Raw genomic sequence first — 53,637 nt, forward strand, 5'->3', positions numbered from 1 at the left:
AGAGAAGGCTGCAGGAGGGTGTGGAGGAAAAGAACGAAAAAGCATCATGAGGCAACAGGAGGCAACAGGAGCAGGAAGAGCAGGAGGCACCAGGAGGCACCAGGATGAAGGAGGAAGAGGTAAAAGGATACCGCAAGAAGGAATAGTGACAGCGAAAAGTAGCCACTAACGAGCACAAGACTGTAATATACAGGAAGGGAAGCAAGGCCTATTGCAAGGACAGGAGCCTGCCAATCAAGAGCTAAAACCCATAACACCTTCAAATTCCGTCTAGCACATTCAGATCGTGTCTGTCATTGTCTTGAACCCTTTGATCCCCTTGTTTAAGCACCACAAAGTACTGTCATGTACCACACAGCTGCTCGCTCACTCGCCCCACCTTGGGGGGATGGGGCAGAGACTTGGAAGGGTAAAAGGGAGAAAACTCGTGGGTTGAGATAAGAACAGTTTAATATTTGAGGGAAAAGAAAATAGAAGAGTAGTATTAGTAGTAAGAATAATCTCATAATAACAATACAATAATAATAACCAAAGGAAGTGATACACTATAAAATTGCTCACCACCCACCGACCGATGCCCTGAGCAGCGATTGTTGCCCCACAGACAACTCCCTCCAGTTTCCATACTGAGCATGACGTCATGTGGTATGGAATAGCCCTTGGGCCAGTCTGGGTCAGCTGTCCTGGCTGTGCTCCCTCCCAGCTTCTTGTGCACCGGGCAGAGCATGGGAAGCTGAAAAGTCCTTGACCAGTGGAAGCACTACTTAGCAACAACTAAAACATCAGTGTGTTATCAACATTATTCCCATCCTAAATCCAAAACACAGCACTCTACCAGCTACTAGGAAGAAAATTAACGCTATCCCAGCTGAAACCAGGACATCCCTCAGGAGAGGGGAGCGAGCAAGCAGCTGGGTGGGGGCTTAGTGGCTACATTATGGAGTTATTTCTATTTTCACTAAAAACAGTAACAGTAGCATGCTCTAAAATTTCTTTTCTCCTTCTTGATGATGATATACTTAATTTCTTTACTTTTATTCCTCTCCTTCATTCTTACTTGACAAGACAGCGATAACTTAACAGAATTTAGCCCTTGGCATGAAGTTTTTAGAACAATGTTTTTTCTCTCATTGCGAGCTCTTTGTTATCATTTCATGGTAACACCTCTTAGACAATATTGCCCCTAATCCATTTCTGCTCTCTTTCATCCTTATTCCAAGTGTGTGCGAGAGGAGTTTATTTTTTTATCAAAAAAATGTCAAGGGACAGATCCCAAACTGGTGAAAGCACAAAGCAGGCCAAAGATTTACGAGACGGACACTGATACAACACCATTACCTTCCTTTTGGATCTCTGAAGACCTCATCCTTCAGCAGCACGCCTGGAAGGTCTGAAGTCCCTCCACCTGCCCTGTAGGTCAGCACTGAAGGTGAAATCACTGCAGTCAGAGGTGGTGTTTTGATTCTCTTCTCAGCCTAAAGCATCACCTGGGTCAGGAGATATTCCAGGACACCTCAAGGGGCATCATGCTCCTCGGGACCCAAAAGGGGAATCTCAGGTGTCATGGCATACCAATACTTGTGTTCAGGGACCTGCTCAAAACACCCATCTCCTTTTTGCTTGAGTTTGCTCAAGTAACCCTTGAGTTGATTCCCATCCGCTGCTGGTTGTCCTCCTCCACAGGAAGAGAACACAGGGAGCATCCCCCATCCTCATCCTCTCTGCCTGTCTCTCCAGCAGAGCCTGTATTCCTCCACTGCAGAACCCCACGTGAGCAAGCTGTCCCACCACATCTCATTTCATCGAAAACCATCACAGTTGTGTGACAAGCCACGGGGCTCCAGCTCCTCCTGCCCCTGATCCACCTCCTCCTGCCTCTGATCCACCTCCTCCTAGCTCTGATCCACCTCCTCCTCCTCCACAGCTCAGCTGTGGCACCAGGCTGGAGTGCAGACTTTGAACAGGGAAACCTGAGCAGTGACCCTGACCAGAAGACCATTGGACAGCGAGCTGTGCTGCGCTGCACGTGCAGCCTGGACTTCACGCCTGTGCCGTGCAGAACGGAGCCTTTGGCAGCAGGACAACTTCAGCAACTCATTGTCACAGAGGAGCCTGCAGGCAGCTCCCACTCAGTACTGCCCTTACACCTCCTGCCTGGCCTTGCCTGTATCTAACAGTGCAGCAAGGAGTTCTCATGAGAACATCGTTTCTGTTAGACTGTAGAGATGATTGAAAGAGTTCTTTTTTTGTAATAAATGCCTCCAGTAGCTTGAATGATCAAAACAGAGGAATGGCTTCTATGGGTGGGGTGCGCATGGCATGCTGTGTGTGGGTCAGAGGCCTGTTCAATGCTACACCACCTGGGGCTCCCACCATCTAAAAGGGACCTAAGATGATCTGCATGATTCTCTCTTCATAGTGTTAGTGCTTATGAACAGCATGTTAAATGATACCTCGCAGAGTCTGGCTGCCTTTCTTACTCGAATTACAATGAACCAGTGGTGAAAAACACTCTCTCTGCACCCTTGCATGCAGCCCCTCCAGTCCCATGGACTGGTAAGGGTGCAGTTTGCTCAAGGAACCCCTGGCTTCATCCCCATCCACTGCTGGTTGCCCTCCTCCAGCGTCCTGCCTCAAAGCACCGAGGCCAGGGAGACATCGCTGGTGGTAACTGAAGGAAAGAGGGTGTAGAGTATCTCAGATCTATCCACACCTACTCTTACTAAATTTAGCAGTGGTCTCACAGTATTTCTGACTCTTCCTTAGCTCTTCCTGAAGTAGCAACAGCTCATCTTAATGCCCTTGGATTCTCTTTGGAGTTTCAATTAAGTTTTGAGATGAACGCTGGCAGTGCTTGGATTATGCTGTCCTTGAAGACAAGATGTATCCAGGCATGCTGTTAACATGATTGGCCTGTTCCTTGATCGAATCGCCAAGGGAGGGAGTAAAGACCCCGGTGCGGGGTGCTTTGTGTTCATGCAATGCAGGCAGCTATTGCGTAGAGAAGGGACAGACCTTGCTTCTCTGATGGCATCTGATGGCTGATGCCTCTGACTGGTGGCATCAGCCAATGGCACACAGGCACCAAATCCCACTCGCTGCGATGCCGTCAGCGGTGTCTGTCACACACCCGCCCTGAATGGGAATTGCTTTCCTGTAGGTGCTGTGCTGTCCCTGCCAGCCCTGGCGTCTCAGGTTGCTCTGTGGGCCTGGGTTTGAAAATTAGATTGAGTCAACACCCAGAATTCTGTAAGGCAATGTGGGGATGAACATGAGGCAACTGCCAACACAGTGAGTGGAGACCTAGTAAATACAGCTCCTGGAGAAGAGAAAGAGAGAGCCTGAGCTCTCCCTATGGCACATGACTCCATTCCATCATAAGAATACCTCTATAGGCCACCCTGAACATAATGAGTAGGGACAGGTTCTGTTGCCCTTAATTTGGGCATCAGCTGTCATTTTAGTTGTTCAAAGAAAACTCCCAAGAGCCTCCAAGAAGATGCTGTCAGTGTCTGATGTTGTCCTGTCTCTACATCTGCCAGCACCTATCTTCAATCCCTCTCTATTGCTTGCACCTGCCTTTGACCACTTCTAGCACCTCAACTGTGACCACACATTTCCACCTGAACAGCTCACTCCTGGCCTCCACCACCATTAATTACCATGGGAGCTGAGGCAAGGAGCTCACGCGCAGGTGCCTATTTAATGCCCACCTGAAGAGAGGCAAGAGGAATCCCACCTCCTGTGGGTTGGTGGTGTGCATGGGAGGGAGCAGAGTCCCCTGCCAGCCCCAGGACTACAAACCAAGGATGCCTTGCCTGCCTCAGTTGCATCCCTTCCTTCAGCAGGGGTAAAGGAGAGCCCTATCTCATGTCCTGTCTCATGATGGGCCAAGAAAAGTTGATATTTGCACCTAACTCTGTCTCTCAGCAGGGAAATGACACTGCTGGAAAGAAGCGTCTCTCCCCATCTGAGGGGGGGAACATCAGTGATGCCTTCAGCCTGTTTCACAGCAGGTTCCCCTGGAGCCCCAGGGACAAATCAAGGGAGCCCAGACGGGGCAGAGAAATTGCCACCTTGGGCTGTTCCTCTGCTGCTGAGCTGGGCTGGGCTCCTGGGACATAGGGAGCTCATGGGAAACAGCTCTGCCCAGGAGCAGCAGCTCTGCAAAGCGCAGCAGGGCTGAGGGCTCTGCCTGCAGGCACCAAGGGGAGAGGAGCAGGGCAGGGAGAGCTTAAAGGCAGTCTGGGGTGTAAGGGAAGTTGAGAGCTCACTGGGGGAGAAATCTTCACAGCCCTCTACGTGGTAAGTACCTGCAGGAAGGGCAATGTATCTGCAGCTGGTGGAAAGATCTCCAAAAGCTGGCGCATCCCAAAGTCAGGAGGACTGCCCCAGTTTCTCTAGTGTAGAGGAGAAGGACGTGCTGCGCAGCAGGGCTTCCCTGCTGCACCCTCAGAGGGACAGGGCATCACAGCTGCCTTCTCCCAGGGATGGCTGCAGGGGGTGACTGTGTGTGTGCAGCCAGGAGTGCCCGGGGCTGTCCTTCAGAGCAGGGTCCCTGTGCCCCAGGGGGCTGTGTGCTGGGGCAGGGACTCTGCTGCCTGCCAGGGTCAGCACTCAGCCTCCCTTGGCAGCTCCCCATGGCGCTGTGGAAAGAAGCTGTGGGTGGAAGGAACAACTTCTGGCAGGGCAGGGTCCTTCTGTTGTCGAGAGGGTGCTGCGTGGGTCAGGGCTGCTCACAGCTCCAGATCACCACCAGGAAACTTCCAAGGGGCTGTTTCAAGAGGAAGGTCAAGGCAGAGTTTGCTATAAAGAGATTTCCCGAGCCTGTGTTTTCAGTGCCCTACTCTGCGGGCAGGGAACAGGAGCAAGGGTGGGGCTGGGGAGGGAAAGAGAAATAGAAAAGGACCTGTCAAGTTTGGACAAGCCATTGAGGCTCCTGAGCTGTAACTTGGAGTGGCCAGTAGGTCATCTAACAGCCTCCTAAAGTGCCTTCAGCCCCTCCTCTGCCTAGGGACAGCACCAGCATCACCTCTGCTGCACCATCAGGGCTGTTCTCACCTGCCCTTCTGAACCTCCCGACAGGAACATGTGCCCAGCCAGTGCCCTGCAAACAGGCAGGTTTCTGTAGGGCCAAGGGGAGTGCACCGAGGTTGGCATGGGGTCTGTGAGTGCTGACAGGGAAAAGACATGGGACAGGGAATCACCTCCCAGGAGGAAAATCTCCAGGCAGCAGGGTTACGATCAGGGAATGAGAGGAAACTTACTTAAAAGAGCAATGTTGTGGGAGGGAGAATTCAGAAAACTCCGTATCATCCCCCCCAATGCAGACCCCTTCCTCTGAGCAAGCCCCCTTGCCTCCTCTCCCACCCACCAAAGCCTCTGCCCTCAGCGCTGGGGGCTCCAAGGTGTGAACCACCTCCTCTGCAGCCAGAGCTCCAGCAGAGCCGTGGTGCAGCTCTCCAGCCACGGGCCCACTTCCCTCTGCAGAGCACAGGGGCTGAGAGCAGCTGCCCGGCAATGGTGGTGTCTGGGAGGTGGCGTGCACAGCTGGGGAAGGGGAACGCTGTCTGAGTGCTCGACTGCCTCTGCCCTGGCCTCTCTCAGCCAGAACCTCCCTGTATTTTTCCTTCTTTCTCCACTTGTCTGTGTGATTGCTCTTGTTGTCCTGGTCTTGCTGTCAGGCTCTCTGGGGGTGGCAGTTTCAGCTGCAGAGTCACACACTGATCTTGTGGGGCCTTTTGTGCAGGTATGTCCCTGGGAACAAGTGTCCCAGCCTTCCTCTCATCTGTGAGGCTGTGGACAATGCAGGCTGTGGGGCTGGGGCATGAGCTGGTTTGCCCTTAGTGAGATACCATCATGAAAAAACTGAGGTATCTCCTTGAGGTATCCTTCCAAGCTGCGAGCTGCCCTCCAGAATGCAAATCTGTCCCATAGCATCTTTGTGTTACCTGAAAGCCCCATGGAGAAGCACAGAGATGCAATGGCCAAGGAAATGCTCTTGGGTTGGTGAAATGAGCCCTGTGTGTCCTTGGCTACAAGTGGGCTGCTGAGACCTTGAGAAAGGGTGGGACATTTAGTGGTCTGCACTGGATCCCTCTGCTCTCAGCAGTGTCTGCTGGCTTTTCACAGGAACATAGCAGTGTGATCGCCCTCAGTCTCAGAAAGGTGCAAGGCCAGGGCCTCTCGGACTGAGGGACAGACCAGCTCCCCTCACTCTGCTCTAATCCAAAGGCAATCCTCTTGCCTTGCAGGATTCGCTCTGTTCTCCCTGAGTGCAACAGAAATACTGAGGGTTTCTGATATCCCAAAGCAATCCTCAAGCAAGAGGGGGGGAAATACTTTTTTAAAAAAAATACTTTCAGTCTGCCTTCTGCAGTCCTCATTCCTTAGCACTGGGAGTGCAGATGCTGACAAGCCCTTCTGCATTAGGGATGGTTTCATCTGACAAAGCTGAACACCAGGACTGGACTGTGCTTCCACCGTTGCCATGAACTCACTGTGGCACAGCAGGGCTGACACCTCAGCAGCCAGAGGGCAGAGGCCCAGCTCCTCACGGCACATTCAACCAGCACCAAAGCACAGCTTCATCCATGGAGCTGAAGGAAGGTCTCCTAGAAAAGGGAAATGTGTGTGTGTTTATGCGTGTGTTTGTGTGTAGCAAGGGGAGGGTCTGTAGGAAATGGCTTTTAGTTTTCCTCAGAAAAGTCTCCTCTAACTTGTCAATGACTTTTCCTCCTTGCACGGGTCCCTGTGCCCAGAGGCAGCAAATGTCCAATGCCAGCTCCATCACCCAGTTACTCCTCCTGGCATTCACAGAAACACGGGAGCTGCAGCTCTTGCACTTCTGGCTTTTCCTGGGCATCTACCTGGCTGCCCTCCTGGGCAACGGCCTCATCATCACTGCCGTAGTCTGCGGCCACCGCCTCCACATCCCGATGCATTTCTTCCTCCTCAACCTCGCCCTCCTTGACCTGGCCTCCGTTTCCACCACTGTGCCCAAAGCCATCGTCAATTCCCTCTGGGACACCAGGGCCATCTCCTACCAGGGATGTGCTGCACAGGTCTTTCTGTTTGTTTTTATGATGTCAGCAGAGTTTTCTATTCTCACCATCATGGCTTATGACCGCTACATTGCCATCTGCAAACCCCTGCACTATGGGACCCTCCTGGGCAGCAGAGCTTGTGTCCACATGGCAGCAGCTGCCGGGGGCACTGGGTTTCTCCATGCTGTGCTGCACACAGCCAATACATTTTCAATGCCACTCTTCCAAGGCAATGCCATAAACCAGTTCTTCTGTGAAATCCCCCAGATCCTCAAGCTCTCCTGCTCAGATGCCTACCTCAGGGAAGTTTGGGTTATCATGGTTAGTATCTTTGTGGAATTTGGCTGTTTTGTTTTCATTGTGCTGTCTTATGCGCAGATCTTCAGGGCTGTGCTGAAGATCCCTTCTGAGCAGGGACGGCACAAAGCCTTTTCCACATGCCTCCCTCACCTGGCCGTGGTCTCCCTGTTTATCAGCACTGCCATGTTTGCCTATCTGAAGCCTCCCTCCATCTCCTCCCCATCGCTGGATCTGGTGGTGGCAGTGCTGAACTCAGTGGTGCCTCCAGCAGTGAACCCCCTCATCTACAGCATGAGGAACCAGGAGCTTAAAGACACATTGAAGCAGCTGATTCAATCAGCTCTTTTCAGCAGCATTAACAAGCTCGTGTCTCTTCAGAAGTGATTTCAAATTCACCACCGGAACCTGATGTCCTTGTAAGGCCACTTGAAATCATGTTTGAAAGGTCAAGGGGATTTGGTGATGTTCCTGAGGATGGGAAGAAAGCAAATGGAAACCTTATCTTGAAGCGCGGCAAGAAAGAGGATGCAGGGAGCTGTCAGCCTGTCTCCCATTCTACCCCTATAGACAAGCTGAGCGAGTATGGACTGGCTAAGTGGAAAATGAGAGGGACTGAAAACTGACTGAGTCCCAGAGGGTTGTGTCCAGTGGCACAAAGTCCAGCTGGAGGATAATCACCAGTGGGGCAGCCCAAGGGTTGATACTGGGTCCCATTTTATTCAGCCTTTCATTACAGTCCTGGAGGATGGGAGCAAGGGCATCCTGAGCAAGTTTGTGGATGATCTAAAATTGGGAGGAGTGGCTGATACACTGGCTGGTTGCACTGCTGCTCAGAAGGACCTGGGCAGGCTGGAGAACTGGGCAGAGAGGAACCTCATGAAGTTCAACAAAGGGAAACACAGAGTCCTGCCCCTGGGCAGGAAGGACCCCATGGACCAGGACAGGCTGGGGGACGGCTGGCTGGAAAGCAGGTTTCTAGAGAATCATAGAATCATAGAATCATCAAGGTTGAAAAAGACCCTTAAGGTCATCGCGTCCAACCGTTAACCTTACACTGCCAAGTCCATCTATACCATGTCTTCGAGCACCGTATCTATCCATTCTTTAAATACCTCCAGGGATGGAGACTCAACCACTTCCCTGGGTAGCCTGTGCCAGTGCTTGACCACCCTCTCAGTGAAGAATGTTTTCCTAATATCTAACCTAAACCTCCCCTGGCGTAGCTTGAGGCCGTTTCCTCTCGTTCTACAACTCGTTACTAGGGAAAAGAGACCGACCCCAACCTCGCTACAGCCTCCTTTCAGGTAGTTGTAGAGAGCAATAAGGTCGCCCCTCAGCCTCCTCTTCTCCAGGCTAAACAACCCCAGTTCCCTCAGCCGCTCCTCATAAGACTTGTGCTCCAGACCCTTCACCAACTTCATTGCCCTCCTCTGGCCATGCTCCAGCACCTCGATGTCCTTCTTGTAGTGAGGGGCCCAAAACTGAACACAGTACTCGAGGTGCGGCCTCACCAGTGCCAAATACAGGGGCACTATCACCGCCCTGCTCCTGCTGGCCACGCTATTCTTGATACAGGCCAGGATGCCATTGGCCTTCTTGGCCACCTGGGCACACTGCTGGCTCATGTTCAGGCGGCTGTCAACCAACACCCCCAGGTCCTTTTCCGCCAGGCAGCTCTCCAGCCCCTCCTCCCCCAGCCTGTAGCATTGCATAGGGTTGTTGTGACCCAAGTGCAGGACCCGGCACTGAGCCTTGTTGAATCTCATGCAGTTGGCCCCGGCCCATCGGTCCAGCCTGGCCAGGTCCCCTCTGCAGGGCCTTCCTACCCTCCAGCAGATCAACACTCCCACCCAACTTGGTGTCATCTGCAAACTTACTGAGGGTGCACTCAATCCCCGCATCCAGATCATCAATGAAGATGTTGAACAGGACCGGCCCCAGTACTGAGCCCTTGGGAACACCGCTCGTGACCGGCTGCCAACTGGATTTGACTCCATTCACCGCCACTCTCTGGGCTCGGCCGTCCAGCCAGTTTTTAATCCAGTGTAGAGTGCACCCATCCAAGCCGTGAGCAGCCAACTTCTCCAGGAGAATGCTGTGGGAGGCTGTGTCAAAGGCCTTACTAAAGTCCAAGTAGACAACATCCACAGCCTTCCACTAAGTGGGTCACCTTGTCATAGAAGGAGACCAGGTTAGTGAAACAGGATCTCCCTTTCATAAACCCATGCTGGCTGGGCCTGATCCCTCGGTTGTCCCGCACTTGCTGCATAACGGTACTCAAGATGACCTGCTCCATGACCTTCCCTGGCACCGAGGTCAGGCTGACAGGCCTGTAGTTCCTGGGATCCTTCTTTCCACCCTTCTTGTAGAGGGGTGTCCCAATCCAATGTCAGGGGAGGTTTCGATATGATCCCAAGGACGAGATTAAGACGCTGGAATCGGTCAGATGTTGTACAACCTTTCACTTTTATTATTAATTGTTTGACCCACAGTGCCCCTGGTAACCAGGACCACAAATCGCCGTTCCAACCACTCCAGGTTTGAACAGGGACATGGGCTATTTTCCTGATATCTTGGGTCAGTTGGAGAACCACTTCTCCCACATCATCTATTTCTAGGCAGCAGGTAGAGATATTTAATTTTCCACACACCCCTCCCTCCTAAGCCAGTAAATAATCTAAAACCATGCAGTGTTGAAGGATTGCCATGCGCATTTGTTGAGATTGTCGAGTTAATAGGTCTATGGCGTCAGCGGTTTTGTTGGTGATAATTTCTAGGGCCGCTTGTAGTCTGATTATTCGGTTTAGATTATAGATTGGTTCTCTTGCCCCTGCAATGGGCTCATTCGGGTTCCAGGTTGCTGGTCCATAATGTTCAATTATTCGCTCAGGGGGCCATTCGTCATTCCCCCATTTTTGTGTCCCACCTAAATTTACCTTGGTAGATCGCGTCTTACGGGCAATACTTCTATCCCCAAGGTTATCATACACTTTTACGCCTAATTGGGGTCCACCAGTTTCCGGCAAGAGGAAAAATAGGGGCCTTATGATTCCTATGTAACAAACTCCTGACCACCCCGCGGGTAAGAATTTGTATGCCGTATTCCCACAGATCCAATAATGCCGTTTTTTGGCTTTATTTCCCTGAGCAAATGGCCCATCTTTCCCTGGTGGAAACTGAAAGTAAGTTGTGTCTTTGTCACCCAGAGGGCTGAAAAAGGTGGTTGCCCCATCCCTTATTCGGCTGGTACAATACCAAGCCCCAAAGGTACTGAACATTCAATATTTACATTATTTTTACATATTTTTTTTCAATATTTATTTTGCAAAGAAAACTAAACAATTACATTTTCTAAGCAAGTACAACATTTCATGTTACTTGGCTATTAAGTTTTCCCATATACAGGACTATTTAATGATGAAAATAGAGGAAGATCAAAAAAAGTAAGAATTATATATATAGTAAATCATAGGTTGAAATCCTTGAGATGTCCAACATAAATAGGTATCATTGGAAAGTTATTGGGTATTTTTTCTTAAATAAGCACACACACACATATATATGCTTAAACATGCACCAGACAATCAGATGTCTTTGTACTATTGCATAAAGACTGTAGTGCACTGAAACATCTAACATTTAGCCTGTTTGCCATAAATATTACATCTAGAATTATTCATAGAGCTGCAATGAAGTACAAACATGTATGCACACATGTACCACCAATTATAAAAACTGACATACACAGTGGGATATTCTAATGGGTTGGTGTCCCTGAGTTAAAATGATCCAAAGTAGCAGGTGCATCGTGGTCATATCACCACCCTTAAAAAACAAATAGGAACAAACTCGCTCCTTGGTTTAGAAGGAGGTAATAATCCATTTGGTGTGGATTTTGTAGGTTCTCCCACTGGTATCTTTTGCTTTCCATGTATATTTGTTTAGCAGGGGTATCTAATATGAGAGGCACAGCTCCCACGGTGGGAAGCTCGACCAGAACCGGCTGGCTGGGGGAGTAAGATGATGCACCAGGGCAATTGGGGTTTCGAGAGACGGGTACCATGGTTGGCGCCTGTGGACAAAATGCCGCAATTTTCGGGCACCTGTTTGTACCCCAGCGATTATTGACATTGGCCACTGCCTCCCCCACCCGCTCGGCCCATCCCGGTTGGTGGGGTTTAGTAGATCTCCCTTATTATTACAGGTGAGTTGTCTGATAAACACCCACCCTCCGCCTCCCTCCTCACCCTGAGGGGGCGGAGGTTTTAGTTTCCCGCCACTCTTTTCATCCTTCTTAAACCCTTCCTCCCTGTCCAATGCTGGCGCAGAAGGTGGGTTCGGTTTGGGAGGGGGTCCTTGCCCGGACCACCTCCGCACCAAGAGCTTCAACTTTTTGGTGGGGAGCCCATCCATCAAGTCTCGGGGCACCCCCTTTTGCAGTCCCTTCTGCCACAATCCTTGTCGGAATGGGGGTTTCTCCCTTTGTGTTAGGTCGGGGCTTCCCCCCGAAAAAGCCAGCGATTTATTTGCCGTCCTCGCTGCCCACACGGCCCTAGTTTCTACCTTTTGGTAAGTTCTGCCTACTGGCCCATATTTCCTCCCATAGTTTATCAGTTCCTGAGCTATCTCCCCCCAGGTCCACACCTTCCTCCCCCGCTGCCGCTGTTCCGGTGTTACTGTTCCCTCCAGGGCAGCTGCAATTCGCTCTTCGCGAGGCACATTTTGGATTCTCCCCTGTAATTGGATCCCGATAGGTTTTAACGAGTCGGGGAGTCCTCTTATTAGCGGCGTGAGCCGCTCAGGGTCTACCGGTAACAATATCGGAGAGCTTAAATTTGGCTTAAGTTCCCGGTCATACATCATTTGCAGGCATGCTGCCTTTTGTACGTTTTCTAGCAGTTGCTCAACCGAACCCGTTATAGCTAGGGGATCCCCCCTCTCTAATGGGTTCAGCCCCCCCGCCCAATATGCTGCCCTCTGGGTCAGAGACCATGGGGCCCGGCGATCGCCCGTGGTGAGGAAGACGCCGGGGCCCCAATACCCCTCTGCTTCTTTTTCCGATAGCATGATCCCGTCCCCCCCCGACAGGGATATCCTCCATACATATTCGGTTTTGGACTCCCTTGCCGTCCTAGCAAAATCCTTTCGGAGTTTAGCCAGTTTGGTGGTGGTAAAAGGGATTTCTTTGGTTACAACTTGGGGACGGTTGTCGCTATCGTCCTCATATATGTACTCCGTTTTTACCAGCGGGCACATATGGGGGGGGGTTATCCACCGTCTCCCTTAATTGCTTTAGGTCTTTCTGGGGGTAGATTTGGCGTACGCCTTTCTCCTCCAACATTACCTCCGCCTCAGCAAGGGTGTCTGCCTCCCTCAGGAGCTGAACCCTCAGCTCCTCCTTCAAAATCATATTTTGGCGCTTGTCCTCCTCTAGCGCCCGTTTGCTCTCTAGTAGTTGCTCTCGCAGCGGCGCTATCGCCGCTTGCAACACAGCGGCCACAGCCTCCGATTGGCAGGGCGCTCGTTTCTTGTCCTCCACCGCCGCTGCCAGACACGCTCCTAACGCAGCACAAACAATAGCCTTCCCTTTCCCCTTCTTCGCTCTAGCTTCTTTATGCAAAACCGCTATTCGGTCCATAACACTTTGCAGTTGGAACCAGTGGTCCCGTGCCCAATCTCGTCCTGGGGGCGAGGGGCGAGAGCGGTACGTTTCTAAAAACTCATATAATTTCTCTGTCTCTTCACAAAAGTCGCCTGCCTTTTGGGCAGCCATATCCTACAAAGGGGAGTTCGTCCCGGGAGGGTCAAACCTTAAAAAAACCCCACGTTTCCCCTATACGCTCCCAGGAGGCCAATCCGCACACTACTACAAGACAAAGAGGAGCCTACAAAGGGGATATCGTCCTGAGGGGGTCACACCGTACAATCCAAACTTCCCCTATACTCCCCCAGGAGGCCAGACCATAAACTACTATAAGACAGAGCAGAGCCTACAAAGGGGATATCATCCTGAGGGGGTCACACCATCAATTCAAGTTACCCCTATACGCCCTCAGGAGCTCAAATCACAAACTACAGGACAGAGCAGAGCCTACAAAGGGGATATCCTCCTGAGGGGGTCACACCATAAAATTCAAGTCTCCCCTATACGCCCTCAGGAGCTCAAATCACAAACTGCTACGCGCGTTTCAGTGCAAAGGTCTCAACACGCACTCCGTCCTTGCGCTTCGTTCGTCTCCGGCTGCTTCCCTCGCGGGAGAGCAGAACCGCGGATCGCAACTCCGCACTCGCTTCGTACTTATTTGTACGTCTCGTTCACACACACTCGCTCAGTACACCGTAAGGTTGTATGACACTCTCGTCTCAAGGGATCCTGTCCGTGACGCCAATTAAAATGTCCCGATCCAATGTCAGGAGAGGTTTCGATACGATCCCAAGGACGAGATTAAGACGCAAACGAGGTCAAACGCCGTACAACCTTTTGACTTTATTTTGGCGAATGAAGGGGTGAGGACCGGGTAGGGAGATGGGGGGAGGGAAAAAAGAAAAAGAAAAAAAAAGAGAGAGAGAAAAGGGAGAAAAATAGAAAGAGCGTGCTCAGGTGGGTGAGAAAAGAGCCACGTAGGGGAACTAGCTACCGCCACTCCGAGTCCGGCGTTCTCCCGTCGATCAAAGGTCCAGTCGGTCCAGTCTCTGTGTCCGCAGGAGCAGCTTCCAAGGAGGTGCACGGGGAAGGACGAGAAGAGAAAAAGAGAACCTCAAAAGGCGCACGCGGTCCTTTTATAGGGCCATGCACATGAGCAGAACAGGTCTGCATACATGCAGTTTGCGCTTCTGATTTTCGCGCCCTGGTCTCTGCGCAGGCGTGCGTGCAGTCCATGGCCCCGCCTTCTGCGTCCTGGCCTCCGCCTTTCGCGCCCTGGTCTCTGCGCAGGCGTGCGTGCAGTCCACGGCCCCGCCTTCCGCGTCCTGGCCTCCGCTTTTCGCGCCCTGGTGTCTGCGCAGGCGTGCGTGCAAGTTCATGGTCCCGCCTTTCGTGTCCTGGTCTCTGCATGGGCTATGGTGGTTTCGTCGGGGGCTGGATGTCGGACCCAGAAGATGGCGGTAGAACGGCAATGTCGAGACAATTCTGGTTAGTCTTTGACACCTCCTCCACACGAAAATCCTCCCAAAAGATCCCATAGGCTGTGGGATGTACCCGCTTTACGAGATCCCTCCAGGAACCACAGATGCTTTTCCCTGCAGCCAGAGACTTCCTGTGCAGAGGGCTGTGAAGATTTCTCCCACAGTCAGCTCTCTGCATGCTCTCACCCCACATGAACGTTAACCTCTCTCTGCCTTGCTCCTCTCACTTTGGTGCCTGCAGGAAGTGCCCTCAGCCCCGCTGTGCTTTGCAGAGGAGCTGCTCCTGGGCAGAGCTGTCTCTCTGCAGTGCTGCCCTCTTGCCATCAGCTCCCTCCATCCCAGGAGCCCAGCCCAGCTCCGCAGCACAGGGCCAGCCCAAGGCAGCACTTTCTCTGCCCCCTCTGGGCTCCCTCCAGGTGTCCCTGGGGCTCCAGGGGAACCTCTTGGGAAACAGCCTGAAGGATTCATCAATGTTCCCCGCCTTAGCTGGGGAGACACACTTACTCCTAGCAGTGGCATTTCTCCTGTCAGGAGAAAGATTTGGGCATGAAAATCATGTTTTCTTTTCCCATCATTAGACAGGACACCCAGAGAGGGACAGGGAATGATCTCCTTTACCCCTGCTGAGGGAAGGGATTCAGCTGAGTCAGTCGAGGCATCTCCTTCTGGGTTTGTAGTCCTGGGGCTAGAAGGGGACTAAACTTTATCCCATGCCTGCCACAACCCCACAGGTGGTGGGTTTCTTCTTGCCTCAGTTCATACATGTGCACAAAATAGGCTCCTGCATGTGAGTTCCTTGTCTCGGCTCCCATGCTCATTGCTGGGGGTGGAGGCCAGGAGGGAGTTGTTCACACACAAACACCTGGTGACATTGGAGGTGCCAGAGGTGGTCAGGCAAAAATGCCAGGAGGCCTGCATGGAGGAACAAGGACCTCCTGGCCAAACTCAGACATGAAAAGGAGCATGGAGAGGGTGGAAGCAGGGACAGGTACCCTGGGAGGAATACAGAGAGACTGTCCAAGCATGCAGAGAGGCAGTCTGGAAAACCAAAGCCCAAGTAGGATTGAATCTCATGAAGGATGTTAATGGCAACAGGAAGGGTTTCTGTACTGACAGAGCTGACAAAAGCTATGACAAGAGCTCTGAAAAAAGTGGGTGCACTGCTGAAGGAGGTGGGGGAGCTATTGACGCAGGACATGGAAAGGCCATGGTACTGAATGCCGCCTTCACCTCCTCCTTTACTGGCAAGACAGGCCTTCAGCAATACCAGTCCCAGAGACCAGTGGGGAAAGTCAGGAGCCAGGCAGCAGTACCCCTGGTGCAAGAGGATCAGATCAGGGAATACGTAAGCAAACTGGACATACCTAAGTCTCTGGGCCCTGATGGGATGCAGCCACGAGTGCTGAGGGAGCTGGCAGATGTCATTGCGAGGCCACTCTCAATAATCTTTTACCAGTCATTGAAAACAGAGGAAGTGGCCGAAGACTGGAGGAAATCAAATATCAGTCCTATCTTCAAGAAGAGCAAGAAGGAGGACCCAGGGAACTAGAGGCCACTCAGCCTCACCTCTCTCCCTGGCAAGGTGGTAGAGCAGCAAATCCTGGAAACTGTATTTCCAGGCACATTGTACTGGTTTTGGCTGGGATGGGGATAATTTTCTTCATAGCAGCCCGTATGGTGCTATGTTTGGGATTTGTGACCAAAACAGTGTTGACAACACCCCAATGTTGTAGCTAGTGCTGAACTGGGTTTGCACAGCGTCAAGGCCTTCTCTGCTTCTCTCTCTTCCTCCCCAGCGAGTAAACTGTATTTGTGGATGAGGGAAGAGCAGGGGACGTCATTTAGCAAGGCAAAGCTTTACACTGTGTCTTGGTGTCCAGGTGCAGGTTTTGGTAGCGGGGGGGCTGCAGGGGTGGTCTCTGTGAGAAGAGACCAGGGGCTGCCTCCATGCCAGGCAGAGCTGCTTCCAGCTGGCTCCAAACAGACCCATCGCTGGCCAAAGCTGAGCCCATCAACAAGGGTGGTGGAACCTCTGTGAAAGTGTATTTAAGAAAGGACACAACCGCCAAAGTGGGAGAGGAGTGAGGGAAACAATAGTGGGAGAAACAGCCCTGCAGGCACCACGGTTGGTGAAGAAGGAGGTGCTTCAGGCACCAGAGCAGGTTCCCTGCAACCCATGGCAGAGAGCACGGTGGAGAAGGAAAGCCCTGCAGTCTGTGGAGGACCCAGCACTGGAAACGTAGGATATTTCCTGCAAGAATGGTGGCTTGAGGAGAGCCCATGCTGGAGCAAGTTCGTCTCAAAGGACTGTAGCTCACAAGACGGACCCCATGGGAAAAGTGTGAGAAGGAAGGAGCAGCAGAGAGGACCTGTTCTAGACTGACCACAGCCTCCATTGCCCATCCCCCTGCACTGCTCAGGGCTAGAAGAGTTGGGAACAAAGGGGTGAAGCTGAACTGGGGAAAACAGGGTGGTGGGAGGGAGGCCTTCCATGGGGAAGGAGATAAGGTCTTCCACCAGCCCCATGCTTCTTCCACCTCGAGCCTTTGCAGCTGCCCATGCCTGGCCTGCCCACTTACCTTTGCCACTGTCACGTTTGTACAAGGCCCCCACACATCTTGGCACAGCCAGTGCGAGCTGGCCTCCAGCAAACCTGGAGCCCACGGGGCCTTGGAGGCAGGGAGGGGCCAGGTCCCCTCTGCCTGAGGCTGGGCACAGCTTTTCCCTGGGAACCTCCCTGAGGAGCCTCCTCCTGTGTGTCAGCCTGGGGCCTGGCACCGCTGCCACAGGGAGAAGGGCTGGGGGGGCAAGGCAGGGCTGAAGTAGCTCAGCTGGGAGAGCGTTAGACTGAAGAGCTAAAGGTCCCTGCTTCAACCCCGGGCTTCAGCAATCATTTTCTCCCTTACATTTTTCCAGATATTGCCTTCCTTCTTCCAGCCTGCCCCAGCCGTGCTTGCTCCTTCACCTCTTGCCAGAGCACCATCCCAGCTCTGTAGCTGTCGATCTGTGGCTTCGAAGGAGCCTTCCTCCAGCACCAACAGTCCCCAGCCTCCCCCAGGGCAGGAGTGTCCCTTCAGAGCTCCTCTGGGGTGGTCTCCAGCTGTCCCTCCTTCCCTGCTCCACAGGGATGGAGATCTCTCCTCTGCGGGGTCTCTGCAAAGACCCTGTCTCTCTCCTCTTTGTCAGTCTCAGTGGTGCACAGTCTGGTCCCATCCTCACACACCTCCTTCACCTGGACCCCATTTCCCAGACCACAGGCCACCATCCCCGCAGTCCCAGGGAGACGCACTCCCTGGAGCTGAGGCCTCAATGGCAGCATCCTCCCTCCGGAGCTCTGTCCCAGTAAGACCTCTGATGTGCCCAGGACAGCTGACAAAGCCCTGCTGAGGATCATTCAGCTGGTGCTCTCCAGCTGTCCAGCACCTCCAGAGGACTTTGGCTTTTTTTGTGACTGAGCACAAGTGAGAGGATGGGGAGAGGGAGAGACTGTCTGTCCAAGCAAGGTTACTGTCTGGCCAGCTTTGAGCATGAGCTTGAAAGTGCTTGGATGCAGGGACAGTGCCTGCAGGACTCTCACTGCTCCAAAAGAGTCCTTCTAGGTTGTTCCTGAGCAAGAATAGGAGAGTCACTGATAAGGATGGGCCCTGGGGCCATGTGTGCAAAGCAGACTGGATGAGCAGCCCATCCCCTTAACTCCTCCACTCAACCACTCCAGATGTTCACGATGACTGTGGTCTGGGTTTGATTCCCCCAAACCCTCTCTGCCAGGCAGGGGCTCAGTGGGGAACAAATCTATGGCACTGGGCGACACAACTGCCCCAGCTGTAGCACCACGAGGACACCACCCCTGCGTGTGGCCAAACCGTCGGCCTTTCAGTTAACAGCTGACCATGCTCACCCACCCTGCCACAGAGACCCTTAGCCCCAGGGAGACGGAAGCTTGCCCTTCCCCCCACCTCCAGGGATGCTGGGGGGCAGAGGGGTGCAGGGGGAGGCCCAGTGCCTGGATGAGGGGCTGTGAGCTTTCTGCTCCTCTGTCCCCTCCACCGCATGCCCTGGGCTGCCATCAGAGCCTGGGGGCACCTCAGCCCAGGGAGGGCATTTCCCTCAGCCTGTTGCTCTGCTCCTGCTCTGGAGTTGGGGACAGATGTGACAGAGACGGCTGTAGCCCTGGGGGGCAGGGGAGGCTCAAGGGAAGGGCTTTGCTCCTCTCCATCAAAACACCCCAGGGTGGGCCAGGGCGTGGGAGCAGCGCCTGCAGCAAGAGCCTTCTTCTGCCCCATTGCCCTGCAGAGACGTGCAGGGGCAGTGCTCTGTAGCACAGCCCTGTGCCAGGATCAGGCCCCAGTGGAGAGGCAGTCCGGACTTCCCCCATCTCAGGAGGGTTCAAATGCTGTTTTCTGCACACCTGAGCAGAGAGAGCCCGTTTCATGGCATTCTGGGGCCTGAACCATCTGGCCCTGCAGGCTGGGTCTGTGCTCTGGAGCAATGCAGGATCATCCCTGTGCCCCAGGTCTGGGCTTGCTCCTGCAGCTCCCGAGGACCTCCCCGAGGCCGTGACAGTGAGACCCCAACCCTCTGCACAGCTGCCCCACGCTGGGCAGAGCAAGGCTGTGGGAAGTCCACGGGAGAGCAGCGTTTCCAGGGTGAGACCCCCAAGGGGATGGGTGACACACATGGGCGCTGCAAACACAGCCTCCATCCCATGGGAAACCCCCACCAGGGCAGGCTCCAGCCCTGCATCTCCACAGGGAGAGATGGGCCCAGGGCTGGGGATGGAGGGGCTGGCTTGGGACCGGGGGCTGCCAGCAGGAAAGCCCTAGGGACCAGGGCAGAGGGGTGTGTGAGCCTGGGCTCCCCCTGGGCCACCCCCAGGGTCACCCCAGGGGCAGACGAGCTCCCAGCAGGGAATGGGGCCACTGCTGTGGGAGAGGCTGATGGCAACAGCCACCTCCTCCTCTCTTCTGCTCTGGTTATGGATCCTGCTGTTTGCAGTGCTAACGAGCTGTGGCTGCTCCCCACAGGCAGCCCTGCCATGGACACCAACACACCTTGCAGACAGCAGCAGAGGAACCTGTTGGGGAAGAGTTGGAGGGGTGTGGAGACCCACGAGCAGGAGCAGGGAGGGCAGTTTGGGCTCCAGGTTCCTGCCCAAGTCTCAAAGCCTTCTCCCCACCCAACTCCTGCATGAAGTTGCTCTGCCCACGGGGGCTGGGGTAGGTCAAGCCCCAGCCGAGAGGGAGGGACCCTGGCTCAGCTCCCAGCAGTGCCTGCTTTAGGGGAGGGACACAAAATACCCTCTGTCATGGAAATGTGCCCAGGTGAGCACCCTCCCAGACAGGTCCTTCTCCACGCCAGGGGCTGGATGATGGCTTTGGGCATGAGTCCACGTCTCCTCGGATTCCTTCCGCCATCCCTCTGGCCTCTCTTGTCTCTGCCTCCCACAGTGATGAGGGAAAGGTCCCTCCACCCCCCTGCACCTGCACACAGGTACTGCCCCGACAGAAACCCTCACTCACACCCCTGGCGAGGCAGCAGGAGGGCAAGGGAGGGGGCTGGAGCACAGCAGGAGGACGGGGTCCCAGGGCTCCCGTGGGGCCTTACAGCCCCTGCCCAGGAAGGAGGCAGCTCCGGGGCTGTGACAGTAGTGGTTGGGGTCTGTGAGGGCCCAAGGCAGCAGGACCAGCCCGTGGAGACTGGCGATCCCAGCCCCGTGTGCCCCAGCAAGTGGCTCTGCACCCTGTGCCAGGGCAGTGGGAGGAGAGCTGCCTCCTAACCACCGTGGGAGGTGATCCATGGGCCATGATACTCCCTGGGGCCTGCCAGGGTGTCCAGGGCACTGCAGCCACCATGGGGCTAACTTCTGTGAGGCCACAGCCCAGGGCTCACCCAACACAGCAGCTCTGTCGTGGCCTCTCTGTGTGGGACCAGCATGGCCCAGGCAGGACCTGGGGGAAAGAGCAACTGGGGAACCCCGAGGTGAAGAGATGGGCACTCCTGGGACCTTGGAGAGAGACATTTTGGCTGGAAACTGTGGCTGGCAGGATGGAAATGTCTCTGTCAGCAGGAATATTCCCCAGGGACCATGGGCTCTCGTAGCCCCAAAATCTGACCCCAAGAATGCTGTCTGTCCTTGAGACATGCCCCTTCCCCACCACCATGTCTTTGTGCTCCGCTCCTCCCCATCAGCCTCAGGGAGACACCCTGACATCGGGCAGGCAAGCACCAGCTCTGGCTCAAACCCCTAAAGGCTTTTAATAAGAACAAATATGGAGGCACGATGCAAAAACAGGGGAATAAAATAAGAGGAAATGCCCGGCTGTTTCTGCTGCCCGTGGGAAAAGGGAGACGCTTCCCTGGTGCTCACAGCTCTCCCAGCTGCACAGACCTCTCCTCCCTCCTGGCTGCACCCAGCTGCATGGCAGGGATGGGCTCTCCTGGCGCGGGGCTCAGGGACTGTTGTGCACTGAGCTCTGGTGGCACAGCCTGTGTGTCCTCAGGGGGATGTGCCAGAGACACCTCTTCAGCATCGTCATAGCCTGTGTTCTCTGGGAACAGGGACCAGGCATCTCCCTCAGCTCCAGGGGCCCCAGCACGTCTCTGGGAGCACAGCTTTGCCCCTGCAAGCAGCAAGGCAGCCATTGCACGTTCGCCCCATGGGGTGCCCCTCCTGCTCTGTACATCACCTTCCTCCCTTCTCCCCACCAGTCTGGAGATGTTCAGCTCCCTCTCCCACCCCTGGGCCCCCAAGGAAAACTCCTGGTGCATTTTGCCCAGTCCCCCAAGGTTGGGCTCTCAGTACATCAAGGATTCATCCGGCACCAGGGATGGCAGCCCAGGAACCAGCAGCGCTCTCTTTCCCTCTCACCTCCAGGTGCATCCCTGGGTCCTGCTGCCTCCTCTCGTGCCCTGGCCATTTCCCAGCCTCCCTGCCCAGGGGCACGATCCTCCCCAGGGTCAGAAACCTCCCTGGCATCATCATAGCCATCCGCTGGTTCACCTCCAGGCAGGACAGGGACGTCTGAAAGGAGAGGGGAGCTGGTGCCCGGGAGAAGATACATTTGCAGAGCAGAGGATGGGAGGATGCACAGGGACATGGGGCTCAGACACCAGTGTTGGCAGCACCACAGGAGACACCCCCCCCCGCCATGTCCTCCCCAACTCCAATGGTGACACTCAGTGACACTGCTGTTCTTCACACATCTGCAGGGAGGAGAGATCCACTCCTTCCCGCACCCTATTACCTGCTGCTGATCCCGGACCATCCTCCTCCTTGCTGTCCCCGGGGTAGGGCTGCAGCTTGGTCAGGGACCCCTCTGAAGAGGAGCCTGGAGAGAGGCGCAGCGGCTGTTAGGGGAGTGTGCTCTGCTGACCAGGCCTGTGGTCAGTGCTGCTGGGGACGGGGGACCCCCAGAGGCAGGGCTGAGTGGGGAGAAGGGCTCAGGACTCACCCTGCTCCCCTGGGACAAACCCTGTCTCAAAGGGGCTCCCAGAGCTGCCACGGGACAGCCCCTTCCCTCCCCGCTCAGGTGTGCCATAGGGGTGCAGGGACAGGCAGAGAGGGGCTGTCCCCAGCTGGGATGGGAGGAACTGGTGGGGAGGAAGCTCCTCGCTTGGGCCCAGGACCTGGCTTTCTGTCCTTGCCCCATCCCTACCTCCCCCCATGTCTGGACCCTCTCTAGCCCTTGCTGCTGGTGGCCCATGGTCAGGCAGTCAAGGAGGAGGTGCATGGGAATGAAGGCAGCACACACCCTTATCCCCCCAGCGCTGCCTGTGCCACTCACTCACACCTCACAGCACCCCTGGCCTTGCCGGAGGCATCTTTCCCCACGACCCACCTCCGCACCCAGCCCTGGCGCTTCGCACTTGCCCGGCCAGGAGGGCCAGGACAAGGCAGAGAAGGACCCCCAGGATGATGCAGATGATGACAGGCAATGAGACTCTCCCGCTGGCGGTCAGACGGCCCTGGGTGGGATCTGCATGGCAGGAGCACAAAAAGGGCAGCACCAGGCCTGGGAGAGGTGGGGGGCTGGGACACCCCAGTCCTGACCTCCATTACACCAGGGATAGATGACCCCAGGAGTGAGTCATGAGGAAGCTCCCACACTGCTGTGTATATGACAGCCCTTGCCAACGTCCCCACCCCACTGCTATCCCAGTGCCTCCTCCTGGGAGTTTCACATCCCAGCAAGTAGCCCCTTCCCTCTGGCTATGGGTCACAGCTGGCCCTGAGAAGACCCAGCGCTGGCGGGGACGGCAGGTTACCCGCTCAGGGGGTTGGTGCTGCTGTCCTGGGTGAAGCTGCAGAAGAGGAGAAGGAGAGCTGGGCTGAGAGGGTGGGTGTGCAGGTACCAGGGAGCCTCCTCTCTCACACGCGGGGTGGGGGTGTGTGTGTGTGTGTGTTCATATATCCCTGATACAGCCCACCCAAATTGCCCCTCCTGCACAAGTGGTCAGGGTGGCCAGGACAGAGCCCAGGGCCCTGCTCTGGGTATTGGGCAGGATGGCGCAGGCAGCCCAGGAGATGCCCCTGTAAAAGCCCCTGTAGGCCCTGTCTCTGCGCTTGACTGTGCCCAGCAGGGAGCAGGAGCTGGGAGGATGCTGGTGCCCGGGGAGCTCCGAATTACCATTGCAGGTGATGTGGGTCTCGTCTCGCAGGTCATCACACGACCGTGGGTCCCAGGGAGCAGAAGGACACTGCCAGAAGGAGCTGTTTCTCTCCCCACACTCCACGCGATCCAGCCAGGTGAGGCCAGACACCCTACCATAGGGCAGGCGTATTTCCAGGGTCCCTCCATCCCCACAGCCCAGCTCCTTGCATGCCAGCGACACCGTTCTGGGAGTCATTGAGTTGGAGCAAACGGTCCCCCATTTGCCATTGTAGAACACCTGCAGGCGCCCGGAGCAGTTGGTGCTGTTGTGCAGCCTCAGGGCCATGAAATCTGGGAGGAAAGAGCCCAAAGGGGAACAGGCTGGTCTGGGGCTATGGGAGCAGAGAAGCCTCTTCACCCCCCAGGCCCTCAGCCAGGCAGAGGCACGGCCAGCAAGTCACCCTTTTGCCAGGGGCAGAGAGAAGTCCCTGACGGACAGACACCCATGCCCTCCCCGCTAACCCTTGGGGACAGCTCAGCTTACAAGGGGCCCCCAGTGGGACTGAGGGGGTTTGTGCATGGGTGTCCCCAGGACAGGCTCAGGCAGGGGCTCAGAGGCAGCCAGGGACAGCCTCGGCCGTTGCCGGCTCTCCCCTTGTCCTGGTCTCCCCGGGCACTGGGCTCCCACCACAGCTCCCAGCACAGACCTGAGCAGACGACTCCTGCGTCCTCATTGGGCCCGCAGTCGTACTGCCCGCAGGACCCTGCCGGGCAGTCCCAGAGAGCAGCTTCGGCCCCAGAGCAGTTCACGCTGTCCAGCCATATCTGACCAGAGCCTTCCCCAAACCGAGCGGAGCCAACCGCCTCCACCCCCCCTCCGCAGCCCAGCTGGTGGCAAACGACGGTGGCATCAGACAGGTCCCATTGGTCATCGCAGACGGTCCCCCAGCTGCCCTGGTGGTAGATCTCCACTCTGCCAGCACAGCGCCCGGGCCCGTTCACCAGCCGGACCTGCCGGCTCCCTGCAGCAGGAAGAAACCCCAGCTGCCATCAGGGGCCGGCTGCCCACCCAGCCCCAAGCCTGGGGGGCCTGTGCAGTGCCACTCACCCCAGCAAACGACCCCCACATCCTCTGCAATCCCTGCTGCCAGCGCGCTCATGGGCAGGGAGGTGTTGCATTGGGTCAGGTTGGCCTCGTGCCCTGCGCACCGGACCCCTCGCAGCCCCACGAAACCCGTCCCTCTCTGAGGCTTCGGGGGGTTGTAGGCTGTCTCTTCCTCTCTTCACCGCAGCTGCCGGCACACCACGCTGGCCTCCTGCATGTCCCACTGCTCATCCAGGACTCGGCCCCACGTCCCGCGCTGCAAGATCTCCACTCGCCCGTCGCACCAGCTCCCTCCACCCACCAGCCGCAGGGATGTGGAGCTGCCTGGGCCTGGGGAGAGCAGCCATGCCCCAGCCCTCAGCAGCACCAGACAGCCCACAAACCTGCAGCACCTCTCCAGGCTCTCCAACCCTCACAACACCCTGCAGCTCACCCGCCCGCCCCCAGCCCTCTGCGGTCAGCTTCAGGAGCAGCTTTCCACAGGCTTGGTTCCCCAGTCCCTGAGCCTTCCTGAGCAAGACACTCTCTTTGCTCTTGGTGGGGCAGAGCCACCCAACACGTCCCTTCTGAGGCAGATGGGGCAGCTCCTGTAGGAGGGAGCAGCAGCCGGCGGTGGCCTGGGGACAGGCAGCCCCAGGACAAGCCTTGCCCCACCTCAGCGCTGCCATTGGCACTGCTGAGCCATGGGGCAGAGCACACACGCCTCTGCCCCTCTGCATCCCTGGGGATCTGGGCCTGGGAGCCTGTGTCCCTGGCAGGGAACAGAGCAAGGGAGGCCTTTCCAATCAAAGAGGACAAGTTTGGGTCTTGTGCTGACCAGGAGCAAAGGCAAAGCTAGAGGGATGGATCTGAGCCCCACAGCCCCGTCCTGGGTCTGTCCTGCAGCAGGAGAGCAGAGAACCCTGCGTCTGGCGGTGGCCCCAGGGCCTGAGCCCCTGACCAGGGTGGGGCAGAGATGCCCGACCCTTTTCAGTCCTCAGCTCTCCCACATCAGACTGGTCAATCTGAGCAGATAAGGTCTCTAGATTATTCCTGGTAAAGCTAGGGGTTCTTCAAGGAGAAATGCAGCCTGGTGCTGCCATGGGGTCCTCTGCTTTGGGTGGCCATGCAACACCCAAGGGGCAAATGGAGTTAACACAGCGTTGTCCCAGCACTCACCTGAGCAAATGACAGCAGCTTCGTTCTCATGGGAGCACAGTGAGGCCCCCAGGGCGGTCACTGGGCACCGTCCCAGGTGGACTTCAGTCCCATCACAGTGGAATGAGTCTCTCCAGACAGGTCCCGTGCCTCTCCCAAAATGCCCTCCTCTGGGAATGGACTCAGCAAACCCGCAGTCAAGGTGTCGACAGAGAACGTGGGCATCCAAGAGATCCCAGCGGGAGGCACAGAGGGTGCCCCAGGTCCCCAGCACCTGCACCTCCATCCTCCCTGCACACGCCGTGCTGCCGTTCACCAGCCTGAACCCTGTGTACTCTGGGGACAGAGAAGAATGAGATAGGGCGGACTTTGCTTTTGCTTCCACTGGAGCTGGAGGAGCAGCCAAATGGAGAAGAACCTGCATTTATCCTCCTTCTGCCTGATTTTAGGGCTGCAGACAACCACATCACCCCTCCAGCCCTCACACCCAGCACAGCATGGCACTGTCCCTGCCCTGCTCCCCTTGGCCTCAGCACACCCCCAGATATGGAACACCCCACCCTCAGTCCTTACGGGTACAGGTGACACCAGCGGCGTTCGTGTGGGTGCAGGGCTGGTCTCTGCGGGATCCCCTGGGGCAGAACATGAGGAAGGATTCATTCCCCACACACTGCAGCTCTCTGTCCCACATGGCACCAACACCTTCTCCAAAGTGAGCTGCCCTGGGCACAGGCAGGGCTGCGCCACACTGCAACTCCCTGCAGACCACGTCGGCAGCTTTGGGACCAAAGTCTGAGTCACAGACAGTTTTCCACTGGTTCCCATCACGGATCTCCACGCGTCCTGAGCAAGGGCTCTCCCCTCCGACCAGCCGGACATATCCTGGAGCAATCAAAGTCCCCAGAGAGTTCCCAGAGCCCTCTGGCAGTTACATGCCCACGTCCCACCTGGTCTGCAAGGTGGCCACAGGCAAAGAGCCCCACGACCCTCCCAGCAGCTCCCAGGGGCTGCTGATGGCACAAACACACCAGGGACACCCTGCCGCTCCTCAGACATCAGCACAGCACTTGTGGCCTTGCTTCTCCCTCAAACCCCCAGCCGCAGGCACTGCTCGGACAAACTGCCACCATTTTGGAGACCCTGGGCTTCCTGGCAGCACTGCGAGCACTTGGGGCCCAGGGAGACTGGCCAAGGCACTGTTGGCTGCTGCAGCCTCATCTGCCCACTGAGCTCAGGGCCTGGCTGAGGAATCCCTCACTAACTGCTGTTAGATGGGCCATTTCACGGGGTACAGCTATGGCACAGCTCTATGTACAGTCAGTGTCTGTGCCAGCCCCCCACTCTGGCACCTGCCCAGGGAGGGGGTCCTCAGCCAGGGCCAGAGTGCACTGCCAGGCACGCAAATCCCCATGAACGGCCAGGCAGAGGGCAGGAGAGCGGGCAGAGGGGCAGCCCTGGGCTGACACGAGCTCCCGGTGCAAGGACAGGCACCGAGGACAGTGCAAGTGCTGGCAAAGCCCCTGTGGCACAGAGCAGCCGGGGCTGGGGCAGGCAGGAGAGGCTGGGCAGCGGGTCAGCACTGACAGCACGGGGCCATGTCCACGTGGGCTGGCTCTCGTGGGGTGACCCTGGGAGAGGAATGGGGTGCCATGTGCCCCACCCTGCTCCTCTGCTCAAGGCCAGCGCTTTCCCCCTCTGAGCCCCTTTGCTTAGGCCGAGGGACTCATGCCTGCCAGGAGGCACAACCCAAAAGTCCCCAGCCACTCTGTGCCCTTCCCTGGGGCTGTGGGTGGCCACATGAGCCACTCTCGGTGCCTCTGGCATGGGGGGACCTGGCCCCCGGCAATGCCAGACAGGTCCTGCCTGAATGGGAGGAGAAAGATGGGCACCTACGGACACCAAGGGGCAGGGAGGGGGTTTCACCTGAGCCCCAGGCACCAACGGAGTCTGGGCTGAGCCACGTAAGGGACCAGGAAGGGTGTGCGCACCCAGGGTGGGCTCTCACAGGGCTTTCCTCAGGGACTGGCAAATGCAGCAACGTATGTCCCAGCTCAGCAGTGCAACCGCCCACACTGGGCCCTGATCTGGTGTCTGCTCATTTCTTCCTGAGGGCACAGCCAGTTCCCTCCCCGCATCCTGGTCTCAAAGCTGGGGAAAGGGCACGTCACTCCAGCATCCCAACTGTGATAACAGTTGTTTTGACCCCATCCACTGTGTGTGCAGTCAGACAGGGCAGACTCGGTGCCACCACAGGCAACATCATCCATCCAAATGGGGCCAGATCCTGGCCCAAAGTGTCCATACGTTGGGGCTCTGAGAGCAGACCCACAGCCCAGCTGCTTGCAAACCACTGCAGCATCATCCATGTCCCAGGAGAAACCACACACGATCCCCCACTGGCCCTGGTGTTTCACCTCCACTCTCCCAGCACAGCGCCCGCCGCCAGCCTCCAGCCTCACCTCCGCAGCCCCTTCAAACACCAAAACACGGGACTGGTCAGGAGAGGGCCGAGCCCCAGGCTGCAGCTCTGGGAGTTGAGTCACAGCACCAGGCTGGGAGCCCTCTCCTCCCTGAGCTGTCCCTGGGGAAGTGTGGGGGTCCCTCCTCTCCCCACAGGCTGTGCAGGCTGGGGGGGCCAACCCCAGCCCTGCTGGGCCATTCACTGCCCCACAGCCCTTGGCACCTCCTCCCACTCCAACAGCCCCCTGCCCATGCCCACCCACACACCGTGCCCCCAGGCCCTGCACAGGGCACCGTCTCCTCCCCAGCCAAGCACACCCTGGAAAGCCCCATGCCCCCAGGCCCGCAGCTTCCCCTGCCCACCACCTGCCCTGCAACCACCCAAACCCACACCACCCCCAGGGCTTCCCATGTCCTCAGGGACCACCGAGATGATCCCAAGGATCCCCCCAACCCATATCGTCTCTTCATCCCAGGCATCAGCCTAGTTCCTGTTCTTGACCGAGGCCCCCAGGAAGGAAACTTCTCTGCCACCTGTGGGTGCGGACAGCCCGGGCCCCTTCTCTCTGTGGGGCACAAACTGCCTTCCTGGGGTCGGGGTTCCCCTGCACCCTGGGGCAGGGAGCAGCACACAAACCCTCCGGGGCACCCTGGAGATTGGCTGTGCCCTGGGCATCGCTGAGTGCTGCCATCACCACCTGGGCCACTGCCAGCCTCAGGGGCACAGACCTGGGGAACAAGGGGTCCCAAAAGGGTCACCCAGGATGGGGGTGTCCATAAATGCAGCCAGGCACGGGCTGCCTTAAACACAGAGAGGCACAGGGAAAGGCACAAGGTCCATGGACCAGAGCACCTTCTGACCCTTGTCTCAGTGGAGCCTGGAAAGAAACCCCATTCCGAAAGGGATCCTGATGGCCCTGCTGGTACCCGCTGGCCCTGGGCTGTGAGACAAGGATTCCGACATTTACCCCTGCACAGCTGCACCCAGAGGAGCAGCCACAGCAGCCGAGGGGACAGGAGTGCCTCCATCCCCATCCTGAGCCTCCTGCCCTGCTGGCACAGCCCTGCTGTGCCCCACTCCCTGCCACGGCTCCTGGGGACTCACGGGGACAACGACAATGGGAGGGTAATATATCTCTGCAGATGCCGACCCAGCTGCAGGAGGAGCCAATCGAAGCAGCAGCAGCACCTTTTGAGACATTATCGGGAGCTATCTCCCCTCCGACACAGCCCAGCCCTCCAATGAACTTCGCCAGCGCCGTTCATGACCATATATGAGGGACATATGTGTCCCGCTGCGGCTGTCATGGTCACTGCAGCAGGAGAGCGTCATGGGAGAAGCTGAGTGTGGAGGGGAAATGAGTCAGTCACCCCTTGCACCCTGCTGTGGGGACTGGGAGCACTGAGCATCTTCTACGGTGGGCTCACCCAAGAACCCAAGGTGTGAGTGTCCAGTCACCGCTGAGCTGTGGGAAGCACGGAGCTGGGAGTGCACTGGGGTCTGTGTCAGGATGGGAAGGAAAGAGCCCCTGCCCCTGCTACAGACCCCACTGTGCTGGGAGCAGCAGCTGGGCAAGGGCCTTGGGCAGGGGAAGAGCTCCATCCCAGGAGGGCTGGCTCGCCCGTCCCTCCCTGCACAGCCCCACCCTGGGTCCCTCGCAGGAGCCCGAGCTGGGCCATGGCCTGGCCCTGGCAGCAGACCTGCAGCCCAGAGGCTCAGTCAGGCCCCTGACTCTCAGCCTGTCCCCGAGGGGCCGTTCTTCCCCACAGGCGCATTGGGAGCTGGAGCCTGCAGGTGCACAAACCACAGCCCACGTGGCCTCGCAGCGCTCCCCGCGCTCCCCGCGCAGCGCCCGGGCAGGAAGTCTGTGGTTTCCTCCTGGCACCGTGCCCAGGCACATCCCTGCGGTGCCCCCGAGCCACCCCCACCCCGACTGCTCCAGCCAGGGCTGCAGGGGCTGCTCCTTCGGCCTCGCAGACACGGGGCCGGGCAGCTCCCGGCCCCCGGCATGCCCCGCTGATGCACACGGCCGCTCTGCACCGAGCCCCATGGCCACGCGGTGCCATCGGTGACGGGACCTCAGGCCCTCCTCCTGCCACAGCTGCCTGCTTCTGAGTTAGAGTGACGGTGACCTCACACCCTCCTACAGCCACCACGGGGTGCTCAGCAGTTATAGTGACGGTGACCTTACACCCTCCTGCTGCCATTGCTCTCTGCTCAAGAGTTACACTGTCACACGGGGGTGGGTGCTGTGCACAGGATTCTGCTGCTGATGGTTCTTCCAAAAAGCCATGTTTGGGTGGGGTCCAAATACTATTTTGATGACATCAGAAGCACCCACACAAGCCCTATGCCTGCTCTTGGCCTATAAGCTGTTCCAGTACCGGGGAAATCACAAGCTCGTACACAAGCCATGTGCATGCTCCTGGTCTATCCGTCACTCAGCCACAGGTGATGTCATAACATCTAAACCTGCCATGTGCCTGCTTCTGGCCTATCAGGTATTCGGACACCAATGACCCAACGCCTACACAAACACCTACACAAGCCATTGTTCTGCTCCTAACCTCTCAGCTACTCAGGCACCAGTGACACCACAGCAACCTACACCACCCATGGCCCTGCTCCTGGCCCATCAGCTACCAGGGCAGCAGTGACTTCACAAGCACTTACACAACCCATAGGCCTCTTCCTGGCCCATCAGCTCATCGGTCACAAATGACCTTGCAAACACCTACACAAGACAGGTGCTTACTCCTGACCTACCAGCTTCTCAGGCACGTGTGACCTCAAAATATCCAACAACAGACATCTTTCTCCTGGCTTACCAGCTACCACTGACACCACAAAGACATTCACAAGCCATGTGCCAGCTCCTGGCCTATCGTCTGCTCAGGCATGAGTGACCTCACAATCACTTACACAATCCATAGGCCTGCTCCTGGCCTACTAGCTCCTCAGGCAGGAGTGACCTCAGAAGCACAGACACAATGGCCCATTTGCCATGTACGTCCTGTTGAGGTACTCAGGCTCCAGTAACCTCACAAGCACATACCAACGCATTTCCTATGTACTCGTGTGGTGATATATTACATATATATTGATATATATTTTATATAATATTTATAATATATATCAGATTGTATATATTATATTTTAATATAATATTATAATTTTCACATTATATATTTATAATACCAATTACAATTATACTATATATTATTATTATATTAAATTATACTAAGAACTGTAATTTAATATATTCTGCTACTATAATATAATAATAGTTATTATAGTGTCTTTTATTATATTTTAAGATATGATATTTTATAATATATTATAATACCTTTATATAGTTTACATATTGCAATGCATATAATATTATATAGTATATATATTATACATAATATATATCTGTTGTGATATATATTCGATATTGTGTGGCAAATGAGTCTGTTATTCCTTGGAGGTGGCCGTAGCCCCTGGGCACGTTCCAGCTTGTCCACGCCACACCACCTTTCAGGCACCCCTCTGCCCTCCTGAAGCCCCCCCACCCCAGACCTGTCAGGGCTTGTTCTGCAGCCTGGGAAAGTGGGGGACCCCGACCTGGCCTCTTCCTTTTGTTTCTCTTCACATTTAAACTTTAAGTAAGTGCTCACTCCAGTAGCTCTTATTAAAAAAAGGTTTTATCTGTTTTATACCTATGGGTTTTTCTATGGCTGTATGTATTTGCTCTCTATAGCTTTATAAATGTTTACATATACATTAAAAATTCTATACTTAAGTACATATACAGAAGTATATATATAAAAATACCGTACCTATTTCGAAATAAATATGTATTTGTATTCATTTGTACACTTACTAATAAATAGATATATGTTATATAAATGTAGATATCTTTATATTTGAGCACTTCCTGGACCAAAGGAGGTGGGCAGCCAATCGCAGGGCTGCCTGAGAACGTGTGGCTATGAAGGCGTCATGAAATGGCTGTCAGCCAATCACAATGCAGGATGAAAAGACGTGGGGAATGAGGCTGTCAGAAGTGGCGGCCTCCCCATAGGAAATGACAGGGGGCTTCCTTTGGGATGTGCCCCTGGGGACAGCGGGACGGGTGGCTGGTCCTGCCAGCCAATCACAGGGGCTGCCTGAGAACACACGGCTGTGATGGTGTTGAGACATGGCCATTAGCCAATCACAGAGCAGGATGAGCTTTAACAAAAGGGCAGCTCACTGCCATGGGATGGCGGTGCCCTGTCCCAAAATGGCGGCCAACCCAAAATGGCGGCCCCTGTGGATGCAGGGGGAGGGCCTTCCGGGTCTGATGTATCTCTGGGCCAAGCGGCAGGGGTGGCCGGTCCTGCCAGCCAATCCCAGCGGAGCACATGGCCGGTAGAGGAGAGCGACTTCCGGGGCGCAGGGCCCCTGCGGGTGCTGGGAGGGGGCAGGGCTTCCAGCGGGAGCGGGTGGGCGGGGCCCCTGTCCCGTCGTGTCTCCCGCAGCAGCGGTGCCCGTGCTCTGGCCTGTTCCAGGGCAGGGATCCCAACAGGCAGCGGGAAGGCCCGTGGGGAGGTGAAAATGCTTCTTGGGAGCCGTGGGCAGAGAAGGGCTCGCGGTGGGGTCAGAGCTCCCGGCTTTGTGCCGGACGTAAGACCTTTCCCCGCCTACCAGGGCTTCAAGGCCGCACCACCTTCCTCAACAAAATAATTACAGAAACACCTCCAACAACAAAAAATCCCCCCTTAAACTCCAAAGCACCCTAGGAAAAGAGGATGAGGGGAGAGAGGCAAGGGTTAAAGGAATAAAACCCTCAAAGTTCCTGCATCTGGTCAATGTGACGGATACACTTGACTCTGAGCCGCACTTTGGTTCAGGCTGAGGCAGCAGCAACAGCCCTCACGTCCTTGGGGTGAACGTGTGAGCTGGAAAGCCCCTGGCTGACGTACAAGGGAGTGAAGGTGTCTTGAACAAGATTTCAGAAGGTGGTTTCGAAAGCCAAAGATACAAGTTGCCAGAGCTAAAATGAAGATATCTTGTCTATGCTATTGACTGGCAGCCAACTACTGCACCCTGTACATATTACCATCAGGATGGGCCCAATGTGAGCTCTCCCTGCATGGCAGCTGGACGGCAGGCCAGGTGACTCTCCCCTCGAGCAGGGACGCCTCTCAGGGTTTGAGATCCCTTTCCTGAGACTGAGAGATCCTTCCTTAGCCAGTATGGAGAGATTCATAGAATCATGGAATCGTTAAGGTTGGAAAAGACCCTTAAGATCATCGAGTCCAACCGTTAACCCAGCACTGCCAAGTCCACCACTAAACCATGTCCTCAAGCACCACGTCTCCCCGTCTTTTAAATCCCTCCAGGGATGGAGACTCAACCACTTCCCTGGGCAGCCTGTTCCAATGCCTGACTACCCTTTCAGTGAAGAAGTTTTTCCTAATATCCAACCTAAACCTGCCTTGGCGCAGCTTGACGCTGTTTCCTCTCATCCTATCACTTGTTACTGGGGAGAAGAGACCGACCCCCCTGGCTGCAGCCTCCTTTCAGGCAGTTGTAGAGGCAATAAGGTCTCCCCTCAGCCTCCTTTTCTCCGGGTGAAACAACCCCAGCTCCCTCAGCTGCTCCTCCCCAGCCTTGTGCTCCAGACCCTGTCCCAGCCTCGCTGCCCTGCTCTGGCCACGCTCCAGCCCCTCCATGTCCTTCTTGGAGTGGGAGGCTCAAAACTTGAATACAGGATTCGAGGTGCAGCCTCACCAGTGCCAAGTACAGGGGCACCATCGCCTCCCTGGTCCTGCTGGCCATATGATTCCTGATACAAGCCAGGACGCTATTGGCCCTCTTGGCCACCTGGGCACACTGCTGGCTCATGTTCAGCTGGCTGTCAACCAACACCCCCAGGTCCTTTTCTGCCAGGCAGCTCTCCAGCCACTGGTCCCCACGCCTGCGGCGTTGCCTGGGGTTGTTGTGACCAAAGTGCAGGACCCAGCATGGAGCCTTGTTGAGCCTCACACAGTTGGCCCCAGCCCATCGATCAGCCTGGCCAGGTCCCTCTGTAGGGCCTTCCTACCCTCCATCACATCAACACTCCCGCCCAACTGCAAACTTACTGGGGGTGCATTCGATCTACTCGTCCAGATCATTGATAGAGATATTAAAGAGAACTGGCCCCAACACTGAGCCCTGGGGAACACCACTTGTCACTGGCCGCCAACTGGATTTGACTCCATTCACCACCACTCTCTGGGCCCAGCCCTCCAGCCAGTTTTTACCCACCAAACAGTACACTTGTCCAAGCCATGAGCAGCCAGTTTCTCCAGGAGAATGCTATGGGAAACCATGTCAAAGGCTTTACAAAAGTCCAAGTAGACAACATCCACAGCCTTCCCCTCATCCACTAAGCGGGTCACCTTGTCATAGAAGGAGATCAGGTCAGGCAAGCAGGACCTGCCTTTCATAAACCCACGCTGGCGGGGCCTGATCCCCTGGTTGTACCGTATGTGCCATGTGATGGCACTCAAGATGATCTGCTCCATGACCATCTCTGGCACCGAGGTCAGGTTGACAGGCCTGTAGTTCCCCGGATCCTCCTTCCAACCCTTCTTGTAGATGGGCGTCACATTTGCTAACCTCCAGTGAACTGGGACCTCCCCGGTTAGCCAGGATGCTGATAGATGGTGGAGAGTGGCTTGGTGAGCACCTCTGCCAGCTCCCTCAGTACCCTTGGGTGGATCCCATCTGGCCCCACAGACTTGTGCGTGTCTGAGTGGTGTGGCAGGTCACTGACCATTTCCCCTTGGATTATGGGGGCTTCATTCTGCTCCCCGTCCCTGTCTTCCAGCTCAGGAGGCTGGGTACCCTGCACAGCTCCCTGGCGCACCCCAGGGCTCCCAATACAGCCCCAATGCTCTCAGTGCAGGTCCCTGACTTCCCCCAGTTCTCCCAGTGCAGCCCCAGTGCTCCCTGTGCAGCTCCCTGGCCCTCCCATGTGCACCCAATATCAGTCCCTGGTCCCCTACAGTCACCCCAGTAAAGCCCCAGCGCTCCCAGTGCTGCCCCTGTGCTCCCAGTGCAGCTCCCTGGCTCCCTGTGTGATCCCAGTTCAGCCCCAGTGCTGCTAGTGTGGCTGCTTGGCTCCCTCCAGGGCTCCCAGTGTCGCCCCAGTGGTCCCAGTGCAGGTTCCTTGCGTCCCACAGTGCTCCCAGTGCTGCCCCCATGCTCCCAGTGCCACCACAGTCCTCCCAGTGACACCCCAGTGCTGCCAGTATGGCTCCCTGTCTCATCCCAGTGCTCCTAGTTGTGGCCTAGTGCTCCCAGTATGGCTCCCTGGCTCTCCCTAGGGCTCCCAGTGCCACCCCAGTGCACCCAGTATCACTTCCTGGTCCCTCCCAGTCATCCCGGTAAAGCCCCAGTGCTCCCAGTGCTGCCCCTTTTCTCACAGTAGCTCTGTGGCTCCCCCCAGTTTTCCCAGTGCTGCCCCATTGGTACCAGTGCAGCTCCCTGGCTCCCCGCAGTGTTCCCAGCGATGCCCCAGAGCTCCCAGTACAGCCTCCTGGCTCCCTGCAGTGCACCCAGTGCTGCCCTAGTGCTCTCAGTGTGGCTCATTGGCTCTCCCCAGTCCTCCCAGTTCAACCCAGTGCTCCCAGTTCAACCCAGTGCTCCCCCAAGTGCACGCAGTATCACTCCGTGCCTCACCCTACTCCTCCAAGTAAAGCCCCAGTGCTCCCAGTGCCAACCCAGTGCTCCCAGTGTGGCTCCCTGGCTCTCCCCAGTACTCCCAGATCAGCTTCCTGGCTGCCCCCACTTCTCCCAGTGCTGCCTCAGTGCTCCCAGTGCCCATCTCTGGCTCTTTCCAGTGCTCTCAGAGCGGCTTCCAGGCTCCCCCCAGTCTTCCCAGTGCAGCCCCAGGGCTCCCAGTGCAGCTCCCTGGCTCTCCCTAGTGCACCCAGTGCCTCCCCAGTGTTCTCAGTGCTGCTCCTTGCCTCACTCCAGTGATCCCAGTGCAACCCAGTGCTCCCAGTGCCTTCCTTGGGTCCCCCCAGTACACCCACTATCACTCCCTGCCTCACCCTAGTACTTCTAGTAAAGCCCCAGTGCTCCCAGTGTCACCCCAGTGCTCCCAATGCAGCTCCCTGGCTCCCCTCGGTGCTCCCAGCACATCTACCTGGCTCCCTCCAGTGCTCCACTGACACCCCAGTGCTCCCAGTGAGAATCCCTGGCTCCCCCCAGCGATGCGCCAGTGCTCCCAATGTGGCTCCCTGTCTCGTCCCAGTGCTCCTAGTTGTAGCCCAGTGCTCCCAGTGCAGCTCCCTGGTTCCACCCAGTGCTTCCAGTGCCACCCCAGTTCTCCCAGTGCATCTCCATGGCTCCTTCCAGTGCTCTCAGGGCAGCTCCCTGAATCCCCCCAGTGCTCCCAGTGACACCCCAGTGTTCTCAGTGCGGCTCCGAGGCTCCCCCAAGTGCTCTCAATACAGCACCAGTGCTCCCAGTGCAGCTCCCTGGCCCCCCGTGTGCACCCAGTTCAGCCCCAGTGCTGCCACTGCGGCTTCCTGACTCCCCCCGCAGTGCACCCAGTGCCACTCCAGTGCTCTCAGTATGGCTCCCTGCCTCTCCCCAGTTCTCCCAGTGACACCTAAGGCTCCTATTGCCTTCCCTGACTCCCCCCAGTGCACCCAGTATCACTCTGTGGCTTACCCTAGTCCTCCCAGTAAAGCCCCAGTGCTCCCAGTGACACGCCAGTGCTCCCAGTGTGGCTCCCTGGCTCCACCCAGTGCTCCCAGTGCTGCCCCAGTGATCCAAGTACAGGTTCCTTACTACCCCCAGTGCTCCCGCTGCCACCCTCACTGCTCCCAGTGCCACCCCAGTGCTCCGAGTGTGGCTCCATGGCTCCCAGTGCATTACCCTGCTTCCCTCTAGTGCTTCCAGTGCTACCCCAGTGCTCCCAGTGCAGCTTTCTGCTCCCCTCCAGTGCACCCAGTATCACTCCCTGGTACCCCCTAGTCAGCCCAGTAAAGCCACAGTGCTCCCAGAGCCGCTCCTGTGCTCCCAGTGCAGCTCTGTGGCTCCCCCCGGTTCTCCCAGTGCAGCCCCATAGTCCCAAATGTGGCTCCCTGGCTCCCCGCAGTGCTCCCAGTGTGGCCTCCTGCCTCTCCCCAGTGCTCCCAGAGCAGCTACCTGGCTCTTCCCAGTACTGCCAGTGCATACTCAGTACTCCCAGTTTGCCTTCCTGGCTTCCCCCATTTCTTTCAGCTCTGTTGGTCCCAGTGCAGCTCCCTTGCGCACCCCAGTGCACCCGGTATCACTCCTTGGTCCCCCCAGTCATCCCAGTAAAGCCCCAGTGCTCCCAGTGTCACCCCTGTGCTCCCTGTGCAGCTCCATTGGTCCCAGTGTATCTCCCTGCCTCTCCCCAGTGCTCCCAGTATCACCCCCGTGCTCCCAGTGCCACCCCAGTTTTCCCAGCATGACTCACTGCCTGCCCCCATGCTCCCAGTGTTTCCCCAGTCTTCCCAGTGCGGCTTCCTGTCTCACCCCAGTGCTCCCAGTTACACTCCAGTGTTGACAGTCTGGCACCCTGACTCTCCCCAGTGTTCCCAGTGTCACCCCAGTACTCCCATTTCTGCTCCCTGGCTCTCCACAGTGCTCCCAGTGGTGCCCCAGCGCTCCCAGTGCAGCTCTGTGTCTCCCCCCAGTACTGCCAGTGCAGACTCAGTACTCCCAGTTTGGCTTCCTGGCTTCCCCCAATGCACCCAGTGCCACGCCAGTGCAGATGCCTGTTTCCCCCAGTGCTTCCAGTGCTGCCCCAGTGCTCCCAGTGCAGCTCCCTGGCCCCTGCCAGTGCTCCCAATATCACTCCCTGGTACCCCCCAGTCATCCCAGTAAAGCCTCAGTGCTCCCAGTGCTGCCCCTGTGCTCCCACTGTGACTCCTTGGCTCTCCCCAGTGCTCCCAGTAGCATCCCCGTGCTCCCTGTACCACCCCAGTTCTCCAAGTGCAACTCACTGGCTCCCCCTGTGCTCCCAGTGTTGCCCCTGTCTCCCCAGTGCTGCTCCCTCTCTCATTCCAGTGCTCCCAGTTACACCCCCGTACTGATAGTACGGCACCCAGGCTCTCGCCAGTGCTCCCAGTGCCACCCTAGTGCTCCCATTTTGGCTCCCTGCCTCCCTCCAGTGCTCTCAGTGGCACCCCAGTGCTCCCAGTGCAGCTCCCTGGCTCTGCCCAGTGCTCCCAGTGACACCCCAGTGCTCCCAGTGTGTCTCCATAGCTCCCAGTGCATCTCCCTGGTTGACCCCAGTGCTTCCAGTGCTGCCCCAGTGCTTCCAGTGCAGCTCCCTGGCCCCTGCCAGTGCATCCAGTATCACTCCCTGGTCCTCCCAGTCATCCCAGTAAAGCCACAGTGCTCCCAGAGCTGCCCCTGTGCTTCCAGTGCATCTCCCCAGTTCCCCCCAGTGCTTCCAGTGCAGCCCCATAGTCCCAATGGTGGCTCCCTGGCTCTCCCCAGTGCTCCCAGTGCGGCTCCATGTCTCCCCCCAGTACTCCCAGTGAAGACTCAGTACTCCCAGTTTGGCTTCCTGCCCCCCCCGCCCACTGCGCCCAGTATCACTCCCTGGTCCTCCTCCCTGGCCCAGCTCAGGAGAAGATGGAGCCCTTGAGATGTCTCCAGGTCTCCCAGGGAACCTACTCTGACACAGACCGAAGTAACCACTGATGTCCCCTCTCTCAGCGCTGCAGAGACACTTCTTCCCAGCAGTGTCACTTCTCCTCTCAGAGACAGAGTTAGGTACGGGAATACTCGCTCCTTGTCCCACCATCAGAGACACCAGAGAGGGGCAGGGAGGGGTTTCCTTTACCCATGCCGAGAGAATGGATTCAGATGAGTCAGTTGAGGCATCTCCTTCGGCGTTTGTAGTCCTGGAGCTGCAAGGGGACTCAGCTTGCTCCCGTGCTCCCCACAAACCCCCAGGACTGGTGATTCCGCTTGCCTCAGTTCAGGTGTACCCAAACCAGGAACCCGCATGGGAACCTCTTGTCTCCGCTCCCATGCTAATTAATGGAGACCGAGGGCAGGAAGCTACACGCAAAAGCTTCTTGGCCTTTGAGGTGCCAGAGGTGGTAAAACTACGTGTAGATAACTTCAGGTTCTAATGGAGCAATGCCGAGGGGCAGGACATCATCTGGGGGAAGCCTCTTGGGGGCTGGTGACAAATTCCTTTGGCCACCTGAATCGACAACACAAACTGTCCAAACAGTATGTTCAGGGCAACCTGCGGAGGTCGTCAGCTGGCCACGTGGAGTGCAGTGCCACAGGGAGAGCGAAGCTGATGTCTTCTCCATCAGCTGCACTTAACACCACCTCCATTGATTATAAAGTTGTCTCATGTACATCCCAACGTTGCCAAACTGATTCTGGGCAGCTGCTCAGCGTCAGGGCCAATTCCAGGCCCGAGGTGCTGCGTGAGATGCCAGGGATCTCCAGCACAATTGTATGTGGCTGGCAAGGACAGCACAGCACCTACAGGAAAGCCATCCCTGTCCAGAGCAGGTGCGTGACAGAAAACCCTGGGCATTGTAGGCGGATTTGGTGCTTGAGTGCAAGAAGCTGATTGCCACTGCTGCAGCGAGGCCAGGCCTGTCCCATCTCTATCCAGGAGATGCAGGCAGTGCATGACTAGGAAGCACATCACAGCGCAGCCTCTGCTCTTGTGCCTCCGCTCTGAAACGCGGCAGATTTTCTCTCCCCATCCTTTACCCACTGCCTTGATAAGACGTTCAAGGAACAGGCCAGTGATTTTCCCAGTACGCCTGAATCACAGCATGTCCACACCAAAGGCCATTTTCAGCAGCACCTTGTCTTTCCTCAGCATCAGTCTCACCTCCCCCACAGGCCCTGTCATTTACACCTTTGGAGATTTTCAGGTCCCAGCTCCACAAAACAAAAGCCAACCTGACCCCAGGGCTGGTGATGGTTCCTCTCTGGGTGAGAGGCTGGAGCAGAGAGCCCCAGCAGTCCCTTCCCCATGAACACCTCCATGAGCCTGTGCCTTGCAGTGAGCCTGAGGAGAAGGCATTCAGCTGGAGGTGAGGGCCTCTGCAGAACCACCTCATAGGACAATTCAGGTTGGAAGGGAGCTCAGGAGGTCTCTGGTCCAACCTCTGTCTCAAAGCAGGTCCAGCTCTGATCTCAGACCAGGTTTCTCAGTAGAAGTCAGCATCCTCATGGAGCCCTCACAGGAGCCAGGAATCTAAGCTGCCGCTACAGAAATGGAGAAAGGACATTTGACCAGCTCCCAGAACACAAGCATTGGTTAAGCCATGAGACCTGATATTGCTGGGAACATCCGCCTTCTTGTCCAGAGGACCATGTCTTCTGAATGCTTCCTGGCGTATCTCCACACCCATGGGGTGCTTTAGGCTGCAAACAGAACGGAAACAATGCCTCTGACCGGGGCAATCTCAACTTAATTGATGAAAGAGAGGGAGAGGGAGGCATCTCAGAGCTTTGAGGTTCTCTGCTGCAGAGTTAAGGCTTCAGAGGCAGGATCCAAAGTGAACTGTTTTGAACTAGCACAACCTTTAGATCATTTTGCATGAGATGCCTCTCCTCACCCCTTTCAATCATTGGCAGCCAAGAAACTCACCTTCCTATCCTCTGCCAGAGCCTGACCAAGAGATGGGAAGAAAGGAAAGGCCCGAAGCCTCTGTGACTCCGCATGGGTCTAGCATGTGGGTGGCCACAGTCTTATTTCATTGAAAACCCCTAAAGAATCAAGCTGGGAAGTCGGTCAGCTAGTCCAAATCAGTGAGGTCCTCAAATGAGATATGCTCCAGTCCCTTCATCCTCTTCGTGGCCCTTCCCTGGACTCTCTCCAGCGTGTCCATGTCTTTCTTGTACTGGAGAGACCAGAACTGGACACAGTACTCCAGGTGAGGCCTCACCAGTGCTGCGTAGAGAGGAAGGATCACCTCCCTTGACCTGCTGGCAACATACCACCGTAGGCAGCCCCGGAAACCATTAGCCCTTTTTGCCACAAGGGCGTATTGCTGGCTCACGTTCATCTTGGTGTTCACCAGGACCCATAGGGTCTCTTGTGTAGAGGTGCTTTGCAGCTGTGTAACCCACAGAATATATTGATGCCTGAGGTTGCTCCTCCTCAGGTGCAGGACTTTGCACTTCCCCTTGTTGACCTTCCTGAGGTCCACAGCATTATGACTCTGGTGTCTCAGCCACTCCTCCCAGCTTTGTGCCATCAGCAAACTTGTTGAGGGTACACTCTGCCCCATCATCCAGATCATTAAAGAAATTGTTCAAGAGCATCAGAGCTAGAACTGACCCCGAGGGTACATCACTACTTGCTGTCCTCCAACGAAACTTCATGCCGCTAATCAACACCCTCTGAACCCGGCTGTTCAGCCAGTTTTCAATCCACCCAACGTCTGCTTCATCAGCTTCTATGACAGTGTTGAAAATCTTACTGAAGTCTCGGTAGACAGCATCCACCGCTCTCCCCTTGTATACCAGCCCAGTCATTTCATCATTGATGCTTATCAAGTTGATCAAGCCATGAGTAACCCTCAGTGAATTCATGCTGACTACTCCCGATGATTTTCTTGTCCTTCATGTGCCAAGAAATGGTTTCCAGGATTTGCTGCTCTATCATCTTCCAAGGGATGGAGGTGGGACAGGCTGGCCTCTAGTGCCCTGGGTCGTCCTTCTTGCCCTTACTGAAGACAGGAGTGACATTTGCTTTCTACCAGTCTTTGGGCCCTTCTCCCAATCACCAGGATCCATCAAAGACCATTGAGAGTGGCCTCACAATGACATCTGCCAGCACTCGTAAGTACTTGTGGGTGAATCCCATAAGGGCCCACAGGCTTACGCATGTCTCATTTGCTTAAAGATTGCCTGACCTGATCCTCTTCCACCAAGGGTACGTCTGCCTTGCTCCTGCCTTTCCTCCTGGCCTCTGGGACCTGGGACTCATGAAGGCCAGTCTTGCTAGGAAAGACTGGAACAAAGAAAGCAGTCAGTACCTCAGCTTTTTCCATGGTACGTGTAACCAGATCCCACATCTCATTCAGCAGTGGACCCACATTTTCCCTAGACTTCCTTTTGTCACCTATGTACTTATGGAAGTTCTTCTTGTTGCCCTTGACATATTAACCAGCTTTATTGGACCCCTCTTCCCCTCAGGGCCTTATCCTATGGGCTTCTTCCAAGCAGATCCTTGAAGAGGCCAAGGTCTGCTCTGCTGAAGGCCAGGGATGTGAGCTTGCTTTTCACCCTCTTCCCTGCCCTCAGGATCCCCAACTCCACCATCTTTTAGTTACTGCAGCCAAGGTTGTCTTTGACCTTCACATTCCCCTGTGAGCCCCTCCTTTGACCTTCACATTCCCAGCAGAGCACCTCTCCTTGTTGCCTCCTCCATCACTTGGAGGAGGAATTTATCTTCAGTGCACTCCACGAACATCCTGGGTTACTTATGTCCTGCCGTATTGTCCCTCCAGCAGCTATCGGGATGATTGAAGTGCCCCATGAGGACCAGGGACTGCGCACTTGAGGCTGCAAACTGGTCAGGTCCCATTATAGGAGGGCCCTTCTGGGGCACTCCTGCATTTAGGCAGCTGAAGAGCTCTGCGTGCTCCGGGGAGGTACTTGACAAAGGCACATTCTTCAGGATGGCTAAGAATATCCTTCTTGCCCCTCTGGCCTCGCTGGTGCTCAGGATGGATGTGGGCATACTCAGAGATTTTCCATCGGAGCTTGCAGGCACTTGCACATGTCTTGGAGCACCCCTGCCACCTCTATCCTCACCAAGTGTCTTTGTGTGAGCAACTGACTGCCCACTGCAGGGGCTGAGAGTGGGGACTCACACCCAGGTAACCAGTTTATGCAGGGCTGCACTGAAGGGGTGATCCCAGCTCCCACGGCTCTGCAGGATGGATGGGGAACTGAATCCTGCTTTAGCCCAAGGACTTCCAGCTCAGGATGAGATGCCTGCATTGCCTCAGCTGAGTCACTGCCCTGCACAGGGGGAGCCAACCCCTCTCTGCCCCACCCTATGTGTCCTGCTTTTATTTGGGCACAGGAATGACATTTTCCAGAGGGGAACATCTACAGCTTTTGCAGGCAACCACGCTCTGGTAGGACAAACCATGCTGCTAGACTCAGTCTCTCTCTGCTGTTTAGAGAGGGACAACTGGTGATTACTTCAGTTGACTTCAAAGTACATTCCCCAGGGGTAACCCAGCTGCCTTTCAGGAGCTGTCAGCCCTGGAGCACCAGGGAAATCCCGAGGGAGCTGGGGCGGGGGCGGGGCAGGGCAGGGCAGAGACAGTGACACCTTGGGCGGGGTCTCTGCTCTTGAGCTGAGCCGGGCTCCTAGGGCAGGGGAAGATGATGGCAACCCGGCAGCGCTGCACTGAGACAGCCCTGCCCAGGAGCAGCTCATCTGCAAAGCACAGCAGGGCTGGGGACGCTGCCTGCGGGGGATCAAGGGGAAAGGAGATAGCAAGATTTTAACAGCTCTCTGAAGCGGAAAGACAACTTAAAGCTCATTGCAGCAGAAATCCCCCAATAGCCCTTGACGTGGTAAGTCTCTGGCTGCAGGGCAAAGCAGATGAGACTCCTGGAGGGCTCTTCTAGAGCTGGCACATCCCATGGCTGATATGATGGGTCTCAGTGGCTCTGCTGGCTTCTCTAGCGCAGAGGAGGGGGACATTTTCCACAGCAGTGATTATCTGCCAATACTGTCAGAGGGACAGGGCATGACATCTCCCCTTCTCCCAGGGACGGCTGCCGTGGTGGGCAGCCAGGGTGTGCACACCCCAGGGTGCCCAGGGCTGTCCTTCAGAGCAGGGTCCCTGCACCCCTGGGAGCTGTGTGCTGGGGCAGGGACTCTGCCCCCTGCCAGGGTCAGCACTCAGCCTGCCCGGGGACCTCCCCATGGCACTGCGGGGAGAAGGAGTGACCCTTGTCAGGGAAGGGTCCTTCTGCCTGTTGAGGGGGTGCTGTGTGGCTCAGGGCTGCTCATAGCTCCTGCTCACAGCCTACAGATCTCTGGAGGGGACTTGACATGAGTGTGATCAGGGCAGCCTTGTCCTGTTCAAGCCTGTGCTTTCCTGAATCTCTGCTTGGAGTTTTCGCTTGTTTGTCGGGGTGGGAACAGAACTAGGGTTGTCTGGTTTAGGAAAGGGCTGGGGCTCCTGATCAGTCACCGTGAGGTTTATGAGGAACCTCAGCAAGTGCCTTCACCACTCATCAGTCTGCAGATAGCACCAGCATCACCTTTCCAGTTTCATCAGGGTTTGTGACATGCTGTTTGGCTCCTGCTAGCATGGAGATGCCCATGGGCAGTGCCCTGCCTTTGGGAGGTGTCTGCAAGGCAGAGCTGAGCATGCAAAGGGTGGGATGAGATCTGTGAGTGACGACAGGGCACAGATGTGGGGACAGAGAAGCAGCTCCCAGCAGGGACGGGTTTAGGCAACAGAGACATAGGGAGGGAGGGACAGGGGGCTGCTGCAAGGAATGCTGAGGGCAGTGGGATTCGGGCACCTTCCTGCTATCCCCTACAGTGCAGAAGCCTTCCCCAGAGCAAACCCTCTTTCTCCTCTCTCACCCAGCAGAGCCTCTGTCCTCAAGGCTGTGGGCTTTCTGGCTGAGTTGCCTCCTCAGCAGCCCGACCCCCGGGGAGGAGAAATTCCTGAGTGACCATCTGCCTGTCCCTGTCCTGCCTCCCTTGGCAGGAACACTGAGGCATTTCTCCATGTTTCCCCAGCTCTCTACGCTGCCTTTTCCCACCTAGACGGCAGGCTCTGAGCACTGCCATGTGAGGGGCTGGAAATGAGCTGACCCCCCTGCTTCAGGGCACCCCATCTTTAGGACATTCCCCTCTTTGCCTGGGGGGGGGGTCCTGCTGGGCTGCAGCCTGCCCCCCACAAGGGCACAGCTCTCCCATAGCATCTCTGTGTTATCTAGGAGCTCCATGAAGAAGACGCCTCGGTGCTAAGGCCATGGAAATGCTGCTGAATGGTGTACGTCGACAACTGAAATGAGCCCTCTGTGTCCCTGGCACAGAACAGAGAGCTGAGATCCTCCTCAGGCGCTCTGGGACCACGTGAGTGGTTTCTTGACCTGCACTTTCAAACTGGATTCCTCTGCTCCCAGCAGTGCCCAGGTTCTTCTCAGGGGAACATTGGGGTGTGATCATCTTCCAGCTCAAAGAGCTGCCAGCTCAGGGCAGCTGAGAGCAGGACGGGTGGACTGACCAGCTGTCCTCACTGCGCTAAGGGACAGCCCCTTTGCCTCCAAGGACCCACACCGTTTGACTTGGAGCACAGCAGAAATGCCAAGGATTTCTGCCTTAAGAAAACACTCACCAAGTGTGGTGGGACAACTAGGACAAAGTAAAACCTACAAAATTCCCTCAGCTCTGCTCTGCAGTGGGGTGCAGTGGGAGCAACAATGCTGAAAAGCTCTTTGCTATCACAAGCGGATTTAAACTAAGATCAGCCATGTTCCTATTTACCAATTGCTGTAGGGCAGGTATTCCTCCAGAGCCCTCAGCAGAGTCCCTGCTCTCCTGGCAGCCTCAGCCAGCACCAGAGCTCAAGGGAAAGGGAGCCGCACAAAGGCTTTTCTGAAAGGACAGAAGCAGTGTGGGGATTTTCTGTGAGAAATGGAGTAGGTTTTGCTCAGAGGTGTCTGTCCTAACTCTTCACTCTCTTTCCCTCCTTCAACAGGCCCCCATGCCAAGAGGCACCAGATGTCAACAGCAGCTCCATCACCCAGTTCCTCCTCTTGGCATTCGCAGACACGTGGGAGATGCAGCTCTTGCGCTGCTGGCTCTTCCTGGGCATCTACCTGTCTGCCCTCCTGGGCAATGGCCTCATCATCACCGCCGTAGCCTGCGACCACCGCCTCCACACGCACATGTACTTCTTCCTCCTCAACCTCTCCCTCCTCAACCTGGGCTTCATCTCTACCACTCTCCCCAGATCCATGGCCAATTCCCTCTGGGACACCAGCAGGCTGTGCTGCCCAGTTTTTTTTCTTTTTATTCTTGATCTCAGCAGAATTGCATCTTCTTACTGTCATGGTCTATGACCGCTATGTTGCAATCTGCCAGCCCCTGCACTATGGGACGCTCTTGGGCAGCAGGACTTGTGTCAAAATGACAACAGCTGCCTGGGGCGGTAGTTTTCTCAATGCTGTGCTGGATACTGCCAATATATTTTCACTACCACTCTGCCAAGGCAATGGCCTGAACTAGTTCTTCTGTGAAGCTCCCCAGATCCTCAGGCTCTCCTGCTCAGAATCCTACCTCAGGGAAGTTGGGCTTTTTGTGGCTGGTGTCTTTTTAGCATTCAGCTGCTTTGTGTTCATTCTTTTCTCTTATGTGCAGATCTTCAGGGCCGTGCTGAGGATCCCCTCTGAGCAGGGACGCCACAAAGCCTTTTCCATGTGCCTCCCTCACCTGGCTGTGGTCTCCCTGTTTATCAGCACTGCCATGTTTGCCTACCTGAAGCCCTCCTCCATCTCCTCCCCACCCCAGGACCTGGTGCTGGCAGTTCTGTACTCAGTGGTGCCTCCAACATTGAACCCCCTCATCTACAGCATGAGGAACAAGGAACTCAAGGATGGTATTAGGAAAGGGATTTCATGGATGTTTCTGATTAGCGATAAGCTTCCCATCACCCTCCACAAATGACTCCCATCCTATCCCATTCCAGGCTTTTTCTTTGGGTTTGGTTGGAGTTTTTTTTTAACTTGCTATACCATTATTAGCATTAGCATCACCATCATTGTTAAATTTATTATTATTGCGGTCATCATCATTGTTATTTGTGGTTATTACATTCCTACACAAAGGTTTAGATTCAGCTCACATCTGCTGAGGAATGAACCTGCTCTGTCTCACCTGAACCTTGTGTAAACGTCTGTCTAACATTGGGTCAGAGTTGGCTCTCTCATAGCCTCTCTCTAATAAAATGGGATCTCCCCAGTGCACTCCTGAGGACTTGGCTCTTTCAGTGCTGGTGCCAAGATCAGGCATGAGCAACCGCTCCCCCAAAAGGCCTGGATCAAAGGGCTCCATGTCACATTGTGACCGTTTAGAGAACAAGAGCTGGATTTAAGACTAACCCGTCGGTGTTTAATGACAGTGGATGTGGTGAATTCTCGCTACGTTACATACCCAGGGCTGCCCCACATGCGACATGAGGGTGATGTCCTTAAGGAGGGGAGTCTGGAGCAGCCTGGAGAGCCTGGGAGATCTCCATGGACAGTGTGTGCCTGGGGTGGGCAGTGACTGGAGCCCCACAAATGGAGAGCTTGCCCAAGGCAGAGTCCTCCAAAGGGAAAATGCTAAATCCAGGTATCTGCAGGGAAATGAGGGCTTTTGTATCCCAGGGGAGGCTGTGGGGACCCAGCCAGCACAAGGAAAGGAGGCTGGAGAGTGGTTCATGTCACGCCCAGGCATAACTGAGTCACTGAGGTGACTTTGGAAATGCTCCACCCTCCTTTCAAGTACCTGCCTGTCCTGGTTTTGGCTGGGATAGAGTTAAGTTAGCTCCTAGTAGCTGGTATAGTGCTGGGTTTTGGATTTAGGATGAGAATAATGCTGATAACACACTGATGGTTTAGTTGTTGCTAAGCAGTGCTTACACTGGTCAAGGACTTTTCAGCTTCTCATGCCCTGCCAGTGAGAAGCTGTGAGGAGGCACAGCCAGGACAGCTGACCCAGACTGGCCAAAGAGATATTGCGTACCATATGACATCATGCTCAGTATATAAACTCGGGGGAGTTGACCAGGGAGCGGCAACCGCTGCTCAGGAACTGGCTGGGCATCAGTCAGTAGGTGGTGAGCAATTGCGTTGTGCATAATTTATTTTGTATATTCTATTATATAATAGACCAGCACAGACCCCCGCCCACCTGATAACCTGGCCTGGTCCTGAGGCCTCCCTGCTCCCGGCTGGTCCAGCTCGAAGTTTGCTGGTGAATACACATGCACACCCCATGCACAACAGGCTGGGGGGGGATACAGACCCTCACCACTGTTCAGCAGCCGGCACCAGGCACACAGGCTGTGACCTGCAGTCCCACTCCAGCTGCTGGCGTGAAGCCCCTCGCTCACCTCACTCACCCCGTTCCCCTCCAGTAGGTGGTTTTGGGGACACACACCATTCCCACCCCAGTGGCTGGAAGCTGAAGCCCCCCACTCGCTCCAGAGGCTGATGCTGAGACCTCACTCTCTCCATTAGCTGCACTAGGACCCCACTGGCTCCAGTAGCTTCAGTGGGACCACCACTCCCTCCAGACGCTGGCACCACAGGCCAGGGGCACCCACATCGCTGGTCAGACTCCAGTAACTGGCACCAAATTCCACTCGCACACACAGAGGTCTCACCTGCAGCTGGCACTTAGTCCTTGCAGCACACGCGCACACACGGGACAGAGGGTGAAATTATACAGATTAAGACAAGATTTTATGAGAAGATATAAGACGACAAGACAGAGTGTGGTGATCAGGTGCAGGTCTCAGCCAGACAAGCATGCTGGCTGACCAAGTTTGACATACAACTGTTTGACATACCTCTTTTATACCCGTTTCTGTCTCACTCCCTCTTTGTTCCTCCTTCTTCCCCCTTCCCCTGCTTGTCTCTCATGGGTTTGCACAGATCTATCGATTCCCACACCCCTCTCATCTGGGGTCTCTCTGATTCACAGTCTTATCAGTTGAACAGTCCAGCTGATCCTCTTGGAAGTGACGCCTGTAGTTTCTTGATGGCTGGGTTCCTTTCTTGTCATTGACTCCACGTTTGTTTTGTCAAGTCTTTGTCTCAGTAAATTTTGCTTCTGGTTTCCCCTTTTTCTCTTGGTTCCCCAATTAACAAGGTCCCTCATCAGATAAACTTGCTGGAATAAACCCTCTCACCCTCTCACATGCCTTCATCTGTGTCACTGACCAGCTTTGGCCCCCATCCCTGCCTCCCTTATCATTTGACGGTCACGTTTGTGTCCCTCTATGTTCTTGTCCATGGCTTCCTCCTTTTCTTATCATCCCTTGTTGTACTGAAACAGGTCCTTGACCAGAGACCCTTAAAGGAGCAGACATGCTCCTTCTGCACACCCGGACACAGATGAGAGTAAGATATGCTATGGCTGGATGTCATGAACGAGAGTAAAACATAGATAGTGCTAGTGCAAGTGTAGGCAGTCCCACACACACAGGGCGAGGGGACCTCTTGTGACGGTGTCAGATGGTGAGCACAGGCGGTGCTGGGACAGCTGCAGGTTCCCCAGGACGAGAAGGTCAGCCAAACTGCCCTGAGAGCTCAAACAGGGCCGGTGTTTCACGTCAGTTTAATTACCCCTATGTTTTGCGAGGGATTCACTCACGTGGTCTGGAGGTCTGAGAAACTGGAGGCTCTCACAGCTCTGCAGGCCCAGCTCTGGCTGGGGTGTTTGGTATTCATCCTCTCTGTGATAGTCCTCGTGCAGGCTGTGGGCTGCTGAAGCACAAGGCGTGCTCGGTGTCACTGCAAAGTGTCATCCAGACACCACTATTCAGCAGGAAGGGTCTTTCAGTCGGTTTTATTTATATCAATTTACTCTGCAACTCAGTAATCTCTGCTAGGGGTCATTATCTTGGTGAGAACGTAGCCATTTAACTCCCCAAGTTCTGCAAGTGAAAATATCTTTCAAGGAGTAATAAGTTTACATAGCTCTAAACTGCTTGAAAAAGGCCATGGAAATGCTGCTGAATGGTGTACGTCGACAACTGAAATGAGCCCTCTGTGTCCCTGGCACAGAACAGAGAGCTGAGATCCTCCTCAGGCGCTCTGGGACCATGTGAGTGGTTTCTTGACCTGCACTTTCAAACTGGATTCCTCTGCTCCCAGCAGTGCCCAGGTTCTTCTCAGGGGAACATTGGGGTGTGATCATCTTCCAGCTCAAAGAGCTGCCAGCTCAGGGCAGCTGAGAGCAGGACGGGTGGACTGACCAGCTGTCCTCACTGCGCTAAGGGACAGCCCCTTTGCCTCCAAGGACCCACACCGTTTGACTTGGAGCACAGCAGAAATGCCAAGGATTTCTGCCTTAAGAAAACACTCACCAAGTGTGGTGGGACAACTAGGACAAAGTAAAACCTACAAAATTCCCTCAGCTCTGCTCTGCAGTGGGGTGCAGTGGGAGCAACAATGCTGAAAAGCTCTTTGCTATCACAAGCGGATTTAAACTAAGATCAGCCATGTTCCTATTTACCAATTGCTGTAGGGCAGGTATTCCTCCAGAGCCCTCAGCAGAGTCCCTGCTCTCCTGGCAGCCTCAGCCAGCACCAGAGCTCAAGGGAAAGGGAGCCGCACAAAGGCTTTTCTGAAAGGACAGAAGCAGTGTGGGGATTTTCTGTGAGAAATGGAGTAGGTTTTGCTCAGAGGTGTCTGTCCTAACTCTTCACTCTCTTTCCCTCCTTCAACAGGCCCCCATGCCAAGAGGCACCAGATGTCAACAGCAGCTCCATCACCCAGTTCCTCCTCTTGGCATTCGCAGACACGTGGGAGATGCAGCTCTTGCGCTGCTGGCTCTTCCTGGGCATCTACCTGTCTGCCCTCCTGGGCAATGGCCTCATCATCACCGCCGTAGCCTGCGACCACCGCCTCCACACGCACATGTACTTCTTCCTCCTCAACCTCTCCCTCCTCAACCTGGGCTTCATCTCTACCACTCTCCCCAGATCCATGGCCAATTCCCTCTGGGACACCAGCAGGCTGTGCTGCCCAGTTTTTTTTCTTTTTATTCTTGATCTCAGCAGAATTGCATCTTCTTACTGTCATGGTCTATGACCGCTATGTTGCAATCTGCCAGCCCCTGCACTATGGGACGCTCTTGGGCAGCAGGACTTGTGTCAAAATGACAACAGCTGCCTGGGGCGGTAGTTTTCTCAATGCTGTGCTGGATACTGCCAATATATTTTCACTACCACTCTGCCAAGGCAATGGCCTGAACTAGTTCTTCTGTGAAGCTCCCCAGATCCTCAGGCTCTCCTGCTCAGAATCCTACCTCAGGGAAGTTGGGCTTTTTGTGGCTGGTGTCTTTTTAGCATTCAGCTGCTTTGTGTTCATTCTTTTCTCTTATGTGCAGATCTTCAGGGCCGTGCTGAGGATCCCCTCTGAGCAGGGACGCCACAAAGCCTTTTCCATGTGCCTCCCTCACCTGGCTGTGGTCTCCCTGTTTATCAGCACTGCCATGTTTGCCTACCTGAAGCCCTCCTCCATCTCCTCCCCACCCCAGGACCTGGTGCTGGCAGTTCTGTACTCAGTGGTGCCTCCAACATTGAACCCCCTCATCTACAGCATGAGGAACAAGGAACTCAAGGATGGTATTAGGAAAGGGATTTCATGGATGTTTCTGATTAGCGATAAGCTTCCCATCACCCTCCACAAATGACTCCCATCCTATCCCATTCCAGGCTTTTTCTTTGGGTTTGGTTGGAGTTTTTTTTTAACTTGCTATACCATTATTAGCATTAGCATCACCATCATTGTTAAATTTATTATTATTGCGGTCATCATCATTGTTATTTGTGGTTATTACATTCCTACACAAAGGTTTAGATTCAGCTCACATCTGCTGAGGAATGAACCTGCTCTGTCTCACCTGAACCTTGTGTAAACGTCTGTCTAACATTGGGTCAGAGTTGGCTCTCTCATAGCCTCTCTCTAATAAAATGGGATCTCCCCAGTGCACTCCTGAGGACTTGGCTCTTTCAGTGCTGGTGCCAAGATCAGGCATGAGCAACCGCTCCCCCAAAAGGCCTGGATCAAAGGGCTCCATGTCACATTGTGACCGTTTAGAGAACAAGAGCTGGATTTAAGACTAACCCGTCGGTGTTTAATGACAGTGGATGTGGTGAATTCTCGCTACGTTACATACCCAGGGCTGCCCCACATGCGACATGAGGGTGATGTCCTTAAGGAGGGGAGTCTGGAGCAGCCTGGAGAGCCTGGGAGATCTCCATGGACAGTGTGTGCCTGGGGTGGGCAGTGACTGGAGCCCCACAAATGGAGAGCTTGCCCAAGGCAGAGTCCTCCAAAGGGAAAATGCTAAATCCAGGTATCTGCAGGGAAATGAGGGCTTTTGTATCCCAGGGGAGGCTGTGGGGACCCAGCCAGCACAAGGAAAGGAGGCTGGAGAGTGGTTCATGTCACGCCCAGGCATAACTGAGTCACTGAGGTGACTTTGGAAATGCTCCACCCTCCTTTCAAGTACCTGCCTGTCCTGGTTTTGGCTGGGATAGAGTTAAGTTAGCTCCTAGTAGCTGGTATAGTGCTGGGTTTTGGATTTAGGATGAGAATAATGCTGATAACACACTGATGGTTTAGTTGTTGCTAAGCAGTGCTTACACTGGTCAAGGACTTTTCAGCTTCTCATGCCCTGCCAGTGAGAAGCTGTGAGGAGGCACAGCCAGGACAGCTGACCCAGACTGGCCAAAGAGATATTGCGTACCATATGACATCATGCTCAGTATATAAACTCGGGGGAGTTGACCAGGGAGCGGCAACCGCTGCTCAGGAACTGGCTGGGCATCAGTCAGTAGGTGGTGAGCAATTGCGTTGTGCATAATTTATTTTGTATATTCTATTATATAATAGACCAGCACAGACCCCCGCCCACCTGATAACCTGGCCTGGTCCTGAGGCCTCCCTGCTCCCGGCTGGTCCAGCTCGAAGTTTGCTGGTGAATACACATGCACACCCCATGCACAACAGGCTGGGGGGGGATACAGACCCTCACCACTGTTCAGCAGCCGGCACCAGGCACACAGGCTGTGACCTGCAGTCCCACTCCAGCTGCTGGCGTGAAGCCCCTCGCTCACCTCACTCACCCCGTTCCCCTCCAGTAGGTGGTTTTGGGGACACACACCATTCCCACCCCAGTGGCTGGAAGCTGAAGCCCCCCACTCGCTCCAGAGGCTGATGCTGAGACCTCACTCTCTCCATTAGCTGCACTAGGACCCCACTGGCTCCAGTAGCTTCAGTGGGACCACCACTCCCTCCAGACGCTGGCACCACAGGCCAGGGGCACCCACATCGCTGGTCAGACTCCAGTAACTGGCACCAAATTCCACTCGCACACACAGAGGTCTCACCTGCAGCTGGCACTTAGTCCTTGCAGCACACGCGCACACACGGGACAGAGGGTGAAATTATACAGATTAAGACAAGATTTTATGAGAAGATATAAGACGACAAGACAGAGTGTGGTGATCAGGTGCAGGTCTCAGCCAGACAAGCATGCTGGCTGACCAAGTTTGACATACAACTGTTTGACATACCTCTTTTATACCCGTTTCTGTCTCACTCCCTCTTTGTTCCTCCTTCTTCCCCCTTCCCCTGCTTGTCTCTCATGGGTTTGCACAGATCTATCGATTCCCACACCCCTCTCATCTGGGGTCTCTCTGATTCACAGTCTTATCAGTTGAACAGTCCAGCTGATCCTCTTGGAAGTGACGCCTGTAGTTTCTTGATGGCTGGGTTCCTTTCTTGTCATTGACTCCACGTTTGTTTTGTCAAGTCTTTGTCTCAGTAAATTTTGCTTCTGGTTTCCCCTTTTTCTCTTGGTTCCCCAATTAACAAGGTCCCTCATCAGATAAACTTGCTGGAATAAACCCTCTCACCCTCTCACATGCCTTCATCTGTGTCACTGACCAGCTTTGGCCCCCATCCCTGCCTCCCTTATCATTTGACGGTCACGTTTGTGTCCCTCTATGTTCTTGTCCATGGCTTCCTCCTTTTCTTATCATCCCTTGTTGTACTGAAACAGGTCCTTGACCAGAGACCCTTAAAGGAGCAGACATGCTCCTTCTGCACACC

General features: G+C 55.5%; 2 protein-coding genes across 2 annotated transcripts; one reads left to right on the forward strand and one right to left on the reverse strand.

Moving 5' to 3' along the window:
- Positions 1–6,938: 6,938 nt before the first annotated feature.
- Positions 6,939–7,730, forward strand: LOC309604152 (olfactory receptor 14C36-like; the record flags this gene model as incomplete). Its single annotated transcript, XM_082339068.1, has 1 exon — positions 6,939–7,730. The coding sequence occupies one exon, from the start codon at positions 6,939–6,941 to the stop codon at positions 7,728–7,730; it is 792 nt and encodes a 263-aa protein (XP_082195194.1).
- Positions 7,731–22,426: 14,696 nt separating this feature from the next.
- On the reverse strand, positions 22,427–27,706 carry LOC309604153 (CD5 antigen-like; the record flags this gene model as incomplete). Its single annotated transcript, XM_082339069.1, has 4 exons — positions 22,427–22,447; positions 23,924–24,052; positions 25,640–25,694; positions 27,609–27,706. Coding segments are annotated over 4 exons (303 nt in total), but the record flags the coding sequence as incomplete, so codon positions are not given.
- Between the last annotated feature and the right edge of the window lie 25,931 nt (positions 27,707–53,637).

Source organism: Platalea leucorodia, assembly GCF_965183815.1.
Source record: "Platalea leucorodia genome assembly, contig: HAP1_HAP1_SCAFFOLD_400, whole genome shotgun sequence".
Lineage (NCBI taxonomy): Eukaryota > Metazoa > Chordata > Aves > Pelecaniformes > Threskiornithidae > Platalea > Platalea leucorodia.